General features: G+C 38.7%; 1 protein-coding gene across 2 annotated transcripts; it reads left to right on the top strand.

Annotated features, from left to right (window-relative positions):
- Nucleotides 1-3,976: 3,976 nt before the first annotated feature.
- On the top strand, nucleotides 3,977-31,440 carry EDNRB (endothelin receptor type B). 2 transcript variants are annotated; one of them, XM_008259981.4, is made up of 8 exons: nucleotides 3,977-4,330; nucleotides 4,902-5,434; nucleotides 23,900-24,012; nucleotides 24,485-24,689; nucleotides 26,041-26,190; nucleotides 26,562-26,695; nucleotides 27,218-27,326; nucleotides 28,893-31,440. In XM_008259981.4, the coding sequence occupies exons 2-8, from the start codon at nucleotides 4,955-4,957 to the stop codon at nucleotides 29,025-29,027; spliced, it is 1,326 nt and encodes a 441-aa protein (XP_008258203.1). In that variant the 5' UTR covers nucleotides 3,977-4,330; nucleotides 4,902-4,954; the 3' UTR covers nucleotides 29,028-31,440.
- Nucleotides 31,441-72,089: the final 40,649 nt, after the last annotated feature.

Here is a 72,089-nt window from a genome sequence, read left to right on the forward strand (position 1 = left end):
TAACTAAAATCACTTAATACAAGAGAAAAATACAAGAAATAGAAAGGTTCATGCTGAGTGCTATTGATTCATGCAGTCACTTCAAATCTTTTTTATGCTCTTACTTCAACCACTATTTGATCATTGGATCTAGTCCTAAGGGAAAGTGTGGAGAAGCAATTGAACCAACCCTTTCTGCATTTTTCACACACCTTGTCCCTCAGCATTCATGATTTAGAGTTCAAGGTAGGTTTCAAAGGGTGCATTCATATCAAGAGGATTACATGAAAGCATTGGGGGGTTTTGTGGCTAAAAGGGCTTTTCTTTGTTCTCTTACCAGGGGAGAAGGTTTGCTTTGGGCAAGCTCCCTATGGTAAACCTCTTTGAGGAACTCATTCTGAAGTGCATTCAATCCTGTCTTCAGGGCCATCTAGTTGCAGCATTTAAAGGGGATATTGGGACATTGCCTCTCACCACCTTGTAGTCTTTTGAGAGGTGATCTTAGCCAATCTGGAATTTCGGCAGATTTCCTAAAACTTCACTTTGCAAAAGTGTCTACAGAAAAGCAGCTTTTTGAAAGATGGCACATTTACCTAGGGAAAAAAAAAAAACCTTCATAAGCACAAAATTATTTCGAACCTCAAAGTTTTTGGAAAAATATTTTAACATATATGTGGGTACTTCATATATGTGGTACTTAATATATGTGACTACTTTAAAAAGTACATAGAAAACTGGGTATCATGAAAAAACTGTGCAAGGATTATAAAATATTTTGCACCAAAATAAACATCATTTTTAAAAGATTTATTTATTTATTTGAAAGTCAGAGTTACACAGAGAGAAGAGAGGCGGGGGGGGGGGGGTGTCTTCCATTCATTGGTTCACTGCTCAACCTGGCTGCAATGGCCAAAGTTGCGCCAATCCGAAGCCAGGAGCCAGGAGCTTCTTCCTGGTCTCCTACACGGGTTCAGGACTTGGTCCATCTTCTACTGCTTTCCCAGGCCATAGCAGAGAACTGGATTGAAAGTGGAGCAGCCGGGACTCAAACCAGCACCCATATTGGATGTTGGCACAGCAGATGGTGGCTTTACCTGCCACAGCAGAGTGCCAGCCCCTAAACTTATCATTTTTAAGATCTATTTACTTATTTATTCATTTGAAAGGCAGAATTACAGAGATATAGAGAAAATGAGAGATGGAGAGATATTCCATCTGCTGGTTCACTCCCCAGATGGCTGCAACAGCCAGGGCTGTGCCAGGCTGAAGCCAAGAGCCCAGAGCTTCTTCTGGTTCTCCCATGTGGGCAAAGGGGCACAAGCACTTGGGTCATCTGCTGCTGCTTTCCCAGGCACATTAGCAGGGAGCTGATTCAGAAAAGGAGCAGCCAAGACTCCAACTTGCACCCATATGGGATGCCAGCCCTGCATGCTGCAGATTAACCTGCTGTGCCACAGTGCCAGCCCTTAAACTTACCTTTAAATTTCATTTTTCCGTAAGCTTTTTGAAGTATCTTCATATACCAATAAAATTTACAAGGAACCTAACTACTGGCAAGTTTATGTGTAAAGTTTATCATTAAGGCATTTCAAGACACAGAGTAAAAACTTGTATTGGTAGCAGTATTTTTCAAGGCATGAGTTAAAAAAAAAAATAAAAGATCTGTCCAAAGATTTGTTCCCACTTTTCTGCACTTCTGCACCTCAAGCCACTCTAACAGGTCAAGTTTGTGAGACTGATTGATTTATTAGAGCCAACAGGCAACTTTAATTCTAACGATTTCTCTCATTTTCCAAAAGGGGAACCTGAGACGGAGATCAGTTCCTAGACTTGATAATGGCCATCCATGAAGATCAAATTGTAAATCTTTACATGTTACATGATCAGTTTTACATACATTTTGAGGTGAAACATTTAAATGATAAACTGCAATTAAATGCTACTAATGTTTAAAACATTGCTTTCTCAAGGTAAAAAAAAAAATCTATCTAGACTGCATGTGGTTTTGTTAAGTAAAAGTGCAGTCTGTGTAACCAGATAGACACAGATTCAAATCTTAGCTCCAGGGGCCGGGGGCCAGTATTGTGGGGCAGCAGGTTAAGCTGCAACTTGTGATGACGGCATCCTATATCAGAGTGCTGGTTCAGATTCCGGTGCCGATCACCTGATCCAGCTCTCTATTATGGGACTAGGGAGGCAGCAGAAGATGGCCCAAGTGCTTAGGCCCCGTACCTATGTGGGAAACCATGGTGGAGTTCCAGGTTTGGACCTGGCCCAGATCTGGCAATTGTAGCCATTTTGGGAGTCATTCAGCAGATGGAACACTGATCTCTCCCCTCTCCCCTCTCCCCTCTCCCCTCTCCCCTCTCCCCTCTCTCCTCTCCCTCTCTCCTCCCCCTTCCCCACCTTTCAAATTTTGGGAGTCAGTCAGCAGATGGAACACTTAAATAGGTAATAGAACCCTGTAATGGGTAGCCAGTAGCATATTTTTAAATTCTAAATGAAGAATGTTTTACTTAAAAGTATTTGGCTTTGTTGTTGATCCCTAGAATTACCAAAATAGAATTAAATAACTTAAAATATAATTATCAAATTATAATTACAAAAATTACAAATACAAAATTACAAATTACAAAATATTTTTGAGCCCAACTTGTGGAAGGTATTTCAATGGAACAAAAGGAACATATAATTCAGCCCCTATCCTGAAAAAAGAAATTGATTCACATGAAATCAATAGTGACCCATATAAGTCTCTACATGGTCAAGTGCTTACTTGTGGCTGAGAATCAAAAAGTGTTATCAGAAAGGGGAAGAGGGAAGCATCAGTGAAGATTATAACACCCAGAACTCGGGGGAGGGACTATGAATGGAGTTGGGGATGGAGTTGAGAGGGTGCTTGGGGAGAGAGAAAAGCTGCCCCACAGGAGGCATATACTTGAAGGGAAGAGGCTTAGGTAGGAAGGACAGGCTCCAACCTGCCTTTGGAGGAGCCAGCTGAGCAACAGTCATATTCCAAGTGCTCTCTTATCATTTCTCATCCACCCAACCTTTTGTTGCCTGGCTCAGCTTTGAAGCAATGGAATGTTGACAGGGAGAATAAGGGCTGTGATCAACACAGCCAGATTTGGAACTGGGAATCACAACCCTAGGCCTATTTCTAATCTTTTATCCTTACTCCTCCGCCATTTTCTTAATCATATTTCACATTGAAAGTTCATCTATTTAAACACAAAGCAATTGATTTTCTACTTCCATTTTCCCCAGAAAGCACTGTGTACCAGCCAGAACCCCAAGGTCCCACCCATGCCATTAACCAGCCATGAAGGAAAGAGCCAGGCACCTTGTCTCTGGGCAGCAGGTCCTTCTGGGAAGGAAACTGCACTGCTGGACTAGGGATTCACCGGCTGGAAGACAGAAGAGGAATAGCAAGTGCATCTCACAGCCCAAGTTTCTGAATGCTCTTTAACACGCTCTTTAGGCAAAACTGCCAGCCACGAAGAATGCGTTTGATTGTTCTGCCTGATAATATACTGTTCAATTTACAAGGCGGCTTTCTGGTTTTCTTCCTGTCTCCTACAGGTGTCGGGTCCTGATGGGCACTGTATAAAAATCCCAGAGTTGACCTGGCAGTAGCACTCAGGACGCCGCAGGAAGAGAGGACAATAGCTGTGCTACAGTTAATGAAGGAGGACTTCTCAGTCCTTTAGGGGCCAGGGAGATGGCCTGAGAAAAAAGCTCTTCTTTCATGTTGAAACTTAGAGCGCAACAAAAACGGAGCCAAGAGCAGCACCCCCCCCCCAACCATCCAGTTCCTAAATATCACAGCGGCAGGCACCTTTATCTGCAACAAAAGTCAGAGTAGGCATTGACTGTCCCGATTAATACAAGAGCCCGGTTCTAGTCCAGAGCCTCAGAGTGCCGTGAGGCGCGTGACGACCCATTCTGGATTTGGGCTTCTCTTTGACAAATAAACAGCCTCTGGGGAAGCGCCCCGGCCACAGACGGCCCCTCTGCCGCTGATGCTGTCCAGGCATCGCCCAGGGGAAAGGTTGTGGCGCGATCGGAAGGCGCGGGAGGAGTCAGGCGGTGATTGATGGGGAAGCGACGAATGAATAAAAGTACTTGTCTGGGGACAGCAGAGACCCCGAGCAAGCCCCGGACGTTTCGCTGTCTGGCATTCTCTCCGCCTTCCTTCAGAGCCAGACCCGCCTGCAGCTGGAGGGAGGCGTGCTCTGCTCCCTGCGCATTTAGGCTTGGAACCCAACTGCGAGCCAAGCGTGCCTCCGTTGCAGCTCCGGGAAGGAGGTCCTCTCTTGTCGCTCTGCGCCTGCTGCCTCCGTTCCGCGAGGTAAATATTCTGGCTTGGTGTTGCATTAAAACCAGCGCTCGGATCTTGTCCCGGGGCCTCGACTTGACTTAGTAGTTTGGGATTTTATCGATAGAACAAATTAAAATGAGCGTGCGGGTACAGGATAGCCTGCAGCCCCTAGAAGGGGGACAGAAGTTTTCAATTTAATCCAGTATCCTCCCCCGCCATGGGACCCAGATGACAAGTCTCAGGTTCCCCGATTCCTACCGCGCAGTTCTGGGTGCGCTCGCGGAGCTGGAGCGCAGCCAGCCGGCGAGTAGCGGCTTTCACCCCGGGAGGACCCTAGGAGTTCAGAGCCTGGATACCGGGGTTCCCCTATAGGGCAAATTACAGAGTAGCACACGACCTTGGCCACTAGGTGCTTTGATTCCTCAGCCCTCGTGCGCTCCCTAGCCAGATGCGCCAAACTTCCCCACTGGCGCGCCAACTTGGTTTTTGCTTTTGCGCGCAGACGGTGGCTACGTAGTTGCTTCCTGCGCTCGCGTTTGCAGAGGCGTGGCTGGAGTGGCTGACCCAAGTGTTCTGTCTTGATTCCCCTGCCGGTCTCCAGGCTCTGAAAACTGCCGGGCTGCCACTTGACGCCCCGCTAAAGCAGGCAGCAGCATGCAGCCGCCGCCAAGCCTGTGCGGACTCGCCCTGCTGGCGCTGGTTCTTGCCTGCGGGATGGCCGAGGTCTGGGGAGAGGAGAGAGAAATGCCGTCTGCCCCCGCTACTCCACCGCTTCTGGGAGCCAGCGAGATCCTGACACCTTCCACTAAGACCTCTTGGCCAAGGGATTCCAACGCCAGCCTACCACGGTCGTCTGCACCTGCTGAAATACCCAAAGAAGGGAGGACAGCCGGAGCCCCGCGACGCACCCCTCCTCCGTGTCAGAGACCAACAGAGATTAAGGACACTTTCAAGTACATCAACACTGTGGTATCCTGCCTCGTGTTCGTGCTGGGCATCATCGGAAACTCTACACTGCTGCGAATCATCTACAAGAACAAGTGCATGCGAAATGGCCCCAATATCTTGATCGCCAGCCTGGCTCTAGGAGACCTGCTGCACATCATCATTGACATCCCCATCAATGTATACAAGGTAAAGGGCACCTGCTAGTAACCTTGCAGGCTTATGGGAGGGGGGATAGCACCTTTAGAGGGAGCTAGCAAAAGCCAGAAATCATTGGTGCCAAATTCCCTTCGGAATTTGGTAATCCCAGGACAAGCCTCGTTCCCAGACAAGCAGCCTTAGTATCACTTGAGAAGTTGCTAGAAATGAGAGTTTTTCTGGCTCTACCGCTAGCCTTACGGAGGAGAAAATCTGGCTTAGAGCCCATCGATTTCTTATTGAACAAGCCCTCCAGGTGATTGCAATAAACTGTAAAGTCGGTGAACCACTAGCCCAGAGGATCTAGTGCCCAAGTCCAGCCCACTGGCTGTAGCTTGGCTAGTCAGGTGTGACCTATGGACTGGCAGCCTTGACAGCATTGGAGAGTTTGTTGTGAATGCAAGTCTACCCCAGACTTACTGAATCGGAATCTGCATCTTGTCCAGGTGATTGAAATGCACACCAACTTTGGCAAGTGCAGTCTTGGAGGACCCTTAAGCAGAAGATCTGGAGTGGGTTTTTAGGAATAAATTACCCTGGGGCCCTGGGGAGGCCCCGACTAGTGAGCAGGACAAACACATTTCACCTGCTGTAAATGAGTGTAGCTCTTCTGTACTGAACGACTACCGTGCACCAACCACAGATTAGATGTCGTATTTCTTTTGCTCTTTCCACACACCCATAAGTAGATATTATCCCCATTTAATCGATGACAAACAGGGCACTCAGTGTCTCACAATGAGTAAGAGGGAAAGCTAGGGATCAGGCCCAAATGTACCAGATTCCAAAGTGCAAAGTATGTGACTGCGTCCCGTTGATTATTTAAGGAAGAAATCAAGGAACACTGAAAATCTAATGATTGCAGTAGTTCACAGTATTGTGTGATTATCAGGGACATCCCAGGAAACAGCCACAAAGAGCCAAGCAGGACATAAGTACCCACACTTCTTGACTCCGGATTGCTTTGGAATTCCAAACACCCCCCAGGCCCATCTGGGCCTCAGTTTCCTCAATTCCACAATAAGGCTGTGAGTGCCTACCTACAGGGGTGGGAGGTTCCTGGTGCTTAAGAAAAACAGCTTAAGAGCTATAGACATATTTAAAATTCTGCCCCCTCAGCAGCAGCACTACAGAGTTGCACGTAAAAGCACAACCAAGATGCAAGGTAACGGGATGCACTTTGTGGATTTGCCCTGTCGTGAGTACAAGGTGGAGAACGGGCAGGCAAAGGTTTTAGGGGATGCTTTGATCTTTGTGCCGGGAGCAGTTACCGTGAGTTTACAGTATGCTGTGAGGCATATCTGTAAACTTCCCTTCATGAACCTCTGGAAATCCTAATCCCAATAGCCACATTTTGAGGGAATTCCAGACATTTCTGAGGTTTAGAGAGGAGATTCGGATTAGGATCTAGGCCCTAGAGGGACACACTCCCGGAAAAGGAGGGACACTCTGAAGAAACCCTGCAGTCATGAATGACAGTTGCTTCTGAGGAACTCTGAGGGTTTTCTTGGAGAAATGGGCTGATGCATGTGTCCCTTAAAGGCAGTTCCAACTCCACTGGAGCCAGAAGTGACCCACTTACTTCTTACTGAGTCTCACAGGCCAAGTCCTACCATTCTAATTTGACAGAGGAATTTCAAGGCAATTCATCAAAATGGAATTGAGAAACTATTGAATACAAGGTGGTGTGAAAAATTAAAAATAAGGAAAACAGTATCCCTTGCAAAAGGAAGATTGCAGTCTAGTTTTGCCAGGTTTGAAAATTTTGTGTAAGTCCTAAAGAGTTCCCAGGAAACCCCACTTGAGTATCCTAGTTACAAACCTTCTGAAAGCAGCCAGCGGCTGACAAGCTGTGAGGAAGATGGGGTTGAAGACACCTTCCTGGTGTGTCGCCTCCACATCAAGTGTCAATCAGCAGTTTCAGGACCACTTTGCTTTCTGCCTGGTCACATGAGTATGTTCAGTAAACCAGAAAATATCTGACTCCCAAAAGGGTCACACAGGTTTCCTTTCCTTTCAAATTCTTTTCTTCTTTAAGATGTTACTTCGTTTTCCCTGAAGCCATTCAGTCTATTTAAGCTATATGTTTACTTCTGAAATAAACAGATGAGTCATTACAAATCTAGTGACATAATCATCTGTATTGGCCATAAACAAATTCCATTACATAAAATTAGGACCCAGAGTTAAGTATGCCAATGATGAATCTTATGTTGTGAACTTTGGTTTTAATTGAGGCATAATATGATAATGCTACCTTCTATTATGCTCTAGGGGCTTGGTTTATTTCATTACATCACTGCAACAATCCTATGGAGGTATTGTTAACCCTATTTTACATCTAGTGAAACTATGCATCAGAGATGTAAAGAAACTTGTCCAACATCATACTGCTAGAAATTGATAAAACTTAGGCTTGAACCAAGGTCAACTGGCCCTAGAATCCTTGATGCTCTCAATCCCACTGCATTGAGTGCACTCAGAGACAGCATGGCCCTCCCTAAACTTGAGTGTTACAGGACCACATTTAAGTGCATTGCTGGCATTATGCGACACAGTACCACACAATAGGATGCTGGGTGAATGTTTTTCAGAAATTAATTTGGGTCATTTGAGGATGTCTATCTCTTGAAATCCACTGTAGACAATCTAGCATATAATGATAATAGTGGATGTCATTCTAAAGGCTTTATTTACCAAAATACCTAATACAGGGCTACTAAAAAGATATTTATCCTGCCAAATCACTGCAGCTCCAGAGTAAGTTTTTAAAAATACACTTCAGAGAAGTATTATAGTTCATAACAAGTAATTTTAAGAGAATCATGAATGCCATTTAACTGTATTCTAAAGTGAGAAACTTGAGTCTCTAAACTAATGATTTCTAGTTTTGTGAGCAATAGTCTCTGAGAATATAGTATGTACTATTTGTGAGGGTTCCTGGAGTCCTTCAACCCTTCTGTTGGCACACTACATGCCCAGGGGCACAGAAACAACAATATGAATCTATTACATGAATCTGGAGTTCAAAAGTACAAAGTTCAATAAAATTGACATCCCTCAGAATGCTGGAAGCCACAGTCCTTGATGTGGCTGTGGAATGGGGGGAGGGCACAGAAGTACTGCTGTGAGAAACTAACAAACTTGGGAGCCACGTCTGCCCTGCCTTGCCTCCCTCAAGGGGCTGAGTCCCTGGAAACATTCAGGTAGTCAGTGCACTTTCCAGGTCTCCTGTTGTACAGCCAGGGATTGAAATCCTTTGTCTAAGGCCATAGAGGTATCTATGGAACCTTAGTAAGATAACCTGTTTAATAGTTTCAAATAAACTTTTAACATGTTATAAATAAAAAGCCCCTTTACCCTGCTCATCACATGCTAAAGCTATGCCTATACTACTGGCTACCTCCCTGATGAAAAACAAGAAATTCAATCATCCAAAATGTATATTTAAAAACCTATGTATAGGCCGGTGCCGCAGCTCACTAGGCTAATCCTCCGCCTGCTGCGCAGGCACACCGGGTTCTAGTCCCAGTCGGAGAGCTGATTCTGTCCTGGTTGCTCCTCTTCCAGTCCAGCTCTCTGCTGTGGCCTGGGAAGGCAGTGGAGGATGGCCCAAGTCCTTGGGCCCTGCACCTGTATGGGAGACCAGGAGGAAGCACCTGGCTCCTGGCTTTGGATCAGCACAGCGCGCCAGCCGTAGTGGCCATTTGGGGAGTGAACCAACGGAAGGAAGACCTTTCTCTCTGTCTCTCTCTCTCTCTCTGTCTAACTCTGCCTGTCCAAAAACAAAACAAAACAAAACAAAAACCTATGTATGTGTATATATGTATGTACACACACAATTATTTAATGTTATAAGAATGCATATATATATATATAAGTATGTAGATATTTATCACTTGGGACAGGATCTATCATTAGTAAGCACATAAAAATGCTATTAAAATAAATGTATGTGCATTAAAATGATCATTTAATTTCTGAATGTTATTTTTCAGCTCCTGTCAATATAAACATGGCTACATATAATGTTCTTACATAGGGCTTTGCTCACATGTGTGACTACATCTAAAGGGTAAATTTCTAGAACTGGAATTACTAAATTACAGGATTGTAACTCTGATATATATTGTCATATTATACTCCAAAGTTATTGTCGCATAGTTTTAATCATTATTTTGTATATCTCTCTACATATATATAGAGAGAGAGGAGTACATATCTTAATGTCTATCTCTAATACATATTTGGGTCACCATGGCCAGTATTTACATGTTCTATACATACACACCTGCACCAAAAGCCAGCATTTAAATATCTAATGTTAGGATAAATTGCTCCTTATCTACAAGCTACTTATTATGTCCTCCCTAATGCTAAAATGAATGTGGTAATACAGATGTTTGCTGTATATGAAAGCCTGATCTGACCACTAAGTTATAATAGCACAGATGTGAAACCTGTGTCAGTAGCAAAGGAACTGGGTACAAACATGGATGCTATGAAGGTATTTATGTTGTGATTGGTTGATTGGTTAGTTGATTTGGCTTGGTTTGGTTTGGTGCTTATATTTAACAAGACTTGGTTGCAGGTTGGAGAGAAGTTAAAAAATTCTTGAGCAAAGAATGAACTTTTCTGGATTTCATTTACCAAGTTCACTCTCTTTGTGATACATTTACATGGATGGATAACAGAGTTAATACAGCTAATTCTCAAATATAGCTTCCTTTATGATTTACTCATAAGTAAACAAATTGAAAACACATACATCAATATCCACATTAACTAGTGTGATGAAGATTCAAATGTAATCAGGTGTCCAGTGAAGGTAGAGGGCTAAAAATTAGGCTGGTGCTCCTTTGGAGGACTTTAATAATATTTTGCTGTTAAGACTTTGTAGGCTACTATTAGAGGCAAACAGGCTGCCTTCACAGTTCTGAAAGGCAAAACCGCTAATCTGATCTTTAACATTTAACTAGTTGAGGTAGGGGACGTATAACATTAAAACGCTGGAGTGGGGTGGGGTAAAAAAAATGCTGGCATATCAAAATGTGGACTTGCTTCACTGAGACCACAAATGACTTTTGAGTGAAATAACTTGGCAGGTAATTAGACATTTTCTGCCTATGACACAATCAGAACTATCTGAACAAATTCACATTTTCCACTATTTTCTCTTTGTCAATTTCTGATACTTAACATGTTTGTGTACAATTAGTTGTATGGTTCAAAGTGAAATTTGATGTAATGCTATCAAATTTAACTTTTTACACAATTTTCTAATCAGTAAATTGACATACATGCAAGTATAGCAACACAAGAAGTAAAAGTATCACTGGGAGGGGAGTTTAATTTCTCCCAGTTTCTTAGTACAGTTCTCACTGCTGGTCAAGTAGCTGAGATATTTTAGTGATATTTTAGCAATATGTAAAGAAATTTTAGTAGCAGAAGGATTTTGAACTAAAAATGGAAACTAATACCTCTTAGGTTCATTCAGTGCAAAAAAAAAAAAATTAAGAAACACTAACTAAGCAGCATCTTTAAAGTATTAGCTTTTAAAAGGTACTTACAGAATAAGGCTATTAGCCCTGAAAGAACTAAAATCAAAAAATAAAACCAATACCCCAACACCCATCTAGTACAAGTGTCTGCAACAGTCAACACCAGACAAAGACTTGAGGATAAATGATGTTATAAATAAGACTTTAACACAATGAGTTTTTTCTATTCATATTTCTACAAGTGTCCAAGTTAAAAAGAAGGAGTCAAACTTGATCCCTTCTCTAGGGTATTGTTCATACCCAGTTAACAGGTCACGAGCAGAATTCAGAATATCCAGAAACTCAAGACTTTATATTCTCAATTCACCGCTTCACATGTTTATTATAGATTCCTGTGGCAAAATGGTTGGCAAAAGTTTAGAACTTCTTGTGTTTGCCTTCAGTCAGACATTGGGTCACTCCATAAATCCAAGCCTCTGAAAATGGCAAGGTAATATTTTCTTTAATATGGTAAGCCATATCTATCAAAGGCTTTGCATTTTTTTCTTTGATCACTTAAAGTAAGTTGTTCAAGATTGAAGATATTTCCATAGTTGTGCGAGAGGATAACATAGCCAAGACCCTGTTGCCTCAAGGCCAGGGAGCCATGTTCTTCGTTTCACAAAAAAACCATATAAGGTTATCTCTGTGTGGCTAATATGCTATAGTTGATTATTTTTGGAGAAACATGCCAAATACTAATAAATGATTAAATGCTTTAAAGAGTGTTGACATATAAAGCCTGAACTAAGATTCAAAATGTAATTTATGATGTGAAACCTTCTCTTTCTGAACTTTGCAAAGTTGAAAAGAGTTTGGTTATGTTTGGGGCTGAGTGTGGTGTATGGTTGTACCTTAGCCAACAACTTCCTTTCATTTTAGACTTCTTTGATTCTCAGTGCTTTGATTTTAGGGTTATTTCTTTTGCCCTATGGGTTCTTTGGTGTAAACATGAAAAGAGAACTCCCCAAATGTGATCTTAGAAGGCAGAGGTGGGAATGACAAGAGTGAGACATTTTTTAGCAAAATTGACTGAAGCATTTCTCAAGAACTTTTCCTTCCTCTTGGCTCAAACTATGCTCATGACCTGACCTGTGTCCCTTCTCTACTTCTCTCTTCATTTTCATTTTAGTTTCCGGAAAGGGAAAAACTATTCTCTATGCACTCTCTTCTTGATTCTTACTCAATTCTTTCAAACTATTTATCAGGTATCTTCTCATAGTAGCTTATCTTGTCCCTCTTCCTATATTTCATAGACAGGATTAGGTTTAAGTATAGCATACTGAGGGTGTTTTGTTCAAGACATTCATTTTGAGAGACTTGTTCAGAGCTGTGAAGCTATCAAGTTCTCCTTCAATTTGTTTAGGTACCAAATCAGAAGATCCAGCTCAGAGTAGTGAATCTAGCAATAGTCTTCTTTGTAAACGGTGCTTGTTATTTATATTAATTATATATTTTCAAAACATGTAATGAGTCAATGAAAGCTTTTAAGCACAGACTGTGGATATATTTTTAAGTTCAGATGATAGGAGAGCAACAATCCCTTTCTTTATTAGACTATTACAGAGACAGAAATAAATTTCATTGTAACACTCATGGGGAAATACACCAATTTGAGGTGAACTCCAGTTTCTGCTATTTCTATTTTAGAAATATTTCTTAGTAGAGACTGAAGATTTTAAGAAATATTTCTAAAATCTTTTTTCTTTCTCTTTGATTCTCATAGAAATTTGGTTTTCGTGGAGCCATTGTTCTATTTCAGTGAGTGAGAGGAATCTTTCCAGAGCAGGGAAACGCTCAGTGTTTTGTGGGTATACATGAAACTATTTCCAGGGACAGTGCCTTTATCTTGTACAACTCCAGGGGATACCACAAACATTATGAAATATTTAAATGGCACCCCAGAAGAGTGAGCTGTCATTATTTCTGACTTGCATATTTCTGATCCACACAGCCTAATCTTTAAGTGATTAAGAGCATTTTGTTGGATTCAAAGTAGAATTTATCATTTCTATTTGTCCCTGAGGGCATGGGTACAATGTATATCAGGAAAGAGTCTATACATGTGTCCAGCAGTTTACATTGAATTCTTTTCCTATGAATGAATTTCAAAAAGAGAATTCTGACATACATTGAAACTCTTGAATGAGGATGTTCTATCAGAAAAAATGCTAGTTGAAACACAGAAAAGCTCTTATCTGCTACAGGAAACAAAGATAAAAACAGAATACACCCTTTCCCAACGTTGTGAAATGCAGCTACTCCATTATTTCCCTCTTTGACTCTTACTGTAAAAACATTTGTATAATGGCAGTCATTTGAAAGCCATGTTCACAATTCACATGAGATTGAACAGACTTGTCTTTTACAAACCTGTTGCTCATCCAATCATGTCTTACAACATCCCTGTTTACTGCATCTACCTCTGCCAAATTCACCATGCTGCCTGCAACTAAAATACTCCATAGAATCTCACTAGATGGTGAGAAACGGTAGGTTCGGCTTTTTATCAGTCATTTCCTTGACAAGTTTGAGTAGGAGAGAGAGGGTGGGAGAGGAATCTCTGTCTTTTGCCACTTCTAGCCTGCTTGGAAGGGCAAAACTCCAATAAGAGTAAAGTTCAATCCAGCATTCCTGGCTCTCGAGTCAACAAGACTTGATCAACTCTACTAGAAAATACAAAATATAAATTCATAGTCATCATGACTCACTGTAAAAATTTTATCATAGCTTTCTGGCTTATAATCATATTAATTTGCTTATTCAGTCATTCATTCATTGTTAATCAACAAGCATTTAAGGATTGACTACTGTGTGCTAGGCTTTGTAGTAGGCATTAGGAATGTTGTAGAATATTCTGAAACAAATAAATAGTTAAGACTTAGTGTATACTGTTTAAAAGAAAAATAAAGTGATATGTATGGTTAATGGGGCGAAAGAATATTTGCTAGTGCAAGAGGATTAACATTGGCATTTCCTGACTTTATGGGGCTTGATTCCTTTTAGCATTAGCAGGGGTGTATATTCACAGGGTCTTTTGTTTCTACTTAATATCTTATGAACATGATTTTTAATTAAAAGGAGAAAGGAAACATGTAATTCCCTCAGTTGGAGAGATTTTGTATTTTCACAATATCCTTAAGGAAAAGATACTTATTGATTTTTCATGTAATTTATGCTTTTATATTTTTAAATTCTACACTATATTCTATAATATAACATGAAAATAATATATTTGGATTTTCTTCATTTTATTCTTTTTCAAACATCTTTGTGGCCATCCTTGAGTATAAATTATATAATTAGTACAGTCACATCTTTTTTTTCTTTTTTTCTTTTTTTAATCTTTATTTTTTATTTAGTAAATATAAATTTTCAAAGTACAGTTAATGGATTACAATGGCTTCCCCCCCCATAATTTCCCTCCCACTCACACCCCTCCCATCTCCCGCTCCCTCTCCCATTCCATTCACATCAAGAGTCATTTTCAATTATCTTCATATACAGAAGATCAATTCAGTATATATTAAGTAAAGATTTCATCAGTTTGCACCCACACAGAAACACAAAGTGTAAAATACTGTTTCAGTACTAGTTATAGCATTACTTCACATTGGACAACACATTAAGGACAGATCCCACATGAGAAGTAAGTACACAGTGACTCCTGTTGTTGACTTAACAATTTGACACTCGTTTATGGCGTCAGTAATCTCCCTAGGCTCTAGTCATGAGTTGCCAAGGCTATGGAAGCCTTTTGAGTTCGCTGACTTCGATCTTATTCAGACAGGGTCATAGTCAAAGTGGAAGTTCCCTCCTCCCTTCAGAGAAAGGTACCTCCTTTTTGATGGCTCCCGTTCTTTCCACTGGGATCTCACTCGCAGAGATCTTCCATTTAGGTCTTCCTTTTTTTTTTTCCCCAGAGTGTCTTGGCTTTCCATGCCTAAAATACTCTCATGGGCTCTTCAGCCATATCTGAATGCCTTAAGGGCTGATTCTGAGGCCAGAGAGTCACATCTTTTTTGAAACTAGTATTTATTTGTTTGTTTGTTTTTATCATCTGAAAAAAATGTGCTAGGGAAGCAGGATACACTTAGGAGAAAAGTGGTGAGCTCAAAGATAGGCTCTCATTGTGTCAAATCAACTTCACTTTGCCAATAGGACCTACCACTAACAAAAGCTATGCTGTTAAATAAGACAGCATGATGTGAAAACCAGTGTGAGCTCTGGAAGTATTTGCCAACTGGCTACTATTTGGTAAATGTTAGGTAATATATAGTCAACCTTAATTTTAAATGGGACCTAAAAAATTTAACTCAGAAGGGACATAGTATCAGTATTGAACCCTAACAACATTTTTGCAATCAGAAACTATTTTAAGATTTATTTACTTTATTTGAAATGCAGAATTACAAAGAGAAAGGGAGAGACAGAGAGAGAGATCTTCCAGCTGCTGGTTCTCTCCTCAAATGGTCTCAACAGCCAAGGTTGTGCCAGGCCAAAGCCAGGAGCCAGGAGCTTCATCCAGATTTCCCATCTGGGGGCCTAGGGCCTAAGGATTTGGGTCATCTTCTGCTGCTTTCCCAACTGCATTAGCAGGGAGCTGGATCAGAAGAGAAGCAGCCAGAACTCCAACCACCACCCATATTGGATGCTGGTAACTCAGGTAGCAATTTAACCTGCTGTTCAACAATGCCAGCCCCAGAAACATTTTTCAATACATGTTTGGTTTGTCATCAGTACCTAGACCTTGCCTTAAGATAGATAATTTAGGCCGGCGCCGCAGCTCACTAGGCTAATCCTCCGCCTTGCAGCGCCAGCACACCGGGTTCTAGTCCCCGTCGGGGCGCCGGATTCTGTCCCGGTTACCCCTCTTCCAGGCCAACTCTCTGCTGTGGCCAGGGAGTGCAGTGGAGGATGGCCCAAGTCCTTGGACCCTGCACCCCATGGGAGACCAGGATAATTACCTGGCTCCTGCCTTCAGATCAGCGCGGTGCGCCGGCCGCAGTGCGCAGGCCGCGGCGGCCATTGGAGGGTGAACCAATGGCAAAGGAAGACCTTTCTCTCTCTGTCTCTCTCTCTCACTGTCCACTCTGCCTGTTCAAAAAAAAAAAAAAAAAAAGATATATAATTTAATGGGATGAAACCCCAAACAGAAACTAAAAATAGAAAAATAAGAATTATAACAGGGCTTAAACTTGCTTCCTTTTGCAATAAAATGAATCAATTTCCTCACCTGCAAAGAAAGATATATAGTTTGACTTCAAATTACAGATGTTAAATGTTCTTCATGAGAACAGAGGTGAAAAATTAATTTTCAGGGATCATAGAAAACTATGAGAATATTCTGTCACTAATTTTTAATGATAGCATCTTAATTAAGGGTGATTTTTTTTTTATAAAAAGAAAAAAGCCATAGCATTTTCACGCTCCAGATATCTTTCTGCATCAAATGAAAAACTGATGTATTTGCATTTCAGAGAAGCCCCAGGAACTAACTAGCCCAAACACTGTCTTGGTAGAATCTGTTACGATGACAGAGATGGACATCAGTAGAGGCATGGCTTCCATCATGGAGTACAAGGCTTGCTGTGTCTCTACAAAGCCTTCTGATTAGGAAGAGCTGTTATAGAGGAAGAACATTTAGAGGCCTGGCAAAGTCATCTTTCTCATTACCCAATAATGGAAGCCACAGTACATCCTCTTCCCTCATCTTCTGAGGCCTCTCAGAACTAGAGCATCCAGGCACGGATTCCAAATGTGAAATACTGAAAGCTGAGGATGGCTAAGGCTCTCTTTTTTTTTCCCGGCCCCTTTCTCTTTGGAAGGATAGATTAGAAAATTGTAATCTTTCAGTTACGATTAGGTTTCTGACTATCTGTGCTGAACTTGAAGAACGCTGTTACAATTTTCAGTTTGTGTTTCCCTGTGCACTGTGATAGTGAGGGTCAGAGGTTGGGCTGCAGGCCTCCCAGTGGTATGAAGAGCAATAATCCAATTTCCAGGCTGAGCCAAAAACAATAGTAACCATAAAACAGGGCCTGGATTCAGTGCAGACCTCATTTTCATTGGCGAGATTTCTTTCCCCTCAACAGCCCAGACACTCATTCATCTTGATTTTTCTGATGGCAGTACCTACATAATACCAATTTTAATATATTTGGAAGTAATTAGAGGTTGAATAAAATATTTGAAACTATCCAAATATTTGGGCATTATATGAATAAAATGTCTGGGTCTATTAGGGCTCTCTAGAGAAATAGAACCAGTAGAATATAGAAAAATGGAGGGATGGGTGATGGATGGATGGATGGATGGATAGATAAAGAGACAGGTAGCTAATGAAGAATTGGCTCATGATATAATGGAGGTTGAGAAGTCCCACATCCACCTTCTTCAAGCTGGAAACCCAAGAACACTCAGTCCACATTCAAAGACTAAGAATCAAAAGACCCAATCATGAAATTCCCAGTTTAAGGGCCAGAGAAAATGAGGTGAGATATCACAACTAATGCTGGACGGCAGGAAACAAAAGGGGCAAGTTCTTCCTGCCTGCACCTTTTTGTCTTTTCAGACCCTCACAGACTGGATGATACCCCAACATCAGGAAGGGTAATCTACTGAGTCCATAGATTCAAATGCTCAGCCAGTGCTGTGGCTCACTAGGCTAATCCTCCGCCTATGGCACTGGCACCCCAGGTGCTAGTCACGGTTGGGGCGCCAGATTCTGTCCTGGTTGCTCCTCTTCCAGTCCAGCTCTCTGCTGTGGCCTGGGAGTGCAGTGGAGGATGGCCCAAGTGCTTAGGCCCTGCACCAGCATGGGAGACCAGGAGAAGCACCTGGCTCCTGGCTTCGGATCAGTGCAATGCGCCAGTCGTAGTGGCCACTTTGGGGGTGAACCAATGGAAAAAGGAAGACCTTACTCTCTGTCTCTCTCTCTCACTGTATAACTCTGCCTGTCAAAAAAAATATATATTCAAATGCTCATTCATTCAGAAATACCCTCACACACACCTAGAAACAATGTGTAATCTGGACACCCTATAACCAGTCACAATGACACAACATTAACCATCATACTAGGTGATGGGAAAATACTTTTGCTAGGTACCTAGATATTTTACCATTATTTGACACATAGCTATGGGCTCCAAAAGTTAATGTTTTTTAAAGCTTTTATTTAATGAAAACAAATTTCATAGGTACATTTTAGTAATATACTATTTCTTCCCCCATACTTACCCTCCCACCTCCTCTCCCATCACACCTCCTACTCCCTCTCCCATCCCATTCTTCATTAAGATTCATTTTTAATTAACATTATATACAGAAGACCAACTCTATACTAAGTAAAGATTTCAACAATTTGCACCCCCCCCACACACAACATATAAAGTACTGTCTGAGAACAAGTTTTGCAGTTTATTCTCATAAGGAGGTCCTACATGGGGAGTAAGTGCACAGTGACTTCTGTTTTTAATTTAACAATTAACACTGAATTATGATGTCAATGATCACTGAAGGCTTTTACAAGGAGCTGCCAAGGCTATGAAAGCCTTTTATGACCACAAACTCAGTCAGTGTTTAGAGAAGGCCATAAGCAAAGTAAAAGTTCTCTCCTCCCTTCATAGAAAAGCGCAGCCTCCTTTGATGGCCCCTTCTTTCCACTGGGGTCTCACTCACAGAGATCCTTCCTATAGGATATTTTTTTTTTTTTTTTTTTTGCCATGGTGTCTTGGCTTTCCATGCCTGAAATGCTCTCATAGGCTTTCAGCCACATCCAAATACCTTAAGGGCTGATTCTGAGGTCAGAGTGTTACTTAAAGCGATTGTCATTCTATGAATCTGCTGTGTGAACTGCTTCCGATGTTGGACAATTCTTCCTTTTTCATTCTGTCTATTATTATTATTAACAGGCACTGATGCTATTTATAGTATCTCTTTAACACTTAATCCTATCTATATGTTTACTTTAATACTTAATATGATCACTTTAATAATTGAGATGGAATTTTTACTACCAATTTTAATGGGATTTGGGAATCCCATGACAAGGTTTTAAACTCTACCATTAGAACATAGTCCATAGTACTGTATGCAGAGCTGTACAGATTTATAGTTACAAACCTCCTTCTCCCTCTCTCATTCCCCCTCTCATTTTTTTACTGAGATCTATTTTCAGTTGACTTTATATACATGTGATTAACTCTATGTTAAATAAAGAGTTCAACAGATAGTATGAAGAAGAGAAAAACAAATTTAAACAAATTAAAAAAATAAAAACACTGTTCCTCAACAATCAAGATAAGGGCTATTCAAATCATTGCTTCTCAACATGTCAATTTCACCAAAAGTTAATCTTTGATTTACTCCTAGGTATTCTTTTGTGTAAAAGAAGCTTCTTCAAAATTCAGTGGCAGCATGATAATTGTTATAGGCACTGGCTTTGCAGTCAGACCATCTGCATTCAAATGTGAATCTACTATTTAAGAGAGTGACCAAGGACAAGTGGGCTAGTTATCTAATAAAGAGTAACAAATTTACCCTACAATTTAGTAGGACAAAACCATAATCCTTTATTATATCACACTGTGTTTGTGTGTCAGGAATTCAGGGGTGGCTTAGCAAGGTGGTTCTGACTCAGGATGGCTCATGAGGGTATACTCAAGGTATTGCACGAGGCTGTAGTCATCTGAGGGAAGGTTTGATGAGATCCAGAAAAGCCTCTCATTCATGCATGTAACAAATTAGTTCCAGTAGTTTTCATAAGGCCTCAGTTATCTACTATGTGTTGACTTTTCCAAGAGGGCACTGAGTGTCCTCATGACCTGGCAGCTGGCCTCCCTAAGAATGAGGATCCCAGGAAGAACAAGGAGGAAGCCATGACACCGTCTCTGAACTAGTCCCCGACATCACACATTCCTATTGCCAAATGCCTTTTCATTCTTTGGAAGAAAACTCTTTAAGTCCAGGACATATGGAAGGGAAGGGAAATTAGTCTTCTCCTTTTGAAGGGAGTAGTATTAAAAATGTGTAGGCATATTGGAAACTAACATAGCAAGTTAATAAACTTATATGTGTCTCAGCAAGTCCTACTGGATACCCATCATTGTATTCTCAAAATTGTAGCTATGACTTGTGTTGAACCTGTTAAAAATGAAAACTGAACTAAACTAATCTAAACTAAACTAAAATATATATACTCTAACCCATTCATCTAAGTGTGAGGACATCACTAGTTCTCACTAGTGCTTCCTTTTTTGACCCTTACATCCTATTCTACACTAAGCTTCTAGAATGCAGATAATGGGCAGACAGTGTGGCACAGAGGTTAAGTCACTGCCTGCGATACCTGCATTCCATATTGGGGTACCTGGATTCAAGCCCCACTCTTGCTTTCAATCCAGCTTCCTCTAAAGCACACCCTGGGATGCAGCAGGTGATGTCTCAAGTACTTGGTCTGTGCTACCCACATGGGAGGCTCACATTGAGTTCTGGGCTTCTGGTTGTTGTGGGTATCTTGGGGAAAGAACCAGTAGATAGCAGATATCTCTCATCCCCATCCCTCCATTGCTCTGCCTTTCAAAGGCATAAAAAAGTAAACAGATAGGATTGTGCCATTTCTCTGTTCAAAACCTTGTGTTGGATTCTCTCAGAAAGCCATTCAAGCTCCTCTCTCTATAGCTTCATCTCCTTTATATTTGGCCTGGATTACTGTACTCCATCCTTTCATAACTCCATGCTCTTCTTCCAGTTCCCCACCAGCCTTGCTCAGACTTCATGGCCTTTTAACTTGCTCTTTGATCTGCCTAGAAGATTCTTCATGTGACTGACTTTTATCTCAGAAGTCCCTACTCAAATGTCCTTTCCAGGAGAGCTTAGAGACCTGTTAAGAAATGCCTGAAATCTTTCAAATCACTTTCTTATGGAGTCATGAAAAAATTCACAGTAAATGTGTATTATGAAAAAAAAATGGGCTGGCACCGCGGCTCACTAGGCTAATCCTCCACCTGTGGCGCCGGCACCTGGGGTTCTAGTCCCGGTTGAGGCGCCAGATTCTGTCCTGGTGGCTCCTCTTCCAATTCAGCTCTCTGCTGTGGCCTGGGAGGGCAGTGGAGGATGGCCGAAGTGCTTAGGCCCTGCACCAGCATGGGAGACCAGGAGGAAGCACCTGGCTCCTGGCTTCGGATTGGCGCAGCGCGCCAATTGTAGTGGCCATTGGGAGGTGAACCAACGGAAAAAGGAAGACCTTACTCTCTGTCTCTCTCTCTCACTGTATAACTCTGCCTGTCAAAAAAAAAAAAAAATGGATTTCAAAACTGTTTTGTACCAAAATGAGTTTATCTTTTTGTTCCATTTTTCCACATACTCTTTCAGGTACCCCAGTAGGATGACAGTCTCTGTGTGATACTCTATGAATTATTTGTGTATTTTTTGTCTGCCTCTCTCACTGGACTGTTAGCTTCATGAGAGGAAAAAGTTTGGTTTTTTCACGGACATGTATGTTGTTCTCAGGATGGTGGAGTGAACACTCAAAAACTGTTTGTTAAATGAATGAATAAGCAGGGTTATGAGTCAACTGATTAATCTGGAAATCACAAGATAGAAGCTGTTCTGTCCCACACATATATTTTGCTAATACATTATCTGACAGTCTTCTTTAAAAATAGAAATTCGTTAACATCTTGTATAGATTGTGAGATATTATAGAAAATTCAAATTTTTGTCTTTTGGGGGGAAATCAGAGATTTTTGTACTTGGAATCTGTTAGTAAAAATGTATAACGCTTATTGGCACCTGCTCTTTTCCAAAAGGTTCACCCCAGACCTCACCAACCCCCTTGATATTCCTGACACCAGTGGCTCTCTTGTACCTAGTATCCTCCATTCCTCTGTGACACCTGCTTTAGATAGGCTTTCCGGACCCTACACTCCATGTACATGCAATATAACTGTCAACATTGTCCCATATGCTGTGTAATTTTTTATGTCTAATTTAGAAATGCAATTGGCAAAATGAAATTGGTCCTGTATTGAAGCCATATTCATAATAAGACACACATTTTAGCTTTTGATGCCGTTCTAGTTATAGAACAACCAACCCATCTTGACAAACTCAGTAGACTCTTCATTACTAGTGAAAGGACAGAAAGATTCAATTGGGTTTCAAAATAGTTTTCACTTTTGGAAGGCTATTTTTAAAGCATTTTTTGAAAACATAGATTTCAAATACTTTTCTCTATTTTTGAAGCCTCATGAACATTCAATCCAGATGTTTACCTAAAGTGATTTGTTTACCAGCCTGAGACACGCCCAATTGTCCTAGAAAAGAAAATAGCTGTATTCAATAATAGATGGCTGTGTGTGCTGCCATGAAACAAAGAAAAATACCTAGGTCAGGTGTTTGTCATAGCAGGCAAGAGGCCACTTGGGACTCCACATCCTGTATTGGAGTGCCTGGGTCTGAGTTCCTGCTCCAGTCTAAATTCCAGCTTCCTGTTAATATACACCCTGGGATGCAGGGAGGTGGCTCCAGTATTTGGGTCTCTGCCACCCATGTGGCAACTCCATATTGAGTTGCTGACTCCTGACTTTGGGATGGCACAGTTTCAGCTGTTGCAGGCATTTGGGGAGTGAGGCAGCAGATGAGAGCTCTCTCTCCTTGTGTCTCTCTTTCTCTCTGTTTCCCTGTGCCTTTAAAATAAGTAAAATAAATAAATAATAAAACATGAGCAATTATTTTTAAAATATTAAAGGAGAAATACCTGTATATAATGGCAAGAATTCTGTCATTTTGCTAATTGTATAACAATAGTCATTTATATTTAGTTTTGAGTATTTATTGAGGGTCTACTATGGGTAAGGCAGTGTTCTAGGCAGTTACAGAACTCATTTTCTGTCTTATGCTCTTGGGACCCAGATAGCAAACAATAAACCAATAGACAAGTCCATATTCCAACATGCACATTAGGTGTTTCCTGGGAGGAAAGTGGAGCAGGGTAAGGGTGATGAGGAGCACTGGCTGATTATTGTATTTAATGATGTGATCAGAGTGGGTCATGTGGAAAAGATGGGATTCGAGCAAGATCCAAAGGAGGTAAGGGTGTTAGCCAAGTAGATCTGTGGGGGGAAAAAGGCCTTCCAGGACAAAGAACGACTGAAAGCAAATGCCTTAAAGCAGGAATGTGCCTCAATGTGTTCAAGAAATGGTATGGTTACTCTGAGTTACTGTTCAGTTAAGTAAGCTGACAACCATAAAGAACAAGTACATCATGAATGGAAGGGGAGAGGGAGTGGGAAAGGGGAGGGTTGTTGGTGGGAGGGACGGTATGGGGGGGGAAGCCATTGTAACCCATGAGTCGTACTTTGGAAATTTATATTCATTAAATAAAAGATAAAAAAAAAATAAAATAAAATGAAGATAAACACTAAAAAAAAAAAAAAAAAAAAAAAAAAGAACAAGTACATCAATGTACCCACTATTCTCCATTGAGTACTACTCCATAGGGATAGTCCAGTGTCTTCAGCTAAGGAATATGTATCATTTATTTTTAATTAGTCTCTTATGTGACTTGGCCATGACCTGGGCTTTTGAGACCATGAAAATTTGCAGGTTTCATTTTTCTAAAAAGAAGTTAACAGACTGACTTGGGTTGGCTCTTATGAGAAGATCCTGACTCCAAGTTACCCTATATGTACGATAAATTCTCTAAACTACACTTTCATTATTCCCTACGCCCTTTCCTATTTCATAAATTGAATGCTGGTGCTTTTCAAATGTAGCCCATGAGGAAAAGGATAAGAACTTGGATTTGTTCTCTTCCATTGCCTGTTAATTACTCTCCATTAAGTAATGCAGGTCAGAGAGTGTCATATGAAACACTGTGTTAACAGAGCTTCGTGTCTTCTCAATGCAGCTGCTGGCAGAAGACTGGCCATTTGGAGCTGAGATGTGTAAGCTGGTACCTTTCATACAGAAGGCCTCTGTGGGCATCACTGTGCTCAGTCTATGTGCTTTAAGTATTGATAGGTAAGAGTTTATATTTAAGCCAGGTATAACCTGAATATTGTATTACTGATTGCCATGAATTTAGAAAATAAGCTTGGGGCCGGCGCTGTGGCACAGTGGGTTAAAGCCCTAGCCTGAGACGCTGGTATCCCATATGGGTGCCAGTTCGTGTCCTGGCTGCTCCATTTCTGATCTGGCTCTCTGCTATGGCCTGGGAGGGCGGTAGAAGATGGCCCAGGTCCTTGGGCCTCTGCACCCACGTGGGAGACCTGGAGGAAGCTCCTGGCACCTGGTTTAGATCGGTGCAGATCCGGCTGTTGCAGCCATCTGGGAAGTGAACCAGTAAATGAAAGACCTTTCTTTCTGTCTCTCCGCCTCTCTGTAACTCTGTCTTTCAAATAAATAAAAATAAATCTTTAAAAAAAATAAGCTGTGTCATTCTACAAAATTAAGCTCTTCAAGCTTGGAAAAACAATTCTGTTTTCATCTTCAGATATCGAGCTGTTGCTTCCTGGAGTCGAATTAAAGGAATTGGGGTTCCAAAGTGGACGGCAGTGGAAATTGTTTTGATTTGGGTGGTCTCTGTGATTCTGGCTGTCCCTGAAGCTATAGGTTTTAACCTGGTTACAATTGACTACAAAGGAAGTTACCTGCGAATCTGCTTGCTTAATCCCACTCAAAAAACAGCCTTCATGCAGGTAAATTTTACCTGTTTTCCTCTTTCTGCCCTTGTACAAGCTTAGCTATTTCCATCTATTCCTCACTCCTTAAGAAGCAATTGATTTATGACTGTCCAAAGAGTGTAGATCAATCCCAGGACCATCAGGATAAAGGTGTGACTCATCCCCTAAGATACAAGAAGCTAGGTTAGTGCTTCCACAAGAACCCTGTCCCTGGATCTCAGGGACACAAATACACCAAGTTCTCATCAGAGAATTAGTGTGAATGTATAGCTTTTCCACCAAAAGAAGCAAAAGGACTGACTGCTACCACATTTTGCATAAGGCAACACAGCAGTCATCAGGAATAGAGGAGGGGTCAGCACATGTTTGAAATGAAGTCACCCTAATATGGGCGGATTCTGAAAGGCAAGCCTGTCCTCCCTGTCTTTGATGCTAAAGAGAAAGCTGCCATTGCAAAGCTCTTTTCAACCAGGCCATTTATTACAGAATATTTGACCAGGAACCAGGAAAAGAATGGTAATGCTGGTCTCGAGAAGATAGACCCTAAAGTTAAAAGGATCTTTCCAAAAAATATGTCCAGAGAAGTTAGTGCAAAGGGGGCTGGTCTAACTATCACCAAAAATTATTTTCTAATTTATATATAAGAAATCTCTCAAGAAAAGTTCATGAACTCTGTATGTCATCATAAGGAAAAGAGTGAAGAAGGACATTTATGTGAAATTGAGAATGACTCTTGTTCCATTGTTTCCTCTTAGTTAAAGGGGGAGGGTTTATATGTTACATAAATTCTTGTCAACATGGATATATCCACAGCAAGAATTTTAAACATATCAGCAGAAAAATAATAACCAATAAAGCATGTAATAAACAGCCTTGATTTTCCATTAAAATCTTGGATTTGCATATGCTCTATGAGCTAAATGGTTAACCTGGACATTTTCATATCTGTTTTTGCCATCAAACAAATTTGCTAAAAAGTGAACATTTCACTTAAACAGTAAGATATCTATTATATATTCATATTTGGTATTTCACACAAAGGTTACCCAAAGTATAACTTACTTGTATGAAGACAAAATATTGAATTAGTAAATATTTCAAGATTTTACAACTGCTTACATTTTAAAGCATGATTATAGTACACTGCCCTAGAGAACTGAAATACCTTTTAGAAAAAGTTTATTTCATTCAATATAGGTGTTTAGTTATTTGTTTGATAGATGTGACCTGAAAGATTTTACATTGTGCAGTATTTATAAAATGGATTTTCTTTAGAAGAGAGTTGTTCCTTGATTTTTTAAACATTTGGTACATAAGACTTTCTTAAAGAAAAGGCATTAATCATAAACATTTCTCTTCTTCATAGTTTTATAAAACAGCTAAAGATTGGTGGCTATTTAGTTTCTATTTCTGCTTACCATTGGCCATCACTGCCTTTTTTTACACTCTGATGACCTGTGAAATGTTAAGAAAGAAGAGTGGAATGCAAATTGCCTTAAATGATCACTTAAAACAGGTAAGAAAATAAAATTATTTGACTTATGGTTAGAATTATAATGATGAATATGGAAATTATGGTGATGAGAAATTATATACCAGAGCATGTTTCCTTTTTTCTGGCATCACTGAATTTATAAAGAATTGTTTTGCCTGTTTAGATGTATTCTATATTGCTAAAAGGATCCAAAGAGAACCATAACTTCTAAAGATGAACCTCTAGTTATTTTAGTTCTCATTCACATTAACTTTTCAATTTCAAGCTCCATGTCCTGAATTTTACAAATGCCACTGAATTTTTATAAACAATGTGAACTATTCTGCTGGGAATGAGAAAATGCTGTGAACAAATGAGCATCTTTTCAGGGTCTGACTGTGGTTTTCTTTCAGAGACGGGAAGTGGCCAAAACTGTATTTTGTCTGGTGCTTGTTTTTGCCCTCTGTTGGCTGCCCCTTCACCTCAGCAGGATCCTGAAGCTCACACTTTATGATCAGAATGACCCCAATAGATGTGAACTTTTGAGGTAAGAAAGGCACACTAGGCATCATGTGGGAAATAAGCACCACTCAGAACTATTTCCACCCACCCCTTTCATAGGTAGGAAGACAGAAACCATTTTTCTAATCCTTGGAGAGCATTTCAGACTCCCAGTTTTCCCTTCGCTCCTGTTTCAGAGGGAGGAGTAAAGGATACCTAGGAGAGCCCTGGGGACACAGAGGCAGGATTATAAATGATGAGTGAACGGCAAAATAGAAAAGATCAGGTTAGGATCTTCTTGGTGTTGTGAATCTTTTCTTTTCAGCCAGCCTTGGCAATGAGATTTCATTTTAAAAGACAAATCTGGGCATGAGAGGCAGGAGTGAGGGGCCGGGAGGTAGGGAGCTGTTGAGATGACAGTGACAGAAAATGAGACAGAGACTACTGATGGATTCAAACCATTAGGTATGTATAGTCTTTTTATTTGCAAAAACAAAAAAGTCTGTAACAAATACATGCTTGGAGCAACATGTTTTTCACAGACATGTTTTGGTTTATTGTTTTTCAGCTTTTTGTTGGTATTGGACTACATTGGAATCAATATGGCCTCCTTGAATTCCTGCATTAACCCAATTGCTCTCTATTTGGTGAGCAAAAGATTCAAAAACTGCTTTAAGGTAAGAAAGTAATATTCTGCAATAAAAGTCCTTTGTAATATAGTATTAAACACAGCCCTTTCAAACTATAGAAATTTGTAGCCACAGAGATCTACCAAACTGCCTTATAGTTTTCCCTTGCATTACATTAACAGATACTTTTTCAAAATATGGCATTTGCTTATGAACTACTGTAGTCAATTTCTGCCTATGAATCCCAGTCACTCCCCACAGACTCAGCTAATCACATATATTAATGGAATTGCTCAGAATATAAATAAGAATTACATGCATAGTTATATGACAATTGTCACACAATGACATAAGAGCCAAACATAAATTAAAGGCATTATTCCCAATAGCCATTGTAATTAGGTTGGATACTTTTTCACATGAACTTTTGTGAATAGCAAGTTAAACAAATTTGATTTAGATTCTTCTACTTCTTTTTATAACAGAAGCTTGCTGTTCAATATGGATTTATCTAATTATTCCCCATTCAGCTGCTTTTGTATTCTACCACCCCTCCATCTATTCACTTCTTCAGCAATCTAACAGGAAATAAAGTATCCTTTCTTACATGGGAAGGATCCACTTGTCTCTGTTATTTCATTATTAGAGTGCTAAGAACTTAGCTTCCTTATAACCACCAAGGCAGTTTTTGCTATTAAGTAAACTTGTTAAAAAGTGAAAACTTTTCTTAAACATCAGGATATTTGTACATATTCAGATGTGGTATTTCACACACAAAAAAATCCTAAGGATAACTTGCTTGTGTGATGAGAAAACATTGGATTGTGAAATGCTTTGAATAGGAATGTTCTGGTTATAGAGAGTAGGCAAAGAATTACTGAGATTTTAGAGTAAGAAAAGAACGTTTATCAAAATTGACTCTCTCATTGTTTAGAACTAAAAATAGTGGATCTCCCATTTTCTTATATGTACAGTTTCTCAGAAAACAGTAAAATAAATTTCGGATCTTAAAAAATCCAAGAGAAGATCTGGATGGATAAATCTGAGATGCTTGCAGACTTTATATTCTTACTGAGTAACAACATGGAAAAGATTTGTATACTTTTTAACCTTATTATATAACAAGATTAAGAATAGCATCTCCCTGGAAAAAATAGCATAGTACTGTTAAATTCATTGAGACAGAAAGGTGTTTATGAAACTTTCAAGTAAGAAGAAGGTTATGGAATACATGTATAGTATAATCTCATTAAATATGTTATACACACACAAACACATGGATGTGGTGATATTTCTGTTTGTGTAGACAAACATCATGAATTATATATTTTTTAAATATTGAGAATATTTATCGAGTAATCAAGAGTTTCAAGAATTAAGATTAACTTTATCTTGGCAAGAACTTTTATTATTTAGATTCTTTCATTGTATTGTTTTAGTGAAAAAACTATCATCTACTCAAATATAATTCAATTTTTTTCAAGGGAAAAATAAGGGGAAAGAAAGGGCCTGAGAACTCCCAATTATGCAAGGAAAGACAGAACCCCAGAAAGTAAGAAAGTTGTAACAGGGTGACTAATGTTGACATATAATGAGTGACTTTGTTTTGTACAGTCATGCTTATGTTGCTGGTGCCAGTCATTTGAAGAAAAACAATCCTTGGAGGAAAAGCAGTCCTGCTTGAAGTTCAAAGCTAACGATCACGGATATGACAACTTCCGTTCCAGTAATAAATACAGCTCATCTTGAAAGAAGGAAGAGTCATTTAATTTCATTTTATTTTGAACAGAAGTCATTTCAACAAAATGAAACCTTTGCCTGAAAAAAATTGTATATTTGCACAAAACAATGTAAAAATGTAAGAGTGATTATTTTAACACTCAAAGATACACGTGACATTTTATGAGCTGTTTACATCACGAGAAGGAAAGCAGTGAGAATCAAGGAAGCCTCATTGTGAAAGCACTTAATTTCTACAGTTAGCACTTCAGTATAGCTCTTAATTATTTCCAGTATATTCATTTACCACTTATATTTTAAACAGAGCTTACTCAGAGTTCCTATTAAGGAGGTTTATTTTTTAATCTATATGAATCTGATATAATGGAAAAATATGTCACTATAAAACAGAGTTTTGAAGTGACATTTAAATTACTCAATTTATAATTTTAAATAATCCTTTAAAATAACTTTTTATTAATATTGTCAAATCATTGATCAGATTGCAATTGAATGCAAAATATGAAAGCAGTTTAGTTGGTGTATTTTTAGGACATTGGAAGCATTTAAACTTTCCAGATGAAGTATCTGATAGATGAAGGCAAAGTTCTTAAAAATCATTATACTCTACATTCCGAAAAGATAAAATATTTCAAAGGGAGAGGGAGAGGAGGTTTGAAATCCTTTCCCAAAGGACTTCTTTGAAATATTCCATTCACATACTCTGCAAAGAAAGTACTATCTACAGATGTTTTTGAGAATTATTAAAATCCTCTTTCACTACTGTAGTTTAAACTCTGCTTAGTTTCATCATCTGTAAATATTTAGCTATATACACTACATGTAGATGTTTAAATGATGGGCAGGCCCCAGTCAATGCTCTACAATGGAGAGATGCCAGTGACCCCATAACAGACAGAATGTGAATTGCCTGGTGCAGTGTCCACATGGCAAAGGAGTGGGATGAACTCTCTTCTCTCACCTGTGCTGTAGTTAAAATGGTGTCTAGTATAGGTACAACCTAGCTACCATAAGGCTTTTTAAAATCACAGATTAGTCCATGTAACAGCAGCCCATAGGGGTTATTAACCTTTATATTATTTTTGTAAGGAACCGATTGAAAAGCGTTCTTCATATGGTGCTTTTCTATCACACAGAGACAAAACTGCTTTCTGAGTCTGTCAGAATTTTAATGCACTTAGTGCATTCTTGCCTAAGTTTTTAATCTCCTCGGCAAAGTACATTAGATTAACTTGGGATGAAATGTGTGTGAAAGTATGTACAAGAAAAAACGGAAGAGGGAGGGAATGAGGTGGAGTGAAAGGAAACCCATGGGGACTGAATCCCATTCTTAGCCTGACGTTCGTCATTGCCCCGTCACTTCAATTAAAAGGTCCTGATTCCGTTCCAGCAAAACATAGTGCAATGTTCTCAGAGTGACTTCAGGAACAAATGGGGCCCAAGAGCTTTAACTCTGTCTTAAAATACAACAGAATTTCCACTTTTTTTTCTTTTAGTAAGCCAGTCCACATGTTGGAAACAAGCTAGCAACGTTTTTCTTTGCCAGAATCTAATGTGATGATCAAACCCAACCATTGTAGCCCAAAAGAAAGGACAATCATTCATTTACATGCCATGTGGATTCCACTTTAAGATTACCCACAAACTTGGGTCTTAATTTCTTCCCATTTTTTTCAGACGTCTGCGATCAGAAAAGACATTGCAGACTTTCCGTCTTAAATTAACTTTGGGTCACCAATGTTTTCAGTTTAATATATCTTGTTTTAGATCATTTTTGTTACCATGTACTGAGGTTGAACATCCTAACACCCTCCTCATTTGCATCTCAATGTCCTTCCTTCTCCGTGCCAGAATCATGATCTGGCACATACTTCAAGTTTTTAAACTGCACACAGAGTATATAAAATCCACAATTACAATGAAATGGCATCCAATAGCTTTTTTTAAAAAAATGTTTAGTTCAAAATTTTAACATAGTAATAGAGGATGGCAAGAAATAAACATGTTTGCTTTGCATAATTAAAGCCAAGATAGGAAACAGTGCTACTGTTTATCCTTAGAATGTATTTCCTTGTAGTAAGAAGTGTTTAAGGTAGTAACAGACAAAATAATTGTTAACACAAATGTTACAGCACAAAGGATTTATAAATGTTCTGGGCTATTTTCTCCTCATCACCCATTATTGATAGAGGTGTATAATCAAACACCTTATATTATTGACAGCTTACCTGTGGCCAAAGGAATACAGTTTATAGCAAAACATGGGTATGCTGTAGTTATCTTTCAAAAATTGTAATATAACCATGTAAAATTATTATATATTTTATTTTGTCTGTGATCACTTCAAGTGACAACTACTGTGGTTGCTGATTCCTTATTATATAAACAAAACTCAATAAAAATTTGAATTGTTTTTTAAAAAGACCAGTTTGTTTTTCACTGTGCAAACACTGATTAATGATATACTCATGAAGAGTTTAAAGGAAAGATAAATACTAATTAATTGTTTAAAGGAAATACATCATGTTAAAGATATAACTATCTAGGAAATACGAAATTTGTTCAATTAAAATACCAATTTCTGGTATCTGGACTGTGTTGTTGTTATGTTTCATTATTGTAATGAACCAGATATACATACAGAGGTTCAGCTTTCCAAGGCTGATTATCTGGTTGATAAAGTTTCCAGTGGCCTCATATCTTTCGTTCTCTAGTTTCCTGCCTTTAGAACATTTCACTCTGTAATCACTAGTGTAGTATAGTGTAGTACATGATCATATTACAGTGTAGTAAGTGTGAAAGGTTGAAATGAAATTTGGAAATCATTCTTTTCATTTCACAGGCTTCTTTGAGATTTATCATATGCAAGGTGGGATGGAGTTAATGAGGTGCCGCCTTCCTGATAGATAGGAGACAGACCTGAAAAACTTCATGACAAAACAAAATTAGCAGAGCACTAAATAGTTGCACATTGATTGCTGTAGAACTCGCTGGTTTGGCTGTCTCAGCACATAACGCTTCTCTTTACTAGCCCACAATTATCCAGAAGCAGCATGTATTCTTTTCCCAAAAAATTATGTAAAACTCAGCCTAGCATTCCAGAGCTTCCTGTCATTTACCCTTGACTTTTGCTGGATTTCAGCCATGTAATCTCAGCTGGGCACTTCAAGATACAAGTGTCCTGAATCCCAGGGATTATGTGAGAAGTACAGAGAAGGATAGCATAAGAAGTACTCACTTTGCGCAGTCACCAATAAGAGTCTTCTTTCTCTTGAAACAACTGTTAAGTAATAATAATAATACCCACATAATTACTATAATAAATGTAGGAAGAATAGGTATGATAAACAGAAAGCCAAGAGATGTGGCATCCCTAAGAGGTAAAGAGCCAGAAATCCCGAAGTGTAGAGGCCAAGTTTGTAAAGAGCAACTTTTCTGCAGTGACAAATTTTGAGTCATTAGCCTCACAAGGGACAGGCATTGGAGAATCAGCAGATTGAATAAGTGTACACAGTTGGAAATTCCCATCAGAAAAGCTTGTACTTATGTTTAGCCTTAACACAAGGCTGAGCAGATTAGGGGGTTAATGGACTTCTGGTGGTGATTGGCATGCCGGGAAACTAAAAGGGAAAAAGCAGCATGGCTAGTTCAAGGGAAGGGCTGACCTTTAGCATGATGGAGAAGAGTGTGAGGGGTGGGGCTGGAGAGATGACCAGGTCAAGGCAGGTGATACATACAATGCTTTCCCTTTACCATGAGTTACTGGTTCACAAATGAGTGAGGATCACCTGTCACAGACTCATTTTGGATGCTTGTTTAAAACAAAGATTTCTAGGCCCCCAACATTGAACTATATCATCAGAACCTCTGGGATGGAGCCCAGAAGTATTTAACCATACTTCAAATAGCTCTTATTCACCTAAAATGGAGGACTACAATGTCTTAGATATTTGCAAAGAACTGAATATTTTAAATAAGCAGGATTACTTCTGCTTGTGTAAGACTGCCTTGAAAGCAGTGTGAAACATAAATTAGAGGACTACAAGACAGAAATCATGCAGACTGGGTACAGTTACTGTAACTAACTGACAGGTGAAAAGATTAACAACTTGAGAGAAGAATATGCATAAGGATTTGGAATCAGAGCAGATGGTGAAAGATAGAGTTATCATAGTGTACTAACCAGACAGATGTGGGAAATGTAGCTCGATTAAGAGGCTGTTGGCTGAACAGCCATTAACCCAGGTCAGAGATCATCAAATTAGGGCCAGAGGTACAAATTCAGTCTACTGGTCTGCTTCTGTAAATAAAGTTTTATTGGAACACAGCTGTACTATTTTTTTTTACATATTTACTATGCTTGTCTTTCACTACCCACCAGTTGAGTACTTGAGTAGACAGAAACCATATGGCTTACAAACCCTGAAATACGTGGTTATCCAGTCTTTATGGAAAATTTTGCTAACCACTTACTTAGATAAACAGCATTGGAGGAAAAGAGAGGAAGAAATTGAGTAGGAGGAGGAAAAGGAATTTTGAGGATGTAATGAATTCTGTTTGGGAAATAAAGATTTAAGGTAATCTTGGGACGTTCACTGAGATAATTAGGAGACATCTCCGGGTTAAAAACAAAATTTTATTATTGTAGTTTAGGGATGTTAAGATGAAAGGAGTGAGTGGAATGTTTAAAAAGAATTTCTGAAGAGTAGGGGTGGAGGAGGAAAGAAATGGAGAATTAAATAGTAGAAACCACAATTGCAAGAACAGACAGAGAAGAGAAAAAGTCACTGCAAGGAGTAAGGAAGGCAGGTTATCATGAAAGTCAGGGAGAAAGGAGATACAAAACAATGAGACTCTAAGTAAAATGAGAAAAAGTAAGAGATTTTGAAATTGGCACTATGAAAAATGTTGGATACCTCAGCTAGAGCAATTTGTGTGTTTGCATGTAGGCTGCGTATGTGTGATATAACAATGTATCTGCTTTCTCATTTCCTAGTCACTCATAACATACATTATGCCAATTTAGCTCTAGAGAAGGATTAAGCTTCTGTAAAGGCAGTGATTAAACATATGTGTTTGTTCCTAACTCTCCTTCAAAAACTCCAATAAAATAAAAAATAAAACTAAAAATATATAAACTCACAATGACAAAGATGAAAGAGAAGATAGGAGTCTTCTAGAAATGTTAACAAAATTGTGTAAGAAGAAAATTGGGTAAAATAATGATAACTTTCTCAGATTTCTGTTTTCTCTACTAAATGTCTGCCAGGGAGGTAGGTTGAAATGTTTCAAAACCCTGAATGTACTCAACAGTTAGAAAGAACAGATGCCCTTGAAGAAAAAGGACTGACGTGAGACCTAAACCAAAAGAATTAAAAGTCTATTAACGCTGGCGCCGCGGCTCACTAGGCTAATCCTCCACCTTGCAGCGCTAGCACACCGGGTTCTAGTCCCGGTCGGGGTGCCGGATTCTGTCCCAGTTGCCCCTCTTCCAGGCCGGCTCTCTGCTGTGGCCAAGGAGTGCAGTGGAGGATGGCCCAAGTGCTTGGGCCCTGCACCCCATGGGAGACCAGGAAAAGCACCTGGCTCCTGGCTTCAGATCAGCGCGGTGCGCCGGCCGCAGTGCGCCAGCCGCGGCGGCCATTGGAGGGTGAACCAATGGCAAAGGAAGACCTTTCTCTCTGTCTCTCTCTCTCACTGTCCACTCTGCCTGTCAAAAAAAAAAAAGAAAAGTCTATTAACATCTCTAATTCTCCATGTAGCTATTGGCTGCTGCCCAGTCAGCTGAAAGACAGGTGACTTACTCTCTGGAAAAGTTGTTGCATATTATCTTCGGACACATAGTAAGGGCAGCATAAGGTAGAAATGAGACCCCTTATGGAATCAAGGATTAAGCAAAGACCTGCGTTGTAGACAGTGAGGTCTTAGGTTCTCAAGCCCTTCTAACAGTGACTTGTAGCATTATATGGCCCAGGCGAGAGAATGAAGATTCTATCCCGAGGAAATAAACAGCCCAAGCAAAACAAAGCAAAACACACCTACACATATCAACACTGGAGATGAGGGGAATTCTCACCAGAATGCCTGCTGCATTCTGCCCTCATATGTCGAATTTCCAAGTTTCCACTTCTACACCATTTGAAAATACGAATGAATGACAAAAACCTGTAGAATTTTCAGAAATTCTGATGTAAAAGAACCTGAAATAAATAAGAAAAATTATAGAGGATAGATTGAGGAAAAATAAAACTACAGGCAGCCCAAGGAAAAAAAAATCAACAGAATTCATAATTAATTTTTCTATAGCAAAAAAAAAAAAAGGAAACACATAAAAACCAGTATGCTATGAGAACAAAAGGGACATTCAGGGATCAATAAAGTGCTATTGGAAACTGAAAACATACAAAAATAAATAAAATTAAACATAATAAAATGCTTCAAAGGTCAATATCACAGAAAAGTCGAATGTAAAGGCTGGTGCTGCGGCTCACTAGGCTAATCCTCTACCTGCGGCGCCAGTACCTTGGGTTCTAGTCCCAGCTGGGGCTCCGGTTCTGTCCCAATTGCTCCTCTTCCAGTCCATCTCTCTGCTGTGGCCCAGGAGGGCAGTGGAGGATGGCCCAAGTGCTTGGGCCCTGCACCTGCATGGGAGACCAGGAGGAAGCACCTGGTTCCTGGCTTCGGATCAGCCATAACGGCCATTTGGGGGGTGAACCAACGGAAGGAAGACCTTTCTGTTTCTCTCTGTCTAACTCTGCCTGTCAAAAAAAAAAAAAGTCAAATGTGAAGTTATTCTACCAACATCAGCATCAGCAAAACTAAGGAAGGAAATAAAGTAATCTAGGAAACAGGTGAATCCAACACAGGAAAGAGTCAAAAACTGTTTCCAAAGTGATAGACCGGGGTGATACAACAATCTACATATTGCAATGGGTCTGGTTATGGACAGAATAAGAGGAAGAGTATCTCCAAGACTAAAGTAGATCAGAGGTGTTGTCTGTTATTTTTTTTTTAAATAGTTATTAATTTATTTGGAAGTCAGAGTTTCAGAGAAAGATGGAGAGAGAGAGAGAGAGAGATCTTCCATCTATTGGCCTACTCCCTAGATGGTCGCAATGGTCAGCTCTGGGGCAGACTGAAGCCAAGAGCCAGAAGCCTCCTCCAGGTCTCCCATGTGGGTGGCAGAACCCTGAATACTTGAGCAATCCTCTGCTATTTCTCCCAGGCCATTATCAGGGACTTGGATAAGAAGTGAAGTAGCTGGGACAAGAACTGGCAACTGGCATTGCAGGTAGCAGCTTTACCTGCTATGCACATCTCTGGCCCACCTGTTATTTCTGACAATGTTTATAGGCACTTGTAGTTCTATAAATACATCTAATAAGAGTACAGAGAAGCAATCAAATAAAAAGTTATTTGACAAATGTGAACCCCCACCAAATTCTTTCTTGTATAATTCTTTCTTAGAGAGAGTCACTGCTAGATATTATAGATGTAACCAAATTTACCTTGTGAAAATAAACACTGAAGATTATTTTAAACAAAACCATAATGTAAATAATTGGAAGAACATGGTACTTGATGATTACAGGGTAAGAAAGCTAAAGTCTTAATTTGTTATAGCAAAAATCTAACACTCACTTTAGGAAAAACTGTGAATTAATCCAGGGAAGTTGAAGATACGATTATCCTATGATCAAAAGATTCCACTTGTGGATAAACTCCACAATTGTTCCCCAAACTGGGTTGGCAGAAATATAAATAGGCTATTTTACTAAATAGCAAAATAGAAGCATTTCATACTGTTGACTAAAGCTCTACTATGAAAACAAATCCCAAAATGTCTTTTAAAATTACATTCCATATAATAAGACTGCAAATTAAAATACCTCACTGTCGCTCCCCGTCTTCGTGGAGGAACGACACTAAACCCTGCCTAGGTTTCCTATCCGAGTCACAGCACCATTATGTCGCTCCTCCTCTTCACGGAGGAACGACACTAAACCCTGCCTAGGTTTCCTATCCGAGTCACGGCACCATTATGTCGCTCCCCGTCTTCGTGGGGGAACGACACAGGACCCTGCGCTGTTCTTTCGTCTGCTCGGCCCTCCCCGGGTTTGCTGCTGGTTCTTCCCGGGTTGGCTACTATCCCTTCCACCTCCGTGGAAGGGCAGTTCCCCCTGGCCACATTCCCCACTTCCGCAGGGGAGCGGCACACCGCCGGCCGGCTTTCTCGGGGGGCTGCACAGGTGTTCCCCTTAGATGTTCCCCATAGATGTTCCTGATGCATGCCGTCTCTCTCCTCCTTTATAGTCCTCCTCCGCCAATCCCAACTCGGCTGCCCACACGCCGAGTACGCTGCTCTCCAATCAGGAGCAAGTCCTACAGTTTATTGGTTGAACTGGAGGCAGCTGTGCGGAAGCTGTTTACTTCTCTCCCAGCGCCATATTGTGGGAGAGCAGATGCATAGAATAAGTCTTAATTCCAGTAACTCAGTCCAGTCCGGATTGCTCCCCACACCTCACTAAATTAACTCTAGAAACTTTTAAATTAGTGGCAAAATTAGAGTAAAATGAAAGAATTTTTAAGAGGGTTGAGACAGGCCTGATCGTAACAGCCAACAGGCATCATCCTAGTACTTTCAGGTTAGGAAATTTTAAATGATTGTAATTACCTAAACTGATATTTCAGTCAAGTTTGAAAAGTCATTGTGTCAGCATATATTAAAAGATTGTGGAGAAAGCCAAATTATGACTCTGAGATTAAACAACACTGATCATCTAGACCTATCAGCAGAACAAAAACCAATCATATGGAGTTTGATAAGAATGTTGATAGGAAAAGTACACAGGTGCTTAGAATCCATGGCACTTAGAAAAAGAAATGGAAAGTGAATAAAGTATCCAGGGAGGAGGAAAAGAGTAGAGAAATTTCTTGCAGGAGGGAGGACTGTATATCATGGCCAGGAGATGAGAAAGGATGTATATCCAACATATCAAGAATAAGTTATATTGCAGCTCAATTCACAATAGCTAAGACCTGGAATCAACCCAAATGCCCATCAACAGTAGAGTGGATGAAGAAATTATGGGACATGTACTGTATAGAATACTATACAGCAGTCAAAAACAATGAAACAGGTCATTTGCAACAAGATGGAGGAATCTGGAAAACATTATGCTGAGTGAATTAAGCCAGTCCCAAAGGGACAGTTCTCCCTGATCGGTGACAACTAACTGAGCACCAAAGGGGAAACCTGTTGAAGTGAAATGGACACTTTGAGAAACAGTGACTTGATCAGCTCTTGTCCTGACTGTTGATGTACAATGTAATACTTTATCCATTTTAGTATTTTCTCTTTATTTTGTTCTAGTACTATTGGTTTAACTCTGTAATCAACACACAATTATTCTTAGGTGTTGAAATTTAACTGAAAAATGATCCCTGTTAAATATAAGAGTGGGAATAAGAGAGGGAGGAGATGTACAATTTGGAAGGCAGCTATGCTCAACACTATACCACCAACACGAGATGTACAATTTGGGACATGCTCACTCGGACTTACCCCAAATGGTGGAGTTAGAAATGTGCCAGGGGATTCCAATACAATCCCATCAAGGTGGCATGTACCAATGCCATCTCACTAGTCCAAGTGATCAATTTCAATTTACAATTGATCACACTGATAGTTCTAAGAGTCAAAGGGATCACACAAACAAGACTAGTGTCTGCTAATACTAACTGATAGAATCAAAAAGGGAGAGACCGATCCAACATGGGAAGTGGGATACACAGCAGATTCATAGAATGGAAGATGTCCTAAATAGCACTCTGGCCTCAGAATCAGCCCTTAAGGCATGCAGATCTGGCTGAAGAGCCCATGAGAGTATTTTAGGCATGGAAAGCCAAAACACTCTGGAAAAAAAAAAAAGAGGACCTAAATGAAAGGTCTCTGTGAGTGAGATCAAAGTAGAAAGAACAGGCCATCAAAGAAGGAGGTACCTTTCTCTGAAGGGAGGAGAGAACTTCCACTTTGACTATGACCCTGTCTGAATAAGATCAAAGTCAGCAAAGTCAAGAGGCTTCCATAGCCTTGGAAACTCATGACTAGAGCCTAGGGAGATTACTGACACCATAAACAAGAGTGTCAATTTGTTAAGTCAACAACAGGAGTCACTGTGTACTTACTCCTTATGTGGGATCTCTGTCCTTAATGTGTTGTCCAATGTGAATTAATGCTATAACTAGTACTCAAACAGTATTTTGCATTTTTTTATGTTCTGTGTGGGTGCAAACTGATGAAATCTTTACTTAATCTTTACTTAATATATACTAAATCGATCTTCTGTATATAAAGATAATTGAAAATGAATCTTGATGTGAATGGAATGGGAGAGGGAGCGGGAGATGGGAGGGGTGCAGGTGGGAGTGGAAGTTATGGGGGGGAAGCCATTGTAATCCATAAACTGTACTTTGGAAAATTATATTTACTAAATAAAAGTTTAAAATAAAAAAAGAAACAGCCTCAAAGATGCCATCTTTTTAAAGAATTTCTCTTAGCTTTTGAATAAGCAGCCCTTATCGATAAAGATCACAAATATATGGCATTCTGTGCTCAATGATCACATAGGATGCTCACTGATTATCGGAATAGGAGATACAACGCCTATTTACAAATCTTGCTCATGTCCAAATAAACTTTTAAAAACCACATACACACACAAAAGGAATAAGTTATAGGCCATTCAGCTGACATCATCAATTGGGAACAAACAAATCAGGGTGATATCAATCCAATCAATCTACTCCCAGGTGTCATGATAGGCTCCTTCTAATGCAAATTACCATTCTCAGGGTAACCAGGGGGAATTGGCTGCTTTTCTTATCTCTAATATCCACCCCAAAATGTAGCAATCTTATAAAAGAACTTCCATGAAATTATATAGATACAAACACTGTTATTTAAAGAAATATATAAATCAGTCAAAAGAATATATATCCCCCCCCCAAAAAAAAGAATGTACATAGTCTTTTTTTCCAACTTTCATGTTTTCTAAGAAGCATGGTCTGAAGTAGGGGAGAAAGCAGCAAGGCTGCACATAAAACAAAATCAAAAAATGAAAAAAGAATATTGTATGTTTGTTCTGTATATTAAGATAATCAAAAATGAATCTTGATGTGAATGGAAGGGGAGAGGGAGTGGGAAAGGGGAGGGTTGTGGGTGGGAGGGACGGTATGGGGGGGAAGCCATTGTAATCCATAAGTCGTACTTTGGAAATTTATATGCATTAAATAAAAGTTTTAAAAAAAAATCCCTATTCAGAGATTTCTAATAAAAATATGCTGTACAAATGGAGACAATAAGTAGATGTGATGAAATCTCTTCCTTCTATCCCATCTGCAAATATGAATTAAACTGACCTCATACCACTATTAACTACAACTTACAGCTAGGTCTGCACATAATCATATCTCATTAATTGTGATACTCATCAATTGAGTAATGAAGGAAATTCTTCACACCACCTATCTTGCCCCATTTCTACCCAGTGCACGCAAACATGTATACTCAGATACATATGCGCTTATGCACAGACTTCCCACTTCCACATCCATAAAGCAATTTTCAAAACTAGCAATGGATTAGAAAATAAAGCTCTTTCCTTTCTGTCTGTAGCAGCCTTCTTTGTCTAACAGGTTACAGCATGTTTTTTTTTTAGCCTGGTGTTCTGAAATAAAAATATCTCTTGAAAATCCTGTCAAGTCTTTACTCTGTGATAAGTAGCAAATTCTCCCTACTTTTTATTCATTCAAATTAAGGTCCTTCTTTTTGAGATAATCCATGAAGTTTTAGAATTATTTGAATAAGACCATATGTTGATCCAAATTGTAAGTTCACACTAATCTATAGTTGTATCATTAGAAGTGCTAGTTCTTTTGTTCACATGTAAAAGATTGTCTCATTGGCATGCTGAACAGACTGTGCACTGGCTTCACAAATAGCCTAATCCCCACAGTGTTCTATAGAAAGGCCGCCCTCTTAGCTTCACTTTACAACTTGGTTACTTCCCTAATGTTAACGTCATCTTAGAAACCAAAATTTTTCATTGAAAGATAGGTACAGATAATGAATCAAAGCAGTTAATTCGAAACTCTGTAATCCAATATTTGAATTGAAAATGTCAATAAGAATCTATGATGTATTCTCTCAAAAATATGTACTTTCTAATTCTGTCAACCAAAAAGGCCTAGAACAGATGGCAGAATAGCAAGTTGTATCCCAACTTGCTCAAACTGTGGCTTTTATATAAAATTTACCACTGAAGACAACCAGGGTGCATTGGAGAAAGAGATGAATCCAGCTGGGGGGAAGGACATATATACAGAATAAATAAATATAAATATAAATATAAATATATATAAATATAAATATATATGTATATATATAAATGGTCCAGAACTTGTAAAACTGAGAGCAAGGAAACTATTAAAGACCACTAGCATTCTGTCAAAAGTTATAGAGGCTAATATGTATAGGGGCTTCCACTAAAAATGTGATATTTGAATAAAAAAGTTACTCCAATGGATAAAAAGACATCAAGCACATTAATTATCAATGAGTTCAAAATAATATAATAGGGGCTGGCGCTGTGGAGCAGTGGGTTAAAGCCCTGGCCTAAAGCACCAGCATCTCATATGGGTGCCAGTTCAAGTCCCGGCTGCTCGTCTTCCCATCCAGCTCTCTACTATGGCCTGGGAAGGCAGTAGAAGATGGTCCAAGTCCTTGGGCCCCTAAACCCACATGGGAGACCCAGAGGAAGTTCCTGGATCCTGCCTTTGGATCGGCTCAGCTCTGGCCGTTGCAGCCATTTGGGGAGTGAACCAATGGATAGACGATCTCTCTGTCTCTACCTCTCTCTGTAACCCTGTCTTTCAAAAAAAATAAAAATAAATCTCTAAAAAATATTTTAAAAATCAATTAATCAATTATTATACTGCACTTTGTAGATAATTCTATTACAGCAAGTACCACTTAATTGCTTATGCTGATGGCTCCCAATTACACCCTAAGCTCCTGAAGCACAATTACTGTAATGTGTTAATTATTGTTTCTCTGAAAGAATACAACCAATCTCTGCTCTACAGAGAATGTCATTTATACAGTATCTAACAGTAAGTTGGAAAAATTTTTTACCCCTTGCATTTTACAGAATCAAGGTCACCAGTGGCGACCATGTTATTAAATCCGATCATCATTTTTCTGTACTCTACTCTGTTAGCCTATCAGCAGAATTTGTCACAGATGATCATTTCCTCCTCTGGAAACACTATCTCCCCTTGATTTTTGAGCTTCTGCTCTCCTCCCTTTCTCAGTTTCCTTTGCTGAATAGTCCTCATTTTCCTCAGTTCTAAACAATGGAGTCCTTCATGGCTCAATCCTTAGACCTCTCATCTCTCACTCTCTACAACGTCTTTATGTAATCTCACCTATTCTCCTGGATTTAAATTCGCTCTGGTTGCTGATGACTTCTAAAGTCATATTGCTTCTCTGAATTTCTTATAACAACTTGAGAATCACATAACCACTGCTTCTTTGAGAAATTCACTTGGATGTTTAATGAGTGTCCCAAGTTTTAGCATGAGCAAAACGATACCACTGGTTTTGAAAGCCTTTGTCCTATACCCAGCACTCCCATTGCTTTCTCATATCAGTTGATGATAGTCCCAATCTTTCAGTTGCTCAGGACAAAAATCTTAAAGCCATTTTTGAGTTTCTCTCTCCCTCTTCTCCTCTCCCTCTCTCCCTTGTCTCCCTCTCCCTTGTCTCCCTCTCCCTCTCTAACTCTTCCCTCCACCTCTCTCCCTCCCCCCCTCCTTCCCCCAACATGGAACTGGTCAGCCTATTGAATTTACCTCCAAAATACACCTAAAACCTGACCAGTTCTTTCTAAACCACAGCTACTACTTTGGCCCAAACCACTGCTCCCTGCAAAATCTCTTCTTTCATGCTTATTCCCTAGAACCTGTTAGAGTAAATCAGATCAGTTCTCATTTCTGCTTAGATCATTTCCCCAAGTCCAAAAGCTTTCTATCTTTATTGAGAATGAAACTACAATTTGTATACCATGTTACTTCATTAAGTTCATTCTTATTAGTGTCATTCATGTCTACCATATTATTAAATTCAATGGTCAGCTTTCTGTCCTACAAGGCACTAAAAGATCTGGCATCTTGCTATTTCCCATGTTCCCACCTCTACCTCCCTCCTGTCATTCATTCCAGAGCTACCACATTGACCACAGTATTTTTTCAGTTCTTTGAACAAACCTGAGTCATTCCCACCCAGGATAAGATGTTTGTACCTGTTTTCTACAAGTGTTCACCCTTCCTTCTTTAAGGTCTTTACTGAAATATCAACTTTCTCAGACTACCTTATATGAAAAAAAAAAAAAAAACACCACTTTGCTGATATTTTCTGTCACCCTCTTACTGCTTAATTTTTCTCCATAGCAATGTTTATCAGATCTGTCACTATAGATTAGTTTGTCTATCTTCTTCAATCAGAATCTTGGCTTCACCAGGGCACAGACTATAAATATTTGGCTCATGGTTTTAACCCTAGAACCTAGAACATGGCAGATACAGAGTAATTACTGATTGAGTTAACCCATCATGTCCTAATTATGTGGATCAGGTTCCAGGTCAATTGCCAGGGTCACAGAGCAAAGATAAGCACTCAGGTTTCTCCTGGGCTGTTTCCAGCAGATCGTGTTGTCTTCTGCTGGGTGACTACTGTTTTAGGTAATTGCTTAGATGAACAAACACAATTCCCCCAACCTGTTTACCTGACAAACCATGAACTGGCATCCACATAGTATGTTATATTCATCTAGACTGTGTAAAGCAAAAATCAAGAAATCAACAGATTATATTGTGAAAATAAATCCTCTTATTTCTTTGCATTGAACTGTGGGTAATTAACTGTCCTGGTTTCAGAAGTAGATATATACTTTGAAAGGTATGATACATTAGAAACAAGAACAAGTTTCTTCTTCCCTCCTGACAGTGTTTCTCAGCTGAACAAGTAAACATGAGTACATATGCTTCCTGAACATTGCACAGAATCAACTTTAAAACTGCCTACAGAAATATATATATATATATCCATTTATTGCTATTCTAAGCCACTGAATAATTTCAGATGCATGAAGCAAGTTATTTTAGTAAAAAATAACATTACTTAAGAAGAATAATAACAAGCTCCACATAAATCAGTCTTTTCTGTGGAGAGTTAAAGAATTAATGACATCTTTATAAGGTATTTGAAATAAGTTTATTACTACAAACTCACAAAGATAGAAGCAAAGAAATACCAAAATGTACATTTTGAATGTAGTTGAATTGTCTACTCCTTCCAGGAAACTGATGATGCCTTAAGGAGCAGGAAATGAAAGAACGAAAATAAAAAATAGTGTAAAAACAAAACAAAACAAAACAAAACACACAAAAAAACAGATACTTCCTCTAGAATTTTTAAGTTCACATTTATTTTAAAAAGAAAATAAAGGGGTAGCCTTTGAAACAATTTGAGATACCCGAATTCCTTATTAGGGTACATGGGTTTGAGTCCCAGCTCTGATCTCTATTTTCCTATTTTAGCTTCTTGTTAATGCATACCCTGGGAGGCAGCAGATAATGGTTCAGGTAGTTGGTTCTCTGCCATTCATAAAGGAGACCCAGATTTAACGTTTGGCTCCTGACTTTACCTGGCCCATATAAAACCCTGGCTGCAGTGAGCATTTGGGAAGTAAGGCAAAGGATGAGAGCTCTCTCGCTCTCTCTCTCTCTCTCTCTCTTCCCACTTCTCTGTGTATATATGTGTGTGTTTATCACTCAAAATATAAATAAATGTATGTTTTGAGTAACAATGCCATTGTATCGTTCTTTGGAATTCAACTGGTATTCCATACATAATCAAAATACAGTAATAAAGAGAAGGAATGCTAAGTTCAAAAATTTGGAACTAAAAAATTTACTTAAAATAACTTTAGAACCAATTTTCAATACATAAAAAACCCTTCATTTAATCATCCTTCCTGTTTGTTCACCTTCTTTCCTAATCTCAACAGCTTTTGATTTATTTATACCAATTTCTCCATGGAGGAGCATGGACCATTTCTCATTCTTATTTGACCTATAGTATGATCAGATAATCTAGATTCTCCAAAGGATATCCCAGGATAAAAGAATGTCAACAAAGAGAGCTGATTTCATCACAAATATAAGGAAGAATCATCAGAGTTCTGAAAATCTGACCTTAGTGTTAACAAAGGCTGGTCCTGTTCTGGCAAATTACACTAGAGTATTCTACTGAGACCATTCTCCCCACATAAAATAAATTTCAAGTCTATTTAATATTCTACACAGTAGCTGGTTCAGTGGTGGATATGTACTAGCTGCCAAAATGTTTGACGTATACATGAAAGAAGTCTACTCATCAGTATGTGTTAAGAATGGCTTCTGGTTTTTAAAACAAAAATTATAGGATTTCTATCTTAAGTTAGGTTAAAAAAATTCTCAGTATTTAAAGCATAATTTCTGCCTTACAAAATACTTTGGATTACTGTAGCATTTAGTCACTTTATATATTTTATATAAAATATTATTAATACGGTGTTTTGAACTTCCCTAATGCCAATCATTTAGTAAGAGTAATCTGTGCAATGAAAAAGAAGAAATCCTTTCTTAGAATTGGTAAACTGTTTATTATTAAATTTATAGTTGCTGAATGGGGATTTTAGACACGATATAGTGATTTCCTTACTACATATTGCTAGGGATATGTAATTTTGTCACCCACATTAGAGAGAAATAGCCACAAAGAAAAAATAAAGCTTTATGAGCTTGGTTTCCAAAATCATATTGAGTGAAGCAAATCTTCTTTTGTTCTGATTACTACATTAGGGTTCTTCATAAAATAGTTTCCTGTTTTTAAAAAGTATGAAATTCTCTGATTATTTTATCATTTCCATTCTATTCTATGGATAAGACAAAGGAGTTCCAAAACCTATTTGAGATCTGGTAACTAATGACTGAACATGGACCATAACCCAAGCATTTTTATTTCCTGTCCAAAATTAATTTCATTAGAATAACCTCTTTCTCCTAAAAGAGTCCATTTTGATACAAAAATGATCTGAGCTTGGCCAACCATCCATCTCTGCAAAGTCTACTAGCTATGTGCTGCCGATTCACCAAGAACAGCAGGGCAAATGTGATTAATTCCAAGGTATTTATCATTAGGAATCAATTACCAAAGATGAAGCTTGAAAACAGTGCTTACTTCCCTCTTTTGTAGACTTTTTGATTGCCTTCTGGCTAGACTCATCAATAAGGAAATATCCCTTTGCCCCTCCATTGCCCTAGGACACTAAGAGCGTGCATCATCACAATCTGCTTTCCCGGGTCACGGAGTCCTGCTAAAAAGAATCAAATGGCTTTCCTTGAGGTTGGAAAGCAAGACAGGAGGTACTATTTTCAACTTAGAAAATGAAAGAGACTACATTGCAAATACACTATCAAGTCAATGCTAAAAAATAAATGTTTCATGCAACTAGAATGGCTATCATCCAAAAGATAAAAATGACAATTTTAGTGTTGATGGAGATGTAGAGAACTTATAGCCCTCCTCTATTGCTAGTGGGAATATAAAATGTCATTGCCACTTTGAAAAAATTGTTTGCTAGTTTCTTTCAAATTTGCACACAAATGTATAACATAATCAAGTAATTCTCCTCTTAGGTGTCCACCCAAGAGAAATCCACACAAGTGTTGACATAAATACTCTTAAATACTCAACTGTTCATAGTATTCTTATTCATGAACAAGAATATCTTTCCAAAGTGGACTCAACCCAAATGTTCATTAATTGGTAGATAGACAAAATGTAATCTACCTATGCGCTGGAATTCAATTCATCAGTAAAGGGAACAAATTACTAATAAATAATATTGCACGGATGAATTTTGAGAACATTATGCTAAGTCAGATACAGACAAAAAATCCAGGTGCAAATGCTACTTTTAATGTTCATTTGAAATGTTCAGAAAATGCAAATCTAAAACAGATAAAAGATAGCCTACTTGTTGCTTAGGGTTTGGTTAGGGAGAGGGTATCGATGGCAAATGGAATCTGACATGCTGATGGAAATGTTCCAGAAATGAGTTGTTACAATGGCTGCAAAATGCTATAAATTTACTAAAAATCATGAAATTATTATACCTAAATAAGATAGATGCTATGATATATAAATTATATCCTAATAAAAGGTTTTCATTCTAAAAGGATAAGTAAATGCTTACAAGGAATTAATGAAGTCTACAGATAGAGATGCAGCCCGTAGAAGCTCCAGAATAGCATTTCCAGGCCGGGCTGAAATAAGCTTGAAGGTAACTTGGGCTGTGAAATGCAATGTTTTACCATCAAGATTCCTTATGCAGAATGTTTGACCTGCTGTCAAATTTTAACTTTAATGCCTAATTTTCTCATAATTGTGCACCTTGTAGAACAGTTGAATATAAATGGGAATGTGGTCCTGCCAAGAAATCATAGGTTTAATAGCAGCATGACTGCTCATACTGTACACTGAAAGCCCTGCCATGCCCCAAACACAAGGCTGGGATGGGATGGGATGGGATGGGATGGGATGGGATAGGGGTAAAATATTTCCATGATGCATTTTTTTTTAAATGCTACCTTGACTGATTTTTCAGGTCCCAACTAGAGGCTAATGAGGTTCACATCCTAAGCGTTTCACTTATTTGGTTTTCATGCAATAGCCTCAATTGCGCCAGGACTATAATAGGCCAGTAAGGGCAGCCCCTCTGCCCTAAGTGCCTCAGGGCCATGTACCAGCCAGTTAGGAACAGTCCCTATTCCCTGGAGCCTGCAATCATTCAACTTATGCAACCACCAGGAGTTAACTCCACCCATGTTTTCCCTGCACTGCCCCCTACAGCTCCAGCCAGCTGTTACATTGTCCCCTAGAGCACACAAGGTCCTGGTGACTGCCTTTGCTTGCTCTGGGCGGGATGTAACAAGTAACTGCCTTTCATCCATGGGGTATCCTTGTGATTTGTCATGTCACCCAAAGACTTCAAGCCATATAAAACAACAGAGCAGATACTTGAGGAAAGCGATATCCACAGGGATTCTAGCACTGCCAGGACCTTGGAATATTCTTTTCCCCAAAGTTCTCATGTGCTCAGCCTGGGCTGGAAGTATCTGTCCTTGGTTTTCTCCTAAGGTTGATATAAATATAGTTTTCTCTGAAGTATTTTTAAATTTTTTTTTGCTTTCAAACTTTTATTTAATGAATATAAATTTCCAAAGTACAGCTTATGAATTACAATGGCTTCCCCCATAACGTCCCTCCCACCCGCAACCCTCCCCTTTCCCACTCCCTCTCCCCTTCCATTCACATCAAGATGCATTTTTGATTCTCTTTATATACAGAAGATCAGTTTAGCATACATTAAGTAAAGATTTCAACAGTTTGCTCCCACACAGAAACATAAAGTGAAAAATACTGTTTGAGTACTAGTTATAGCATTAAATCTCAATGTACAGCATATTAAGGACAGAGATCCTACATGGGGAGTAAGTGCACAGTGACTCCTGTTGTTGACTTAACAAATTGACACTCTTGTTTATGGCGTCAACAATCACCCTAGGCTCTTGTCATGAGTTGCCAAGGCTATGGAAGCCTTTTGAGTTCACCAACTCTGATCATATTTAGACAAGGCCATGGTCAAAGTGGAAGTTCTCTCCTCCCTTCAGAGAAAGGTACCTCCTTCTTTGATGACTTGTTCTTTCCACTGGGATCTCACTCGCGGAGATCTTTCATTTAGGTTTTTTTTTCCCCCAGAGTGTCTTGGCTTTGCATGCCTGAAATAGTCTCATGGGCTTTTCAGCCAGATCCGCATGCCTTAAGGGCTGATTCTGAGGCCAGAGTGCTGTTTAGGACATCTGCCATTCTATGGGTCTGCTGTGTATCTCACTTCCCATGTTGGATCATTCTCTCCCTTTTTGATTCTATCAGCTAGTATTTGCAGACACTAGTCTTGTTTATGTGATCCCTTTGGTTCTTAGTCCTATCATTATGATCAATTGTGAACAGAACTTGATCACTGGGACTAGTGAGATGGCATTGGTACATGCCACCTTGATGGGATTGAATTGGAATCCCCTGGTGTGTTTCTAACTCTACAGTTTGAGGTAAGTCAGCTTGAGCATGTCCCGAATTGCACATCTCTTCCCTCTCTTATTCCCACTCTTACATTTAACAGCGATCACTTTTCAGTTAAGTTTCAGCACTTAAGAAGAGTTGTGTATTGATTACAGTATTCAACCAAAAGTATTAAGTAGAACAAACAAAAAATACTAAGAGGGATAACATATCAAGTTGCTCATCAACTTTATGTATGTATTTATTTGAGAGAGAGGGAAACAGAGAGAGTGTGAAAAATAGAGTGTGTGCTTCCTTCTGCTAGTTCACTCCCCAGATGTAAGCAAAGGCCAACATTGGAGCCAGGAGTTGGGAACTCAGTACAGATCTGCATAGGGAAGAGAGCCCCAAGTACCTTAGCAATCACTTGCTGCCTCCAAGGATGCTCATTAGTAGGAAGGTAGAATCAGGAGCAGAACTGGAATTAGAAGCCTGGCACGTGATATGGGAGGCAGGCATATTTTATTTTATTTTATTTTATTTTATTTTATTTTATTTTATTTTATTTTTTTGACAGGCAGAGTGGACAGTGAGAGAGAGAGACAGAGAGAAATGTCTTCCTTTTCCGTTGGTTCACCCCCGAAGTGGCCGGCGCACCACACTGATCCGAAGCCAGGAGCCAGGTTCTTCTACTGGTCTCCCATGTGGGTGCAGGACCCAAGCACTTGGGCCATCCTCCACTGCACTCCCGGGCCACAATAGAGAGCTGGCCTGGAAGAGAAGCAACTGGGAAAGAATCTGGCGGAGGCAGGCATCTTAACTGCTAGGCTGAAAGACCATCCCACTAAAGCATTTTTTTTAAGATTTATTTACTTTCAAATCAGAGTTCCAGAGAGAGGGAGAGATTTGTGTGTGTGTGTGTGTGTGTGTGTGTGTGTGACATTTTCTTTCTTTTTTTTTAACTTTTATTTAGTAAATATAAATTTCCAAAGTACAGTTTATGGATTACAATGGCTTTCCCCCACATAACTTCCCTCCCACTCGCAGCTCTCCCATCTCCCGCTCCCATTCCATTCACATCAAGATTCATTTAGTATATTCAATTTAGTATATATTAAGTAAATATTTCATCAGTTTGCACACACACAGAAACACAGAGTGTAAAATACTGTTTCAGTACTAGTTATAGCATTACTTCACATTGGACAACACATTAAGGACAGATCCCACATGAGAAGTAAGTAGACAGTGACTCCTGTTGTTGACTTAACAAATTGACACTCTCGTTTATGGCGTCAGTTATCTCCCTAGGCTCTAGTCATGAGTTGCCAAGGCTATGGAAGCCTTTTGAGTTTGCTGACTTCAATCTTATTCAGACAGGGTCATAGTCAAAGTGGAAGTTCCCTCCTCCCTTCAGAGAAAGGTACCTCCTTCTTTGATGGCCTGTTCTTTCCATTGGGAGCTCACTCACAGAGACCTTTCATTTAGGTCTTCTTCTTCTTTTTTTTTTTTTTTGCCAGAGTGTCTTGGCTTTCCATGCCTAAAATACTGTCATTTGCTCTTCAGCCAGATCCGAATGCCTTAAGGGCTGATTCTGAGGCCAGAGTGCTATTTAGGACATCTGCCATTCTATGAGTCTGCTGTGTATCCCACTTCCCATGTTAGATCGGTCTCTCCCTTTTTGATTCTATCAGTTAGTATTAGCAGACACTAGTCTTGTTTGTGTGATCCCTTTGACTCTTAGACCTATCAATTTGATCAATTGTGAACAGAAGTTGATCACTTGGACTAGTGAGATGGCATTGGTACATGCCACCTTGATGGGATTGTATTGGAATCCCCTGGCACATTTCTAACTCCACCATTTGGGGCAAGTCCGATTGAGCATGTCCCAAATTGCACCTCTGCTCCCTCTCTTATTCCCACTCTTATATTTAACAGGGATCACTTTTCAGTTAAATTTCAACACCTAAGAATAATTGTGTGTTAATTACAGAGTTCAACCAATAGTACTAGAACAAAAAAAAATACTAAAAGGGATAAAGTATTAAATTGTACATCAACAGTCAGGACAAGGGCTAATCAAGTCACTGTTTCTCAAAGTGTCCATTTCACTTCATTAGGTTTCCTCTTTGGTGTTCAGTTAGTTGTCAGCAATCAGGGAGAACATATGATATTTGTCCTTTTGGGACTGGCTTAATATTTTCCAGATTCCTCTATCTTGTTGCAAATGACCGGGTTTCGTTGATTTTGACTGCTGTATAGTATTCTATAGAGTACATGTCCCATAATTTCTTTATCCAGTCTACTGTTGATGGGCATTTGGGTTGGTTCCAGGTCTTAGCTATTGTGAATTGAGGTTTAATAAACATTAATGTGCAGACAGCTTTTTTGTTTGCCAATTTAGTTTCCTTTGGGTAAATTCCAAGGAGTGGTATGGCTGGGTTGTATGGTAGGAAGGAGAGAGAGATTTTCTAGCCACTAGTTCATTCCCAATGTGGCTACAACGGCCAGGGTTGGACTAGGCCAAAGCCAGTAGACAGGGGTTTCATCTGGGTTTCCCACATGGATGGTAGGGGTCCAAACACTTGGTCTGTCTCCAACAGCTTTTCCCAGGCCATTAGCAGGGGGCTGGATCGGAATTGGAGTGTCCAAGACTCTAATCAGTGCTTATATGGCCAACACTGCAGGCCATGGCTTAACCTGCTATGCCACAATGCCAGTCCCAAAGTATTTTTGTATTGTTCTTGAGAAACAAAAGGAAAAGAAATCATAGAATTGATTTTGACAGTTTAACAATTTGCCTTTTCTTTTTAACTTAATTATAAAAAGGAACAAATTTTATGTATCTGACACAGCTTTAAGAGCATAATGCTCCTTCCCGGCCTACCCTCCCTTCTACCCTTCCCTCTTCCACTCTCCCTCCTTCATTTACTTTCCTTTTAATTTTTACAGTGACATACTTTCAATTTGCTTTATAATCACATTCTGAAGTGTGTTCTTTTCTTAAAACACCCTCCTACCTTCCCCAGGATTTTTGTTGTATCCCAGGTGACTGACAAAATGAGAAAATACTGACTTTGAGGAGGTCCAGCTAAGCACTTTTCTCATATAACTTGGAAACATAGCGCTTTCATGCTTACGAATTTTTAAGTCTAAGTAAAAGACTTACGAACCGCCAACATCATTGACTTATTTCATGACTGACTGATGTGTCTTCTTTTTAACGGGATTTGAGTAACAAAATATTCTTCCTCCTGCTGCTTTTTTCCTTCCAGAAAGTTGAATGTTATGGTTACAGGGTACAGGTTGAGCAAATAGCATTTAGTGGTTCCAGATTTTCTTTGGTAAACTCTTACATACACAAACCAGCAGTGTGACGTGCTTTAATGAGGAGGAATGTGCTGTTTATTCTCTTTTCAAGTCAGCCTGGAAGATAACATCACCCCCTCCTCTTAGAAGCCTGCCTCTTCAGGCTGCTCACTGCTGCAGGAGATTAAACAGACAAAGCATATAGACAGTCAGATGTCTATCGGAAGAAGCTTCTCTTATCCCATGCATCATTCCCTGGGGCCTCCACCAGCTGATTTGGAGTTGTTGACCATGTTCAGACTGGTGTTCTACACAGTCACAGGACTTCAGGAGGCACAGGTTGGGAGTGAAGATAAGGCCTCTCAAATAGCAAGGAGGATCCATAGAAGTTTCCCAAAATAAAATCCATTCAGATGAGAATGGCAGCGATTTATTTTTTCCAGCAACAAACTTCCTTCACATTGACATAAACAGGAACGAATTACATTGCTATGAATCTCTGAAGATCTACTTAATTATCAAAAAAGTATCTGAGAGAAGGCTGCCTGTGAAGGTAACTTGAGACTTAAAACAAAGCCATCTGGTTCTAAAATATTCCCTTCACTAGTCTGATAATTGCTAGTGGTTTCTGTGCCAGTGCTGTGCTTTGGGTATAATAACTGTTTCCAGAATTTCCTTCCAGAAGGGCACCACTTCCAGATAGGAAGAATATACCAGAGTACTTGAAAAAGTCTGTGGGAAAGTGGAGCTAGAAGGTAAATTTATTTTTGTGTAAAATGGTTGGAAATCCATACTTTTTTCATAATATGCATATTTCATAACATTTTTCGGTATAATAGCATAAATAGGCTTCCCCAGTTTCCTTGTGACAGACAGTAAGACCAGAAAGAATGTGACCTGGCTAAACTTGATTATCCTAAAAAAATTAATGAGGACAATGAGCATCAAAAGGCCTTATTTCTGTATATAGTCATTTATTAGCACAAACACCAGAACTTCACAATGACTATGCTAGCTGTAGTCAAAATTTTGGTACAACACAGCCCTCGTGGCACAAAACGCAAAAAGTTATGGATATTCTACTTAAACAAATTTATTTCCTCATAACATTTGAATCAGTACACAACAAGGAATGCAAACTAAAGAAGTTGGTAATTTAAAAGTAGGTGTTTGGCTTGGCAATTAAGAAGCTGGTCAGGGTGTCGTCACATCAAATGCTTGAGTTAGGGAAACCTAACTCCAGCTTCCAGCCAGTGCAAACCCTGGGAGACAACAGTGATGCCTCAAATAATTGGAATTCTGCAAATCACATGGGAGATATGAACTAAGTTCCAGGTACTTGCTTGTTCTCTCTCTCTCTCTCTTTCTTATTTTCTTCCTCTCTCTCTCTCTCTCTCTAGTAGATAAATAAAATTTTCAAAGGAAACTGGTAATATAAAAATAGGAATATATCAAAAAACACTTGAAAAAGCAAAAATAAATCTAGATCTATAGACCTTGTATCTTTTCCAAGAATTTCCATAATATGTTGTGAGCTGGTGAACATCCTAATGTGTCCTTTGGCAGTATCAGGAAACAAAAGAAATCAAGATTTCATAAGAGATGAAAAAGTTTTAATGGGTCTCTTACTATAGGCTATTTTTCATATAGAATATACTTAAGAGAATTTATTAATATAGGAGACAAATCCCAAGCTATTTAAGGGCAACTTTATAATGGAGCCTCCTATGGAGGTATCAAATATACATCCTTAAAATTATGTTTTTCCAATATTTATAAAATAACCATTCTCACAAAGACTGACAGTATTTTGAATGAAAATATAAAAAGGATAACTACCCACATGTACCATCCTACCAAAATAAAACTGCAAACTCACATGAAATTTTTTAAATTATACTTTAAAAAAGAAAAACATTGTAAAGTATATCTTGACTAACTGAAAATTTTATGAGTCAGCTTTTACAACACCATGGCTTTAAAATTCCACCATCCACCCAGCAATTAATGGAAATTTCTCAACTTGTCATAAGCAATAATAAGTATCATCATCGTTAGTTTAAGAATTCATATTCTATTACTTAGCCTGATTAAGCTATCAGATACATCTTCATCTAAAGAGAGGAAATTGCAATATGTTTGACTAGTCTGCATTAAGAATAATATATAAAAGAAGAATGATACCCAGGGAAGCAGTTGGAAGCCTACTTGCTCATTGCCATGACTCAGGGAACAACACTACTAAAAATGAGATAAATTTCCTTGCAAGAACCTGCAAAGTGTTCTTTGTCTTTTGTCTTTTTATTATCAAGTTTTAGAGCACTCTAATTTTGGATGGTTTTATTAGAGTTATCATTTCATGTTAGGATATCCACACTGCAACCTTTAGGCTATAGTGATTCATATTTTGTCTAGTCACCTTAAGTATACTTGAGCCAAAACCATTTACCTATTTAATTTTAGACATTCATTGCAATCCTCTGTTATAACAGGATATTATTCAGATTCTTCTGAGATAAAACAGAAAAGCTCAATGAAATCAAAATTTGTCTCCATGTTATTTTGTGGACTTCCATTTCCTTTCAATTCAATTGTGGAAAATATCCTAAAACTTTGATCCAGTTCGTGTAACTATTTTCATTTTTTTAATTTATTTTTTATTTATTTTCCCCCAAAGAAACATTTATATAAGGAATACAAACCTCATGCATTTCATAAGTACAACTTTAGGAATATACTGATTCTTTCCACCATATCAACCTACCCACCCACTCTCCCACACCTCCTCCTCCTCCCTCTCCAATTCCAAGTTCTCATTGTAGAAATCTTTTATGTCCTTGGTTAAGTTTATTCCAAGGTATTTGATTGTTTTTGTAGCTATTGTGAATGGGATTGATCTTAGCAGTTCTTTCTCAGCTGTGGCATTGCCTGTGTATACAAAGGCTGTTGATTTTGTGCATTGATTTTATATCCTACTACTTTGCCAAACTCTTCTATGAGTTCCAGTGGTCTCCTAATAGAGTTCTTTGGATCCCCTAAGTAAAGAATCATATCATCTGCAAAGAGGGATAGTTTGACTTCTTCCTTCCCAATTTGTATCCCTAATTTCTTTTTCTTGCCTAATGGCTCTGGCTAAAACTTCTAGTACTATATTGAATAGCAGTGGTGAGAGTGGGCATCCCTGTCTGGTACCAGATCTCAGTGGAAATGCTTCCAACTTTTCCCCATTCAATAGGATGCTGGCCATGGGTTTTTATAAATTTCTTTGATTGTATTGAGGAATGTTCCTTCTATACCCAGTTTGCTTAGAATTTGCATCATGAAAGGGTTTTGTATTTTATCAAATGCTTTCTCTGCATCTATTGAGATAATCATATGGTTTTTCTTCTGCAGTTTGTTAATGTGGTATATCACATTGATTGTTTTGCACACAATGAACCATCCCTGCATACCAGGGATGAATCCCACTTGGTCTGGGTGGATGATCTTTCTGATGTGTTGGTGCATTCTATTGGCTAGAATTTTATTGAGGATTTTTGTGTCTATGTTCATCAGGGAAATTGCTCTGTAATTCTCTTTCTCTGCTGCATATTTTTAAGGTTTAGGAATTAAGGTGATGCTTTCTTCATTGAAAGAATTTGGGAGGATTCCCTCTTTTTCAATTGTTCTGAATAGTTTGAGAAGAATTGGAGTTAGTCCTTTAAATGTCTGGTAAAATGCAGCAGTGAAGCCATCTGGTCCTGGCTTTTCTTTTTTGGGAGGATCTTCATTACTGATTCAATTTCTGTCTTGGTTATGGGTTTGTTTAGGTTTTTCTATGTATTCATAGCTCCCTTTAGGTAGGTTGTATGTGTCCAAGAATATATCCATTTCTTCTATATTTTTGGCATAGAGCTCTTTGTAGCAATTTCTGGTGATTCTTTATATTTACTTGATGTCTGTTTTTATATTTCCTTTTTCATGTCTAATTTCATTAATTTGGGTCTTCTCTCTCCTTTTTTTTTAGTTAGTTGGGCCAATGGTGTGCAAATTTTGTATATTTTTTCAAAAAACCAGTTATTTGTTTTTCTGATCTTCTATAAATTTTTTGTTTCAATTTTGTTGATTTTTTTCTATTTTTAATTATTTCTTTTCTCTTACTGATTTTGGTTTGGTTTGGTTTTTCTACAGTTTGGTGCCTTTCCAATTTCTTGATGTAGGCACCAATTGCTATAAACTTTTAAACTCTTAACCCTCCTTTTGCTGTATCCCATAAGTTTTTTTTTTTTTTTTTTTTGACAGGCAGAGTGGACAGTGAGAGAGAGAGACAGAGAGAAAGGTCTTCCTTTTCCGTTGGTTCACCCTCCAATGGCTGCTGCAGCCGGCACACCACGCTGATCCGAAGCCAGGAGCCAGGTACTTATCCTGGTCTCCCATGGGGGTGCAGGGCCCAAGTACTTGGGCCATCCTCCACTGCACTCCCAGGCCACAGCAGAGAGCTGGCCTGGAAGAGGGGCAACCGGGACAGAATCTGGCGCCCCGACCAGAACTAGAACCCAGTGTGCCAGCGCCGCAGGCGGAGGATTAGCCTATTGAGCCATGGCGCTGGCCATATCCCATAAGTTTTGATATGTCATACTGTCATCTTCATTTGTTTCAGAAATTTTTTTATTTCTCTTTTGATTTCTTCAATGACCCATTGTTCATTCAGGAGAATGTTGATCAGTCTCTATGTGTTTGCAAATCTTCTAGAGATTCTTGAGTTGCTGATTTTCAGCTTAATTGCATTGAGGTCCAAGAAAATTCATGGCATGACTTCCATTTTTTTTTTTTAATTTTGTTAGACTTGATTTATGGTCTAGCATGTGGTCAATCCTAGAGAAAGTTCCATGTACTGGTGAGAAGAATGTGTATTCTGCAACTGTAGGATGGAAAGTTCTGTAAATATATGTTAGGTCCATTTGGTATATAGTGTCAATTAAATCTTCGCTGATTTTCTGTCTGGTTGATCTAGCCATTGATGAAAGTGGATTATTGAAATCCCCCATTACTATTGTATTTGCATCTATGTCTCTCTTTAGATCACTTAACTTTTCTTTTAAATAGCTAGGTGCCTTGGAATTAGGTGTATAAATGTTTATAATAGTCACATCTTTCTATTGAATTGATCCCTTAATCATTACATAGTGCCCTTCTTTGTCTCTTTTAACAGTTGTTGTGTTAAAATCTATTTTGTCTGATATTAGGATGGCTACACCAACTCTTTGTTGGCATGGAATTTCTTCTTCTATCCTTTCACATTCAGTCTGCAAGCATCTTTGTTGGTGAGATGTGTTTCTTGTAGACAGTAAATAGATGGGTTTTGTTTTTTAATCCATTCTCCTGTCTCGGTCTTTTAAGTGGAGAGTTGAGACCATTTACATTCAAGGTGACTATTGATTAGTAACGACTTTGCTCTGCCATTTTTGCATAAATACTCATATTTTTTACTTTGGATTTCTTTTGTACTGTTACTGGGAGATGTTTCTTTCATAGTGGTGACCATGTTTCTGTGTGCAGCACATCCTTAAGCATCTTTTGCAAGGCTGGATGGGTGGTGGCAAATTCTTTCAATTTCTGTGCATTATGGAAGGTCTTTATTTCACCTTCATTCATAAACAAGAGCTTTGCAGGGTACAGTCTTCTTGGTTGACAGTTTTTTTCTCTTAAGACTTGGCATATATCTCACCATTCTCTCCTAGCCTATAAGGTTTCTGATAAGAAGCTCCCTGTGAGTCTACTTGTAGATCCTCTGTAAGTAATTTGAAATTTTTATGCACATTTTACAATCTTTTCTTCATTATTTTACTATGGAAAGTTTGATTGTAATGTGTCATGGTGAAGATCTTCTCTGATCATGTCTAGTAGGAATTCTATGTGTTTCCTATACTTGGATGTCCCTTTCTTTCTCCAACTTAGGGAAGTTTACTGTTATTATTTCACTAACAAGGCCTTCTAATCCTTTCTCTCTTTCTATGCCTTCAGGAACTCCTACAACCTGTATGTACTTTAGTTTTCTAATTTTCTCTTCTTGTTTTTTGACTGACTTTATAATTTCCTGCAATTTGTCTTCTAAGTTGTATATTTTTCTTCTGGTTCACCAGTTCTCTTATTAAAGCTTTCCATTGCATTTTTTATTTGTTCTATTGAATTCATTTCCAAAATTTCATTTTGCTTTCTCTTTAAGACCGTAATTTATGGGATAAATGTACAAATTTAATTAGTTCATGCATTATCTTTTAATTACTTCTAAGCAATCCTATGATCAATTTTTTGAATTCCATCTCTGGCATTTCTTCAGACTCTATCTTCACAATCTAGTATTGAAGTGTTGTATTCTTTTGGGTGCATGATGTTGTGTTCCTTATTCTTGTTACTTGAATTGATGCATTTATTATTTGTCATTTGTAGAGATAATCTTTGGTTTCTTTTTTTTTTTTTTTTTTGCTGTAATAGCTTTTATCTTTGGACTATGTGTGGATTAGTGGAATATCTGCTTTCAGAGAATATCTAGAGGCATGTGGTGGTTGTTGCCAGGGAGCTCTGTTCAGTGCTTCAGGGTGAAGGGAGTGTTAAGGTGACATGCAGGTTGGGCATGGTAAATCTCTTTTTAATCAGAAGGGAGGTTTTAATATTCTATTGGCATAGACTCAGCTCATTTTCTCTATTCAGAGAGACTAGTGCCTGGGCACTAGCCCCAGCATTTATAATATTCATCCACACTTCCACAAGGACCATACAAAGGATCTGAGCAGTCCTTGGTGTAAGGAGATTCCCCAGCAATGTCTCTCACCAGGGTACCAGGGAGACCTTAGCATATGGAGCCTTCCACAATGACTGCCGAAAGACCCAGAAACACCCTGAATGTGCCCACATAGCTTCAGTGTTTTCAAAGTCCCTTCAGTCTTGGCATTTTCATCATCCTGGCAGAAGCCTCCCACACACGGGAGCAACCAGGCCTCCATCAAGTTCTCCCAACTAGACTCAAGAATCTCTGCTCAACTGGCTGCTTGGTGTGGACACAAGCTAGTGCAGCTGTTACATTTGTCCAAAATAGCTCTCTGTGTTACAGAATACAATTGCAGGGTGACAGGGGGGAAAGAAACATGCGTATCCTCTTTTTTGTTCTCCTCTAGTTTGGCAGGTGCACTATCCCCCACAGGGCTCCAAGCCAGATTCCCTTCAGGCTTTTCCTGCAGCTTTATCGCCAGTGGCTCGGGCAGCAGCAGTCTGCTCTCTCCTCTCTCCAAAGCTGGTACAGAGGCTCTCAGCTGCTGGGGTCCTGATTTGTGCATGTCCACATCCTCCACGTAAGTCCACTGTGTCTAATTTGTCTAATTTGGCATTTTCTCTCTAATTATTCCCTGAGTCTGCACTCTCTCCACTTTTTTTAAACTATCTTCTCCCTACTCCACCATATTAATCTAATCTACAACTATTTTCATTTTTAAAAATGTGTTTAGACTCATTATTAGACTCTTTATTGAAAATAAAAGGGGAAAATATCACTTCAATACTTATATATGTTCATATAACAAGTATTAGTGTAATTCACATAATGACAGCCAAAAACAACTAAAATATAAACTGTTTAGAATCACAGGGCTCACAGAAGGGACATGTATCTCATGGAGAAAGGCTCCTGTTAGTTCAGTGTTTTGAAAAGTGATATATAATACATGAGTAAAAGTGTTTGAGAAGTACAAAACTATGAAGAAAATCCTGGCTGCATTTGTAGACTCCACTTCTACCCAGCACAAAAGAAATGAGAGACTTCATGTGAACCATAACTAAGGAATTAAAATTGGCATCCATTCAACGTGAGAGTTCCTTTTAATTTTTATCATGTTTTTAATTTATTAATTTTCATTTTTTGAAAATCAGAGAGATAGAGACAGACATGAAGAAAACTTCCCATCCTTCCACAGTTTCACTCACCAATTTCCCCCAATAGCCAGGGATGTACCAGGCTAACTCCAGGAGTCAGGAACTAAATCTGGATCTCTCACATGAGTGGCAAGAGCCCAGATATTTGAGTCTCCAGGGTGTCATTAACAGGAAGCTGTAATCAGGAGTGGAGCTGGGGCTGGAACCTAGGTACTATAATAGGGGATATAGGAGTACCAAGCAGTGTCATTTGTTTGTTTGTTTGTTTGTTTGTTTTTGACAGGCAGAGTTAGACAGTGATAAAGAGAGACAGAGAGAAAGGTCTTCCTTCCCTTGGTTCACCCCCCAAATGGCTGCTATGGCCGGCGTGCTGCACCGATCTGAAGCCAGGAGCCAGGTACTTCCTCCTGGTCTCCCATGCGGGTTGCAGGGCCCAAGCACTTGGGCCATCCTCCACCAAGCAGTGTCTTAACCAATACACCAATCACCTACCCTAAGGTGGCTGAGTGTTCTTCAAATCAACACAGAATACCTGCTCTGCCAAAATTAGAAAGATAATTACATGCCATCCAACACCTGACAAAGGTTCCAAATATTTGAGGGTGAGGCGGAATCTATGAGACATCTAATTTGGCATCCTGTCTCCTCCAGTTTCTTCCTTATGAGCCCTCTTGTCTTGGACACCAACACCCTGGTCCACCTACTTAATATTGGGTATCTGTAATTTGTTTTCAGGTCCACTCTAAACTCTCGGGCATCCAGTCACCTGAGGATACATCACAGTTACCATTAGACCACCTTCTTGATGAAGATGAAACAAGGACATCGCTCCCCCAAAATCTCAAATTTTGACTTTTCCTCAACCTTCTCTGTTGCACATGCATTCACACACAAACACATACTCACTTCCTCCTTTAAGTGACTTATACTGAGATAATACAGAGGTGTGGAGAATCCTGCAAGAACCAGCTCTCAGGTTAACCTCATCTGTTTATCCATGGTAGCTGAGGTAGCTGAGGTCAACAAGTCAGTAGTTGCTGCCCTTGAGGTTAGCCCAGAACTTGATGATTTCCCCCCAGTTGTTCTAGGAAGAAAAACATCCGCAACTATCTCCCTGGAATGGTCCTTGTCAATATAAAGGGTTGTTGTATGTGTGCTCAAGGTCTTCAGTTGTTTGTGGAGCTGACTTCTCAAGTACCATGTGAACACTGTCATTACAGAGAACTTGCAGTACAGTATCTGTTCTAGTTGGAATTACAGTGGTGCACATGTGTTGAAGAGAAAGGATCTATTTAATATGCAACTTGTGTTTGACTTTTTTTCTGTGCTGTGGAACTTCCCAAATTTTATAGAAAAGTTCTACTGGTGGCAGAGGAGAGAGGATGTGTGACTCTCAGATGTTTTTAGGATAAGCATGAAGTTTCAAAGATTTAGGAAATTTTGCAAGAGTATATATCTTTGATGTTTCATATTTTAGCTTAAAAATCCATGTGATTTTGAATTATTTCATAATACATTTGTGTTTGCCTTTTAATGAAAAATGTTTCTTTTCCCATCCCAATCCTTCAATCTTTTAGAAAAATTAATATTCCGGAAATAGGTATCCTATTTGTTTCGGCTACCTGGGAAGATTTTGTATTTTACTCCAGGGTTGATGATGATGATGATGATGATGATGAAAAAGGCAATGAAATCTATAACTGAGATGGCCACAAAACAAGCTAGTTTTTATTGGGTAATTACTGTATGTCAGGAATTGTTCAAAGCCATTAACAAGCATTATCTAATTTAATCATGATAGAAACCTTGTCAGTTAGTAAAAGAATTATTCTCATTTTGTAGATGAACTCATTGAGTTACAAAGGAGTTAAGTAACTTGCCACTTATAAACTTTCTGCTGGAAAGTTAAGGCTTCACAATATAAACCCCCATGGTGGTAGAAATTATTGATGTAGTTTTCTTATTCTTTATTAAGAAGAAGGTCTAATAATTTCCTGCCATGAATTCCAGTGGGATTAAATGCCCAGAAATTCAGGGGGCTTCTGAGCCAATTAACCAAGAGCCAATAGTGAATGATACAACCAAAGTGTTACTAAGAAGAATACATAGGGACAGAACTTGAAAAATTAAATAATGTCACAATAAACTTGTCAATTTCTTTCTCAACTTTCAGATATTTTGTAGCTTTATCAACTTCTGGATGGGAGTTGCTTCATGAAAGAATTCGTGAAGGTTACATTAAGAGTCACATGCTCTGAGGCATACATGCCCCCCAATAAGGTTTAACATCACACTTCCAGATGGCCACTCAGCTCTCTTTCCTTTATGCCCAAGAGCAAGACTAGGGACTACCTTTCTCATGTTTTCCATAAGGTTGCACACTCCAGTTTCATAAACATTCCCCAGGACACAGGTAAACTGAAGGCAACTGAGAAAGTTGGTGAAGTTGAGACAAATCTTTACAATTATCTCTTTCTGGAATACTAGGGTACCTGCACAAATTGTGTCTCAGGAATATTCCTGGAGACTCTATTATTTTCAACGTAGGCATGAAAACTAATTCTAAATGGGCTAATAATAAAAGATCATCTTATTGCAGGTCATCTTGTTTCTGTTTCTGGGAAAAAATTTCTTCATTGACCTATTTGAAGGATGTAGTCTCTGCATTTGTCACAGGTTCCTACCAGGAGTATACACTGGAACAGTGTGACAATATCTTTTGTAAGGCCTTGGTTGAAACCATAAGTCACCACTCAAGACCTTTCATGAAGAGCATCCTCAGAAATTTCCACTTTGAATTTTGTTCCAGATGTCATCTCTATAAAAAAAGTTTTGAATAATTCCTATTCAGAATATGGAAGTCAGGTAACAAGATTCCTGTTTTCATTAGTTGTCAGGAATTCTAAACTCAATTTAATGTCCAAATGAGGTCATCAGTTTTCTCCAGGTGCTTGCTAATATCTATTTAAATAATGTTTTAGAAATTATTAACCCTAGCCACACATTAGAACCTTTGGTTTCAAAGATATTTGATTCTGAGATGGAGCCCAGTCCAGATCTAAGGGGAGTCCCGGGTACTGGAATATTTCAAATGTTCTTCAAGATGATTCAAATGTGAAGAAGGGGTTGAGAACTACTTGTATGGATGCTATAAATTTCTTTTGTTCTTGTTTTAATTGCAAAGTTTTCTTTCTTATTTTGAAAGAAAAAATATAATACATAATTGCATACTATCAATTTTATAATATTAACTAGGTCTGCATCAGCCCTGACTTTCTCCATCTTTGCTGTTCATTAGTGTCACTTAGGGAGATATTAAAAATGCTGATTGCAGACCACACCCCAAGCCAATTAAATCATAACCTCTGAGGATCAAATTTAAGCACTGATAATTTTAAAGTTCATCAGATGATCTCGCTTGACAGCCAACACTGAAAATGACTGATCCATATTATTCTATAGCCCCCATCAATGTCTTGAAATAAGTATTCTTCCTGAATAAATTTATTAAATCTAATTTATGTTTTGTTCTAAATTAGCTTTTTGTATACCTCTTCTTCCTCATATGCTTAAAATTTGCATTATATTTCTTGGTAATTGAAGCCTGCTCCAGCTGTACTTCCCCACAACACCCTGAACCTCCTCCCTTCTTATGGGGTGTGTTTCAAATCTACAGAAATTCCTCACTCTTTTACTCTCTCAAGGCCTTAACCGCTGAGTGCAAGGACATTTTCCAATAGAATAATTGTGCTTGTCCTAATAATCTTTTAAGGGACAATATATTACATACCCTTCTTTTTTAAATTTTATTTATCCCACATTTGTAACCTTCTTGATATATTCTGGAACAGGTTCTTGAACATCTCTTCCAGGTGACAAAGTTTAAATTGACTAATCAATTTTGCTATTCAGTTCATTTATCCAATTTTATCAGTGTGTCACTCTAAATTCCAAACATTTTCATAGCTGAATCCCAAACTCATACAGAGCATTATCATTGCTGTTCGACTTTCTAAAATTAGTAGTGTATTGACCTAATTACATAAGATTTCTTTGAAATGTCTAATGACTGTAAAACATACCTTGAACAATTAATTGCTCTTCAAATTATACCATTTAACAAAGCAATGACAAACCATTTCTCTCATAGAAATGCAACACATTATAGGGTTTGCCTGGAGGTAAGAATGAGGTGGGAAAGAAAGGTGGGTGAGAATGGGGCTTGTGTTGTGCCATAATGGGTTAACCCACCACCTGTGACACCAGCAGCCCATATGGACATTGGTTTGATTCCTGGCTGCTCCACTTCCAATCCACCTGCCTATAACGTGCCTCTAAAAACAGCAGAAGATGGTCCCATAACTTGGGCACCTGCTCCCACATGGAGATGTAGATGAAGCTCCTGGCTCCTGGCTTCATCTTGGCCTAACCCTGGCCACTGTGGCCTTTTGGGAAGTGCACCACCAGAGGCAAGAGCCTTCTGTCTCTCTTTTTCTCTCTATAACTCTGCCTTTCAAATAAATAAGTAAACATATAAAAAGGAGAGAAAAAGAAGAGAGTAAGTGTGGTTAGAAAAGAACAACATGAGGGAAATTTTGGTGATGGAAATATTCCATATCTTTACTATATTAACACCAATATCTGGTTGTAATATTGTACTGCAGTTTTGCAAGATTTATCATCAGGATAACTAGGCTAAGGGTATGTAGATTCTCTATTGCTTCTAACACATATGAATCTACAATTATCTCAAAATGAAAAGTTTTCAAAATCATTCCCAGGATAGGTGTTGTGCTCAGCAGGGTAAGCCTGTGCTGGGATGCCTGCATCCCATATCAGAGAACCAGTTCAGGTCTCAGCTACTCTACACTTCCAATTCAGCTTCCTGCTAATATGCCTGGGAGACAGCAGTGCCAGCCTAGGTATCCCACATTTCTATAAGATTGTTTAATTTTCTCAATATTTTTACCAGTGTTCTTCAGACTCTAATTTCTATCAATCTATCTTCATGTTATCTGATTCTGTCTTTCATCAGTTCAAATTTACTGGTAAGTCATCTTAATGAAGTTTTCATTTCAGGCATTGCATTTTTGTATTCCATAATTTCTACTTGGTTCTTTTAACAAAGTAATTTCTGTCTCTTTACTAATATTCTCTGTTTAGTGAGACACTATCATCATACCTTCCTTTATGTTTTTAAGAATGGCTTCTTTTAGTTTCTTGACCATTTTTATAATGCCTGCTTTAACTTTTTTGTCTGTCAAGTTCAACATCTGAGACTTCTCAGACATTTTTATTGCTTGCCTTTTTTCCTGTGTATGGAGATTTTAGGTCATATAACAAATCTGGATCCTTATTTGTTATCAGTATTGATTGCTTGTTATCAATATTGATTGCTTACTTGTTTATTAATGTGGCTCTACCATTTCAGTGAATTCTATTTCCCCCAGTATGAAGCCTCTGATGATGCCTCTCAGAAGGCACTGCTCTGGGCATAGCATGGTCACCCTGTGGAATAGTAATTTTAGCAGAGCTCTTTGTACCGCTTTTCCTTCTGTTCTCTTCGTTAAGCTATTTGCCTTTGTTGAATTCACTCCTCATCTATTAAGCGCCACTGATTTCTACTTGATTGCTCTATTGTTTAGACTACATTTTGGGAAATAGTTTTCTCCAGTTTAACCCAATTAAACTTCAACCTCTTTGTAAAGATAGGTTGTTGGGGCCAGTCTCAATTTTAGTCTCATTTCAGGAGAGTTCCTCTTCTTTTTCTCATTGATTTTGTTTCACACAGTATCTAGCCCATAGTTGATCTTGTTGTTCTTATGAAATTACTAGTGTCCTCTTAACTGCCTGCCACCAAAATCTCTATTTTTTTCCAAGAGCAGCCTTATATAAACTTGAATATTACCATATTTTACTAAACATAAATCAGTCCCTTTAGGGGAGATTTTCAGGGCTCACTGTTCTTACAACTTCATTCTCAACCTAGGCAAAATCTCTGAAGCATCAGCGCTGAAGGTAGGGATAACGTTTGCCACTATCAGAATGCTTCATGATCAGGGACTAAGCAAGGACTGTAGTGTCTGATCTTAGCTTGCCTCTCACAGTACAGCTCCTCCATCCTATAAGCAAACTATAGCAGGAGTGATAGCAGGCCCACTATTTCCAGTTTTCCATACCTTTCTAGAGCTTCCACCCCTTGTCTGGCTAGAGGAAGATGGGTGCCCAGACCCTGAGCCACTCCCAGCTGACATTTTTTACTTCCACAACAACAGAGCAGGGGGAATAAAGAAAGCTGATGACCTGGTCTGTCTCTCCTAGGGAAGATACTATGGATATGGACTTAGCCCTGGGGGAGCGAGGTCAAGGAGGACTTGTATATTTTTGGCTGTACTCACCACAGTAAAAATTCTGTCATGATGAGCTGGCAGCAAGAAAGACATAGAATAGGACATTACTCAGTCTCCACAGACTCTCCCTGTTCTGAGTAAAAGTGTCTTTGTTTTCTGTAGAACTGCTTTCAGAGACATTATTTTTTTTTGTAATAATTCTTACCAGTTACGGTTGTATCCCAAGAGACCATGCCTGTGATGTTCCTAACACTGCCATTGCAGAATACTTTCAAGTTAGAGCCTTCACATTTCATTAGAGAGGGTCTAAAACTACAAGTGTCGTAAGAGAAAGGCTGAAGTCTTAGACCTCTATGTAAAGTCTCAGTGACTTCTATACTATATCCTAAGAAGATGAGAAGTGACCTTTGTCAAACTATATTTGTCTGCCATAGAATAGTATCCACTCTCATTATATCTATATATCCAAAAACTTTTTCTTCTCCGTAACAAATTTTTGAGAAATAACAAGATTGCCACCACTGTACATAAAACTTATAATTAATAATTAAAATGCAGTACCCCTTTGCTTAATTTTTTCTCATGTTCCATATTCTTAGTCATGGAACTACTTTTGTCCTAGTATACTGATTTGACATCAGTCTTCCCATCCTGAATATCAGCTCCCTGAGAATAGAAAACTTTTTGCCTCTAGAACCTTTTACAGAACATTATATATGGTAGGTGCCCGATAAATACCCATGAAATAAACAGACATTGATAGTAAAAGTTGGTACTTGCACACTGATACACTTGTATATGTTGTAGAAAATTGACAATCCTCTTGGCTAATTTGAAGGTAGCTTAGAGTAGACCTTCCCTGAAAACAAATTTGATCTAAAATATCTGTCAGGTGTCTGACCTATTGTGTCCATATTCACACACTATCTTCCACAAGTGTCCCTCCTCTAATTTCTAAAGTAAATCATGCTACAATTAATATCAAGGCTAATCTTGAAAAAGAAAACCATATTCCATGATATAAGCCTGAAAATAAAAGGGAAACTTAACCATTTGTATTAGTGATAATATGGGTGCTGTTGATTGAACATGTATGAGATAAACACAGCTATGTTTAAACCATCTGCTGGTTTAACAACTTCTTTCCATCATGATCTCCATTTTTTTTCTTTTTCAGATTTATTTATTTGAAAAGGCAGAGTGACAGAGAGAGCAGAGACATAAAGAGATCTTCCATCTGCTGTTTGATTCCCATATCTACAACATATCTACAAGTCTACTACAACTGGGGTGGGGCCAACCCAAAAGCCAGGGCCTGGAATTCCATCCAGGTCTCCCATGGTAAGAACTAAAGTTCTCAGATCATCATCTACTGCCTCCCAGGATGTGAATTAACAGGAAACTAGTTTGGAAGCACAGAATAACCAGGACTTGAACCTGGACTCCAATATGGGATTTGAACCTTGATCTACATCTCAGAACCTGGGCTTTGGATTGATCTACAGTTTCAATATGAAAATTATTACCAGATTTGCTGCATCTGAATTCTTCATGCAGTTAATGCCTAGAGCTACCTACTTTAGTTTTTATTCTACCTTATTGCTCTGGGAACATATAGCTCCACTCTGAGAGGATCAACACACAAATTTATCAACACAGAGCCTATGTTTTCATTGTACAAAAGTGGCGTATGAACTTTTGTTTAGGAATTTTTCTACCAAGTTCACAACACTGAGGCTCAGCCCAAGTACCCAGAAAGTTCCTGATTAGCACCAGAAGCATAGACATTATCCCCTGGGTTATTTTTATGTGGTTACATTTCCTAGCATTTGAAAGGTAGGAATTGGAAACCATAAAAGAAAGTAATGCATATTAAAATATTAAACAAGTAGCATAAAATGTCAATGTTCCTCACTAAAAAAAGAAAGAAGAGAAAATGTAGGTTCTTATGCTACCTACTTTATACAGTGAAGGGAAAGGGATGAAAACTTTTAAATAAATGGTAAAGAGAGAAACAAGAGACAGAAAACACAAGCCAGACATACTTGCTGTGGAGTTCCTGGTGTGATAATGAAAATAATGCTAAAATTATCCCAATGGTAACTCTTCCCCTAAGTATCACAAATCCTGTTTCACTTCTCTGAGATATGCTGTTGTTATTTCTATTGCTATATAGAGCTACATGCATGATAAGGAAATAGTTATTATAATAACTGTGGTCAAATCCATCTATGCATACTACAGAACTAGCTTAGGCACGTCCAAAAACAAATGTCTTGCCAAAATATCAATTCTAAATTTACAGAAGCACTAATGTCATCAGTTCATGTTAAACTTCTAACTAGAAAACATGAATTTAAAAATATACAAATGAGCTTAGTGTCTATAAATATTTTGCTGTGAAGAAATACAATAAAAGTGACATCCATTTTGAAAGAATTACAGATCACAGATAGACTGTAAATTACTTCTAAGGAACATAGCTAGCAAAATAATTTAACCTAAAAAAAGTCTCTATTTAATCTTTTTAGGATTATTTTGGCACATTTAATGAGTCCAAAATTTTTATTGCTTCCATTTATTTCAGTTCTAAAATCTAAACAGCACTTTCTGAGTTGATCATCCCAATAAATTCTTGTTATTTATATATTGGAACTGTCAACAAATGACAAAATATTAAATAATACTAAAAATTAGATTATGAAATCTTGCTTGGAGAACCTAAATTATTTGCTACCACTTAGCACATTGTTTACATTAAAATGACTTTATGACCTGACTGTCCGCTCTAACAAGACTTTATTGTCCCAGTAAACACTTGCCTAGGAAAATGAAATAAAGCAAATTAATTGCTTTTTGGAAAAATTTCCAAAAATCAATTTTTCCAATAATAGACCACTTAATTGTCCCCCTTCAGAGTAAATATCCTATCTCAAGACACTGAGTTGCTTCAATTATTTTCAAGAGTATTTTGAAACCCCTACTACACTGTGCCCTTTAATTCTCAACTATTTTGTTACAAATTAATTGGTCTCCATCTTACATTGAAAGATGGTCTTTTAATCAGAACCTTGGCATCTTATAAATAGCCCATCTTATTCTGAATAGCTATGAAGAATTTCATGGAAAGAGTCTTCCTTACTGATGAAACTAATGGATTTGCTGTATCAACAAGTTATCTTTGTAGTGTTTTCAGGGATTCATGGAACCAGTAATTGATACTATAAACTTTCAATCAAATTTACTCTATGTTAAAAAATCAATATTACTAATATGTGTATTAATCTCATTATGCAATAACTTACAACAATTCCTTAGGAAGTGTTTTATTAGACAAAGTATGTGATCTTAACATAAAAACCAAAAAATATACTGCATGAAAAAAATTTTGGGGGACATAAAGTATGTCATGAAACCATAGTATCCTTTTTTTCATGGTTTCAGTCTTGGTTATTTTATGTTGTATTTCATTTTCTGCTCCATTATTTGCAAAACAATTTATTTCACATGGTACAAAAATATATTAACCTGAATCTGGTCTCCCAAATAGAATGTTTTCAGTTCTTCAAGCCTATCTTCCATCAGAGGCAAATAAGTAAGAACAAGTGATATTATGCATAGCATATATAGAAAGTTTTCTTACTAGAAAATTTTGAACATTTTATGTATAGTTTAGCAATCCAATTTATGTTGAAAAATTTAGTGCATAGTTAGGAGGCACTTGTTATTCATTCAAAAAACCCAATAAGAGTCAGCAAGTATTTTAAACCTTAAGGACAAAATTACTTGATTTTTTTCTTATACTTTTTGAAGAAGATATTCCATTTGTAAATTCAATTTGGGCTGGCCTTTTTTAGTTTTTTTTTTATATATATAAAGATGTATTTATTTATTTGAAAGAGAGAGAGAAAGAGAGAGAGAGATCTTCCATCTACTGGTTCACTCCCAAATGATTGAAAGCAGGAACCAGGAGCTTCTTCCTGGCCTTCCAAATAGGTGGCAGGGGCCCAAGTACTTGGGCCATCTTCAGCTGCTTTCCCAGGCACATTATTAGGGAGTTGGATTGGAAATGGAGCAGCCAGGACTCAATCTGGTGTCCATACAGGATGCTGACACTGCAGGCAGAGGCTTATTAACCTTCTACACCACAGCGCTGTCCCCCTTTTCAGTTTTTTGCTCAATATGTTGAATACTTCCATTTTCTTGTTTCTGTAGAAACTTTGAGCTCCTTTTTTATTTTCTCCTCTCAAATTTCTTTCTGTATTTTTTGTTTGTTTTAAAGATTTATTTGAAAAGCAGAGCTGAGAAAGAGAGAGAGAGAGAGGAGAGAGCGAGCTTGATTCCATCCTCTGGTTCACCCTCCTAAATGATCACAATGGCCATGGCTGGGCTAGGACAAAGAAGATCCTTCTGGATCTCCCACATGGGTGGCAAGAGCCCAAGCACTTGGGTCATTCTCCACTGACTTCCCAGGCCATCAGTGATGAGCTGGATTGGAAGTGGAGCAGAGCTGGGACACAAACTGGCACCCATATGGGATTCTAGTATCATGGGCAGCAGCTTAACCAGCTACACCACAACACAAGCCCCTCTCCTCTCAAATTCTTCTCTCTTAACAGCAAGCTTAGCTTGTATCTGTTCATATTCTTCTTGGGTCTTTTGATTGGATGCTTTCTTTTTATTTTTTCTGTGGAATAGTAATGGAGTTTACTATACCCTGCATTATGTCTCTGGAGTTGGCTGGTGAACACAACATTGATCTTCAGACAAAAACTGGTCAATGCTACACTGTTCTTTAGGCAAAAGATGGGCAAGTTTTCATAGTTGCTTCCTGAATCTCCTCTTCAGCTAAATAGAGATGTTTCCCATAATCTGGGTATAGATAAATGAATTGGGATTCTTGTGATGTTCAAATCTTCCTTTCCTTCCATTGCAAATTCTTGCAATATTGCTGAATCTTCAGTTTTCTTTGAAAAGCAAAGCCTTGTACCTGCCAAATGCTCTCCAAGAGGGCTCAATTTAAGGATAAGGAGAATGCAATTAGACAGGACATTCGACAATATTTTCATGCATTTCAAATTCTTTCACATTAAAAAAGAGAGAGATTGGGGCCGGCACTGTGGCATCGTGGGTAAAGCCACCGCCTGACATGCCAGCATCCCATATGGACGCTGGTTCAACTTTCAATACAGCTTTCCACTGTGGCCTGGGAGAGCAGTGGAAGACAGTCCAAACCCTTGGGCCCCTGCACCCACGTGGGAGACCCGGAAGAAGATC

This window comes from Oryctolagus cuniculus, chromosome 9 (genome assembly GCF_964237555.1).
Source record: "Oryctolagus cuniculus chromosome 9, mOryCun1.1, whole genome shotgun sequence".
Classification (NCBI taxonomy): Eukaryota; Metazoa; Chordata; class Mammalia; order Lagomorpha; family Leporidae; genus Oryctolagus; species Oryctolagus cuniculus.

Excerpts from the sequence above, each read along its gene's own strand:
- EDNRB (XM_008259981.4), top strand. The coding sequence starts at position 4,955 with ATGCAGCCGCCGCCAAGCCTGTGCGGACTCGCCCTGCTGGCGCTGGTT. Across the intron at positions 24,013-24,484 it reads TGTGCTTTAAGTATTGATAG|ATATCGAGCTGTTGCTTCCT; the intron begins GTAAGAGTTTAT and ends TTTCATCTTCAG. Across the intron at positions 26,191-26,561 it reads TAAATGATCACTTAAAACAG|AGACGGGAAGTGGCCAAAAC; the intron begins GTAAGAAAATAA and ends GTTTTCTTTCAG.